This window comes from Theobroma cacao, chromosome 4, assembly GCF_000208745.1.
Source record: "Theobroma cacao cultivar B97-61/B2 chromosome 4, Criollo_cocoa_genome_V2, whole genome shotgun sequence".
Classification (NCBI taxonomy): domain Eukaryota; kingdom Viridiplantae; phylum Streptophyta; class Magnoliopsida; order Malvales; family Malvaceae; genus Theobroma; species Theobroma cacao.
In genome coordinates, this window is record NC_030853.1 from 16,070,265 (window position 1) to 16,133,130 (window position 62,866).

The 62,866-nt window shown below is 32.0% G+C and overlaps 3 protein-coding genes and 1 long non-coding RNA gene across 4 annotated transcripts; 2 read left to right on the plus strand and 2 right to left on the minus strand.

Annotated features, from left to right (window-relative positions):
• On the minus strand, window positions 4,794-5,546 carry LOC18601560. Its single transcript, XR_001927425.1, has 2 exons — window positions 5,484-5,546; window positions 4,794-5,041 (listed from the first exon to the last, which is right to left on the minus strand). It is a non-coding gene; the product is annotated as an uncharacterized LOC18601560 (long non-coding RNA).
• Window positions 31,603-36,347, plus strand: LOC18601561 (cystathionine gamma-synthase 1, chloroplastic). The gene is made up of 11 exons (XM_007032541.2): window positions 31,603-32,188; window positions 32,562-32,665; window positions 33,000-33,073; window positions 33,196-33,364; window positions 33,736-33,795; window positions 33,905-34,108; window positions 34,216-34,302; window positions 34,594-34,701; window positions 35,189-35,284; window positions 35,404-35,522; window positions 35,954-36,347. The coding sequence occupies exons 1-11, from the start codon at window positions 31,708-31,710 to the stop codon at window positions 36,075-36,077; spliced, it is 1,626 nt and encodes a 541-aa protein (XP_007032603.2). The 5' UTR covers window positions 31,603-31,707; the 3' UTR covers window positions 36,078-36,347.
• Window positions 36,928-39,735, plus strand: LOC18601562 (SPX domain-containing protein 4). The gene is made up of 3 exons (XM_018120380.1): window positions 36,928-37,485; window positions 38,832-38,997; window positions 39,079-39,735. Exons 1-3 carry the CDS (start codon window positions 37,168-37,170, stop codon window positions 39,561-39,563), a joined length of 969 nt encoding a protein of 322 aa, XP_017975869.1. The 5' UTR covers window positions 36,928-37,167; the 3' UTR covers window positions 39,564-39,735.
• On the minus strand, window positions 52,010-56,463 carry LOC18601563 (phosphate transporter PHO1 homolog 9). Its single transcript, XM_018120443.1, has 13 exons — window positions 55,799-56,463; window positions 55,307-55,631; window positions 55,171-55,219; window positions 55,020-55,091; window positions 54,795-54,924; window positions 54,475-54,595; window positions 54,043-54,301; window positions 53,819-53,923; window positions 53,684-53,728; window positions 53,446-53,595; window positions 53,032-53,316; window positions 52,740-52,879; window positions 52,010-52,377 (listed from the first exon to the last, which is right to left on the minus strand). Exons 1-13 carry the CDS (start codon window positions 56,376-56,378, stop codon window positions 52,278-52,280), a joined length of 2,361 nt encoding a protein of 786 aa, XP_017975932.1. The 5' UTR covers window positions 56,379-56,463; the 3' UTR covers window positions 52,010-52,277.

Consider the following 62,866-nt stretch of genomic DNA (forward strand, 5'->3'; position numbering starts at 1 on the left):
ATTATGCCAGTCTTGGATTTGAACATTTAAAGAACCTTTTGAAGAAGTTTGGCAGGTCAAGAGCTTAGGCCTTCGGATTGGAGTAACAGCTTGAAGTCTGCAATGTGTTAGGTTCCAATATTTTATCTCGTACGATTTGCATTTGCAAATAATGAGACTTCAAAACATAAATTCTGTTTTTGTTTGCCGAAACATTAATCTGGGAAATGCTTAATAATTAAGGATCACATGCTCCATGTTTCATAAGTTTTGGTCTCTTTGTGTGGATTGATAGTTGATCAGAAATAATAAAATTATTTTGCATATCAAAATCTGATATAAGGATTTAATTAAGGTTTGCCTGCAGCAGAAGCAATAATGTAATGTGAACAAAATCTTTATATAGGGTCCCGTCCCCCTCTTCGAATTTATTTCTTGTTAATGAATGATCACAGATCTTCCACTTGTCTGGTCATAGTATTGTGTTTTTTCTCGACCTCATCGCTCCATATGCCTGCTGATAGATATATGTAAATACACACAAAAGATTTCTCCTCTCAAGATTCTATTTAATGCAGAGTAAGTACTTGAATGCCAAGATAGTAAAGGTAGCTGCACGCTGCAAGAAAAAATCAGATGAAAAATATGGTGATGTTTAAGAAAGAATGTACTGGAGATCAGCTGAGTAGTGAACACACCTGATATTGACATCTACTAATTAATTAGTTAATCTACAAATGCTGATAACAAGAACAAATTAATTCTCTTTAATCCAGGATATTGAGTAAATTTTGTAAGTAATAGATTTCAGTCTGATTCAAGGATAATGTTGAGCATTACGCATCCATTTTAGTTGGAGGAGTACGTACCAGAGTTGGAAATTAAATTTTTTGTCCTTTCCAACTTTGATCATTGCCCTTGTATTTTAATTTCAGCACTGAACTAACATACATAAAGCAGATTGTACGCTTTGCTTTTTACTTGAATCCATCTTCTAAAAATCCAAGCAATGCTAGCAAACAATCTAACATCTTTTTTAACGGCGTACACTTCTAAATTGGTATAAAATTTACTTGAAGGATATGCATAAGAAGAAACCTCTTGATGTCTGCAGATAAAAGTTTTCATTCTTTGAATCACAAGTTATTTTTCAGCTTTTATTTTCTTCTTTTTTTTCCCTTTTTCTCATATCCCTCTTGCCCCACTTTATCACTATTTTGAGAGTAAGTTTACAACATCTCTTATTTTGATATTTCAAAGATCAGATTTGTCCTATGAACATGTATGGACGTATGTCTGATATAATTATTTATTAAGCTGGAGAGCCACATATATCCAATGTAATGAACAAGAATCCTTCAGATTTCTAACAATATTGTTGTCATGATAGGATGGTTAGAAGCATGGCAGCCTAAAACCATAACCCATATGGATCATGCCAAGACATGTCGATCTCTGGTGAAAATTCCACACCCAAAACCAAAAAATATATATATATTAAAAAAGAAATTGAATTAACCGTTATTTTCCCATTAAATGAAAGGATCATGAAGCCAGGCTGTGATGAAAGTGTCGGGAGCAATGGTGAAACTGTGGCCACGCTTTCAGTTGTCAAAAACAACGCCTCTCACTTCTTTTTTTTTTTTTTCCTTTTAAATTATATATAAAATTATTATATTTTGAATTTTCGTTTACATTAATTTCGTTTCTCTATCTTTCTCTCTCTCAATTTCCATTGTACATGAACATTTATTTCAGTATATTGTGCTGCCCACATGGGTCTTAAATTGCCTTGACTGCGCTCAACTGTGCTTATTAAATGAGGTTTGCCTACTGTGACTTGGATGGATTTTGCATGCAACAATGTTCACTGAAACTGCAGTGATTTGTACCTTTGTTTTTGTTGAGCTACTCTACAGTTTCAATCTCATGAAACTAGATGTATTAAATGACAAATATATATATATATATATGTATATGTATATCAGAATGATTGCCTATCTAAAAGCGTGTAATTAATTTTAAATAATTTGTTGCTTGGATCCAGTTCCTTCGATAACTTCACAAATTAGCTTATACTCCAAGAGTTGAAACTTTTGAGACCTCAAACTGAAAAGAAAAGAGAAATGCTTCTCATTTTGTGATTTAAACTTGATCATATGTACATAAAAATCACCATATAACAATCTAATGGTATACATATCTAATTTCCTAGAAAAGTTTGACACTAACAAAGGGTTAAGAAAACAACATGAGATCAGATTTACCTGCTATATGGAGATTAAACTACAAGGTTTGGTCAAACCTTTGAATCATCAATCAAGTTTATGGAAAAAGTTTAAAGAGGATAATCATTCATCACTTCTTCACTTTGTTTCACCTGCTATTTTCCATAAAATCCTTAAACTTTGGAATTCAATTCCCAATTAATTGCCTGAACTACCTTAGACCGGAATTTACAATCAAAAGTTCAAACTATTAAAGGACGAGTCCGACTCTGTATATATGGCAAGCTGCAGTCTTCTACACTTTCCCTTAAATACAAAACTGCAGAGTGGTTGGATCAACTAAAAGAAATATTCAACAACACAAATATCTACAACAAACGATGATCCCAAGTTTTTTAAGACATTTAAGACATCATAGTTTTGATGCCTTATTTCTTCTATATTGACATCGAAACCATGGTAATTAGAGCCTAAGACCTCGTTTCAACTCTAATCTTCTCCTTATAATGTTTCAAAGAGCTGGCTACTTGCTAAATTGTTACTTGATTGTGATAATGGGGGATAAATTCCTCATTACCTAAAGGTATTTTTTTCCATCTCATAAATCCTATCCTTGTTATTTGATGATTTGAGCCCGATTAACATTTCACATTGTAGTCGCTGGAAATGTCAAGTAGCTTTCAGTTGATACCATCATAAACCAAAGAGAAAACTGAAATCAACCTAAATTATAGTATCTCCTAACATTGATCATTTTTTAGGAACAAAGACAGAATCCTGTTGCCATATTAATCATCTTATCAACCTTAGACAGCTTAGCTATACACATATATGGAATGACTGTTCTTATATCTCAGTTTCATTTCTTTCATTGATACTCCAAATTTGTTTCTTCCTACCAAAATTTATTTGTTGGATCTTTACAGTCTATACTAGATCAGTGCCAGGCCAGAGAAGCTAGGACAAACGAAATAGGCCACCATTTTGGATAAATGTCCAATTCAGCTTTTGAAATGCTACATTAACAAATTAACTGGAAAAAGAAGAGACTGCAATGGCTATAGAAAGAACAAATTTACAGGTAACATTGATTTTGGCCTATGATTCAGTTGTACAGATTTTTCAAACCCAAGTGCTTGTGTGGTTTTTATTTCTACATTTTTGTTTTCCTGTACTCTAAGCAGTGAAGGCATTTAAGTCTTCGTTTTATGTCGAAATGCCTATCTCACAGTGAGCTCAGCTCAGGCATATTTATGGCGCATGACCTATTTCATGTTATAGAGTGAATTTAATTCAAACTTTGACAAATGGTCATGGGGCCGGGTACTTCTAGTGAGATAATTAGGCCTAAATGATTTGAAGTTTGTTGTATTAATTTATATGAAGAAACAGGGGGCAATAGTTAGTTGTTCAAAGGCTTGTGCAAGAAATCCATTAATACAAAGTTTTTGAAAAAGTGACTGATAAAAGCATCTTTGGATCGTACTTCTTTGCAATTCAATTTCTGACAAGGCAACCTTTTTATGCATCAAATTTGAAACTTATTAAACCTTTCTGCATTAACGTAACCCTGTAGGCTGGAGGAATCCGGTTGATATCTTCCAAACCTAATCCATACCATTCATGGGCCAGCCTTAGCCACGAAGCTTTAGAGCAAATAGGATCCATCATCTATAGTCTATAATCAAATATTAATCTCCCATAGCTAATCCTTGGTATAACCACCCAAACACTTTACAAGCTAACTTAGCTGGCACCTTGACTGCCATTGGAAACTTCATTCTTGACATAACGAAAGAAAAATAAATACGTCAAAAGATCCATATTAGATATTAATTTTTATTAGTTTTTAATAGATGGAGAGATTCTTGTTATATTTATATGTTTGTAATTTTTTTTATGACTATTTCAATACTCTCCCTTACATCGTCGCAGGCCTATGGAGAGACTAATGAATAGAGACAATATCTAATACTATATTGAATTTTTAGAAAGGGTATTCGATCTAAAACCAATTGGTAATAAATAAAGAAGTTTTTGTTATATTTATATCTTTTAAAATAGTTCTAATTTAAAAAATGTGTATTTTTTTTTTATCACTTTATACTCTCCCTCACTTATAAAGACTACAGACATATTACATGATATAAATCAATTACGAATTGGACAACGCTTACTCAAATACCATGCTAAAGTTTTAGAACGGACATCCAAATAAGTGCAGAGGTCCTTGTTCCCACACCTATCAAACTAAGTATATTGTGAATATAAACATATACCAAGGATATCTTCACCCTATCTCTATTTGTTGGCCGCTCAATGAATTTGTGGCACTTAGACACGAGAAAGAATTAAAGTGATGATAAAAGAAATTAATTTCACATCTATTAAGAGTATCTTTGACATATAAATATAACAATGATCTCTTCATCTATTGTCATTTAATTTTAAATTAAATATTTTTTCGAAAAATTCAATATTTAAGTCTTATTTATACTATATTAATAAGTAATGTAACCTATCATTAAAAATTAATTAAAAGGATATTACTATCTACTATGGCCTTTGCTCCTGCAAACCGCCATGTAAATTTTTTGTTTTCATGAGATATTCATTGAAATCCATCAAGATTTGTCCGAGAAATGAATACTCTGATCTATGGTTCTATAAATGGATGCAGCAACAATTTATTGAAAAACAAAAAAACACATCGAAAAGCAATCAGAAGACAATTAAAGCCATAGCAGAAAGTCTCTAGACAAACTGAAGATTTGCAAGAAAAAGCTGCTACAGAAGATCTGCAGAAACATTGTTCCTGAATCCTGCATTCAAATCTGTCAAGATTAATTAATTGTCCGGGATGGCTGCTTATCAATGGTCACTTCAATTTCTTCTATTATTTGTGAATTAAATCAGCTTGCTGGCTCTCTCTATGTAATCAATAAATCAAGTGTTTTCACAAATGTGTCAAAAGCATTCATTCGTAAAGAAATTTAGTGAAACTTGAGGATTTACTAGTGTTGTTTTAACCAAATTTGTTACTGACACTCGACTTCATTATAGGTAAAGCATGTGAGGGGGCATTACTGACAGCAAAAACTTGGATTAAAGTTAAAGCTGCAAAGCGGATCCCTTTGTTCATTTCTGCACATTTAAGATTAGGCGAATCATGCATTGTTTCAACGGTCATGATGCCTTAGTACTAGTGCAATATTAATTCTAAGACAAGGATTAAATAAAAAGGAAAAACAGAATACAAGGAAGAAAAGAAATCACCAGATTTGGTTTTTGGCCATTATCAACTTCAGTTTCAGCCACCATTGTATAAGACAAGCTTTTGCAAACAAAGACTGGTGGCTAAATAGGTGAAGTATATGGCTTTTAGGGCATTATAGGGAAGAGTCACACCCATTTGGACCGTATCTTCGGTACGAAACATAAAATGTTCTGAGTGTGTGGTCAGCTACCAGGGTTGTTGGACGGCCCAGATTAGGAATGTTAAATTATCATATCAATGATGAATTTTGCCCTAAAACGTAGATTTATTATACAATGAATCCAAAATTAGGCATCTCCTATTCCATAAATCACGCCCAAATTTATTTTAAAATTATTTTAACTTTAATTATTTAGAATGGAATCACTAGTTTTACTTTAATTATTGTAGAGATTTTCCATATTTCGCCAAAACTGAAATTAGGGGTCATATCAAAACAATTATAAGCATCATAAATGTAGTATTTTGTGAAAATTCACCAAAAAAAAAGAAAAATATTAGAAATAGAGCATGTAGTTCTGTTAAATAGAAAATATTAAAATCCAATAAAAAAAAAGAAAATCCCAACAACGTTCACCAGAAAAAAAGAAAATTTCTAATTAAAACTATGGGCGGATTGTTTTCTCATTTTAAAAAGTAGCCAAATTAGCCATAACATGGCCCATACAAACAGAGCCCATGAGAGGAAATACCTCGGCCCGCCCCAAACTAGGAAAATAAATACTGCAACAAGTAATTCTATATTTCTTCAAATAATCATATTGCTATAATAAAAAAAAAAGAAAAATACATAGAAAAGGACACATCAAATTCTAAATTTAATTCTTTTAATATATTGTACGCTCAAGTAGTCTAAATAATTCAAAATGGGGTGAATTGGATTCCAAAACTCTTTATCACAAAATAGATTTTCAAGGAAGATATACCAAAAATCAAATTGATTAACAATTCAATAAATATTCAATTGATTATAATTGCAATAAAGATATAGATGTTCGGTCCTTTTTTTTTTTTTCTTTTGTGTTTACGTCCTCTCTCTTAACTAGTTAAAATGTTCAATATACGATTGATTTTCAATCAACACAAATATCTTTTTAAGGCTTGTGTATAAGTTATAACCTCTCTATTTCTTAAGGTTTACTTAGAAACTATAAACAATACTTTTTGAAAGTTAAGGTATAATCTCTCTATTTTTCAAGGATTTAAGAGTTGGAGGAAATATACAAGTAAAAAGGTCTTTAATATATGGCTATTGCTTAGTGAGTATAAATTAGTAAAGAGATAATATCAACATGAGTACAAAGACGAGAAATGGAAGCTCAAATAGATTTAAGATTACTTAAAGACTTGGAAAAGCTTGAAAGAATGAATTAACACTTTCTTTCAACTTGTTTCTTGTTTCCACTCTTGGTTCATCTTCATAAACAAGAATAAGATGTTTTATTTATACCTAGGAAGATTATTGGAGCCATTGGGAATCACTTAATGTTTGAAAGAGTTGTTTCATTGAAAACTTGACCTCTGAATTATCAACGGCTACTTTAGGATTGATCCAAATATGAGGGGATCCATTTGGTCTTCATTTTCTGTCTGAGATTCAAATTTTTGTGAAAAGGGGATTGATCCCTCAAGGAGTGGGATTGATATGTAGTGAGCAGTTAAGGGACCTTTAGCTTCTGTCTAAAATGAGATCACCTTGGGATCGATCTTTGTGCCTTCTTTTTTTAAAAGAAAAAAAAAATCTTTTAATTTGAACATTTTTCATTCCAAAATAATTTGGATACTTAAAAGAAATCGTTTAAGGGATTTTGAAAAATGAAAAATTCAAGATAGAATTTATTGAAGTAATTTTGATCATAATTTTTGTCATTTCAAAATAAAAATCAATTTAAAACTAATAATCTCTCTTTTTAATATGATAAAACTTTTAAGCAAATATGCTTAATAAAAACTTTCTTTAATCCTTTCAATATAATTTAAAAAGGGTTTATATTTGATGTGCTAATAATGTATAAAAGCTATACATTGTAAAGTCACCAAAATGTAATGCCTCGTTAATGAGATAAAACTAAAATTCATTAATGAGGTAAAAAGTTAAAAACTTTTTCTTTCTCTCTCCCACTTTTCTCTCTTTCCCTTCTCTCAAAAGTTTTTGCAATCTTCCATGCTTCTCTCAAGAATCTTTGGGATCTTGCTTTCCTTTTTTTTCGATTTAAGGTTGTTTTTCTTCTTCTGGGTTTAAGGTGCAAAAGGGAAAAGTTACTTTTTGTCTAAATTGTAATCCACCCTTCCCTTCAACCCTTATCTTGTCTCTTAAAACTATAAAAAATGTATTCAAGTTCAAGTTTGCTTTACATGTGATTTATTGAGATTTGAAATCGAGAGTTTGAAATTTTCAATTTAGAGTGTGAGATTTGAGATTGATAGTCTTCAAGCTATATTCTTGTTATTAATTCAATTATATGCTTTCCTTAGATTAGAAAGGGGTATTGCCTTTTCATATGTTTTATATTGGAAGAACTCATGGATTAATTTAACAATCTTATTCCTTTAAACATGGTACGTGCATAATTTTCATTTTGATTAGTTCTTATGCCCATTTGAAATTCCACATGCTTAGTTGAATACTGGACATATGTTATTTATTTTATATTGTACTTGCAATCACCACTATCCAAATATAGATCCCAGGAACAAGTAGAGAAGATAACAATGTTGTATGTGTGAAGACTACTTTCATGATGAGTACACCAGTCTCAACAACACCAATGAAGTCCATATTAAAAACCAGTAAAAAATATTTATGTAAAGAAAATTAAGTAAAAAAACATATTCTCTTTAACAATCTTGAACATTTGAGCATAGATAAAATTTCCAGCATAGCATACATAATGAGGTATAAGTATAAAGAGATGTGTGGAAGAGAGTTTAGGAAGAAAGTAAAAACTTTTGAATATCTTATTGTTCTTGATATTGCACAATTTTTATCATATCTAATCTTCATGAATAAACAAGAAGAGGGGATGAAAACGTGGAGTTGAAGGGAGAAAAAAAGAAATTTTTTATCTTTACTGTTATAAATATTTTTGTGAATATTCATTTATATTATCTATATCTAGATTTGATGAAAATTAGATTGGATTAAAATTTAATCTATCTAATCCCTAAGTGTTATCTTCATCCTGTAAATTCTATCAAGATAAGGGATTTATTTGCTTATAAATAGGCCCCATCAGTTCATTTGTAAACACATACTTCAATAAGATCTCTTCTCTCCCTATAAATACTTTCTTTCTTCTCTTTAATTATTCTTTCAAGTTATCTTTATTTGTTCTTTTAAGTTATATTTTTATAACAAGTTATCAGCACGATTCTCTAATCTCTCACTCTCAAGCTTCTTAAAGTCGAAGTTCAATTTTTCTTTAGATAATTTTTGTCTAGTGGCACTTTATTGTTTTGCCCAAATTATAATAAGTCAATTTCTAGTTTTATATTAATTGTTTTTTAGTAGCCAATTTATTGTTTTGCTTGCTAATTACGATATATTGTATAATACTAGCATTTATGTTCTTTTTTTAAGCTATCACCATGTCAAATCTTATAAAGCTTGAATTTGTGGCTCTTGATATTACTAACAAGAACTATCCATCTTGGATTATAGATGCTGAAATCCCTTTAGATGCTATGGGTCTTGGAGACACAATCAAAGAAGAAAATAAAGCATCCAATCAGGATAAGGCAAAAGCAATGATTTTCCTTGGCCACTATCTTCATGAAGGATTAAAAATTGAGTATCTCACAATAAAAGATCTAGTTGATCTTTAGAAAAGTCTAAAAGAAAAATATGACAACCAAAAAACAGTAATTCTGTCAAAAGCTCTTTATGATTTGATACATCTACAATTGCAAGATTTTAAAACTATAAGTGAGTATAACTCAGCATTATATAGAATTAGTTCTAAACTTAAATTGTGTGGAGAAAATGTTACCAATGCTAATTTGTTAAAAAAAATTCTTTACTTTTCACACATCAAATGTGCTCTTACAGCAACAATATCGAGAAAAAGGCTTTAAGAAATATTCTGAACTAATTTCATGTCTCTTTGTGGCTGAGGAAAATAGTGAGCTATTGATGAAAAATCATGAATATCGCCCAACTAGTTTTGCTCCATTCCTTGAAGTGAATGCAACATCGTTTCAAAATTCTAGTCATGTTCATGGTCATGGTTATAATCGTGGATGTGGAAGAGGTTGTCATAATTATTGCAGTCATGGTGATTACACAAATTATTATTCTGATAATAAGAACACCTACCAGAAGTAAATGAATAGTGAAGAGATGTAAAATTAAGACAAAGGTGGACAAAGTAAAAAGAATCTAGAAAATGTTTATTATCGATGTGGCATGAAAGGTCATTGGTCACGTACGTATCGTACACCAAAACATCTTGTTAAATTTTATCAAGCATCACTAAAAGATAGAGCAAAAAATATCGAAACAAATTTTATTGAAGACGATAGCCAAGTTGATATAACATACTTGGATGTTGCTAATTTTTTTGCCTACCCTGAAGGACGGATTGATCATTTGATTAGTGATGGAAATCCTAATAATGAAATTTCTTAAATTATTTGTTGATGTGTTTTAGTACAACTCTATTAGGAATTTGGTATGTTTAATATAATTCTATTAAGAAATTAATGTGTTTTAATATGTTAGGAAGATTTTTTTTTTGTGTTTTAATAACAAAGTTTATATTTAATGTTCTTTTATGTAAGTTTCTTACTATATATATTTTATTTTCTTCAAGAAAATATGGATACTCATTTGGTTAGATCCAAGATCAATGGTAAAGATATATGTCAATAGATAGTGTTACAACGCACACTATATTTAAAGACAAAAAATACTTTTCCTACTTGACAATTGAAAAAGTTAATGTCAATACAATATCTGGTAGTACAAGATTAATTGAAGGCTCCAAAAGAGCTAATATTTCACTACTTGGAGGAACAAAATTTATAATAAAAGATGCATTATTTTCTAATAGATCTCAAAGAAACTTATTAAGTTTTAAATATATTCGTTTGAATGGATATCATATTGAGACAATGAATGAAAGAGACACTGAATACCTTTATATTACATCTATTATATTGGGTAAAAAATGTGTATTGGAAAAATTACTCACTTTGTCCTCTAGAATGTACTACACAAAAATTAAAATGATTGAAATTTATATTATAGTAAACCAGAAGTTTACTGATAATTTTAATATTTGGCATGACTGGTTAGGCCATCTCGGATCAATAATGATGTGAAAAATTATTGAAAACTCATATGGTCATCCATTGAAAAACTAAAAAATTTTTCAATTAAATGAATTCTCATATGCTGCATGCTCTTAAGGTAAATTAATTATAAGGCCATCACTAGCTAAAATTGAGATTGAATCTCTTATATTTTTGGAACGTATTCAGGGTGATATATGTAGACTCATACATCCATCATGTGGATCATTAAGATATTTTATGGTTTTAATCGATGCATCGACAAGATTGTCACATGTGTGCTTGTTATCAACTCTGAATTTGACATTTGCAAGATTACTTGCAAAAATAATTCGTTTGTTAGCACATTTTTCTAATTATGCAATCAAGATAATTCATCTTGACAATGCTGGTGAATTTACGTCTCAAGCTTTTAATAAATATTGTATGTCAATTAGAATAAATGTTGAACAATCTGTTAGTCATGTTCATACATAAAATGGTCTAGCAGAATTTTTTATCAAACGCCTTAAACTGATTGTAAAGCCATTACTTATGAAATCCAAACTCCTAATTTCCATTTAAGGGCATGCCATTTTGCATGCAGGAGCACTTGTACGCATCAAGCCAACGAGTTATCATAAATTCTTCCCTATACAATTGGTTTATTGTCAGGAACCAAATATTTTTCATCTAAAAATTTTTGAATGTGCGATAGATGTTCCAATTGCTCCACCACAATGTACAAAGATGGGTCATCAAAGGAGGTTAGGAATATATTTTAGATATGAATATCCATCTATAATTAAATATCTAGAACCCTCAACAAGAGATTTATTCATTGCAAGGTTTGCTGATTATCATTTTGATGAAAAAAATTTTCCAACATTAGGGGGAGAAAATAAGCAGCTAGAAAAGGAAATACCTTGGAATGCATTATCATTATCTAGTTTTAATCCTCGCACAAATCAATGTGAACAAGAAGTTCAAAAGATAATTCATTTGCAAATATAGCAAATCAGTTACCAAACGTATTTACTAACCTAAAAAAAGTAATTAAATCTCATACACTAGCTGCAAATGCTTTAATCAGAATTGATGTGGACAATCTACTATTACTAAAGAGTCTAAGACACGCTAGAAGTGTGGGAAACCAATCAGTTCCAAAAATAAAAATTCTTGAAAAAGAAAAGGACTAAATATTTAAGATGGTCAAGAAGAGAAAACAAAAACTCTAACAGAGACCCCTAACATAATTCCAGAAGAAATTCAAGTACCTAAAATCAATGAAAATGAAGATATCTCAATAAGTTATTTCATGACAAAAGAAAGATGGAACTGAAATAAAATAAACGTCGACGATATTTTTGAATACAATGTAGCGCTAAATATTGTAAAAGAAAATGAGGATCTTGAACCTACATCTGTTGAAGCATGTAGACATAGAAATGATTGACTGATGTGGAAAGATGCAATCAAAGTGGAATTGAATTCACTTGCAAAACATGAAGTTTTTGTACCTGTTGTCCGTACAATAAATGGCGTAAAATCGGTGGGATATAAATGGGTATTTGTGTGAAAAAGAAATGAGAAAGATGAGATTGTGAGACATAAAGCACGGCTTGTCGCACAAGGTTTTACCCAAAAATCTGGTATTAATTATGAAGAGACATATTCCCCTATGGTAGATGCAATTACATTTCGATATTTAATTAGTCTAGCAATACATGGAAAGCTTGAAATGCTTTTGATGGATGTAGTTAGAGCCTATTTATGCGGCTCACTTGATAATGATATCTATATGAAAATGCTTGAAGGATTTAAGTTGCCTGAAGCACAAAATTGGAATTCCCAAGAGATTTATTCAATCCAATTAAATAAAGTTTTATATGGATTAAAACAATCCAGACGCATGTGGTATAATCGTCGTAGTGAATATTTGTCGAAAGAATGCTCTGAAAATGATATTATATGCCCATGTGCTTTTATAAAAAGATTCAAATATGAATTTGTGATAATTGTTGTTTATGTTGATGATCTAAACATTATTGAAATTCTTGAAGAGTTATCAAAAGTTGTGGATTACTTAAAGAAAGAATTTGAGATGAAAGACTTTGGAAAAATAAAGTTTTGTTTGGGTCTTTAGATTGAACACTTGACAAATAGAATTTTTATCCATCAATCTATTTGTATAGCAAAAGAGCTAAAACGAATTTATATGAACAAAGCACATCCATTGAGTTCACCAATGGTTGTAAGATCATTAGATGTGAAAAAAAGATCATTTTCGACCTCGTGAGGATAATGAAGAACTTCTTGGTCCTAAAGTACCATCTTTTAGTGCAATTGGAGCACTAATGTATTTTGCTAGCAACCTAATATATCATTTGTTGTGAATTTATTAGCAAGATATAGTTCTTCTCTAACTCGAAGACATTAAAATGGAATTAAATATATACTTTGATATCTTCGAGGAATAATGGATATGAGCTTATATTATTCAAATGCATTAAAATCAGATTTAATTGGTTATGCAAATGTAGGATATTTATCAGATCCACGTAAAGCTCGATCTCAGACTGGTTACTTATTCACATATGGAGGTTCGGCTATTTCATGGTGTTCTATAAAACAAATTATACTTGCTACTTCTTCTAACCATGTAGAAATTTTAGTAATTCATGAGTCAAGTTGCGAATGTATCTGGTTAAGATTTGTAACTCAATATATTCGAGAAATGTGTGGCTTGTCAACTAAGGAAGAAATTCCAACGACATTATACAAGGATAATATTGCTTGCATAGTATAATTAAAGGAAGGATATATTAAAGGCGATCGAACGAAATATATCTCACCAAAATTCTTCTTCACTCATGATCTCCAAGAAAATGGTGATATTGGTATTCAGCAAATTCGTTCAAGTGACAATCTAGCAAATTTGTTTACTAAAGCCTTTTCTACTGCAACATTCGAAAAGTTAGTACAAAAGATCGGAATGCACCGTTTTAAAGATCTTAAATAATGCAGTCATTAAGAAGAGTAAAATACTTATTGTACTCTTTTCCTTCATCAAGGTTTTTCCCACTAAATTTTTCTTGATAAGGTTTTTAATAAGGCAGCATTTCAAAAACGTATTCTTGAAAAAAATTATATACTCTTTTTCTTTCACTTGGATTTTTTCTCATGAGGTTTTTTCCTTATAAAGTTTTAACGAAACATATTCTTAATACAATAGATATTCAAAGAGGAGTGTTATGAATATTTTTTTGAATATCCATTTATATTATGTATTTCTAAATTTGATGTAAACTAGATTAAATTAGGATTTAATCCATTTAATCTCTAAATGTTATCTTCATCTTGTAAATTCTATCCAGATAAGGGGTTATTTGCCTATGAATAAGCCCCATCAGTTCATTTGTAAACACACACTTCAATAAGATCTTTTCTCTCCCTTTAAATACTTTCTTTCTTCTCTTTAATTATTCTTTCAAGTTATCTTTATTTGTTCTTATAGGTTATATTTTCATAACATTTACTTATTTTTAAAAAAAAAGTTTATTAATATTTAGTTTTAAATTCCTAATGAATTTTAGTTTTACCTCATTAATGAGATGGCACATTTTGATGACTTAACAATGTATAGAAGTTGTACATTGTCAGTACATTAAAAGCATGTTTGGCTGGACTTTTTTTTAGCTTAAAAGCTATTATAAAGCTTTTATAAAAAATAATAGCTTTTAAAATTAAGTTAAAGTTGTTTGGTAAATTTAATTTTTATAAGCTTTTTTTTATGAATAAGTTATTTGGCAAAAGAACTTATATAAACTTTAATTTTGATTAAAATTACTATAAAGGGTATTTAATAAATCAAGTAAAAAATTGAATCAAATAAAAAAAAAGATGAGTGTAAAAAAATAGTTATTGTTATTTTTTAAGAATTGATTTGAAATTTATGACTTTTAGAGCTAAACAAAATTGATGTTATATAAAAGGAAGAGAACCCGATGTGGTATTAATAATGAATCCAACTAGGTCAGGAAAATGACTCATTGATTTGGCAACCCATTTTCCTATTGAAATCATCAACGTTAATTCCATACAAATACAAGTCTATCAAAGCCAAAAAAAAGAATGATAAAAAATAAAATGAAAAACAAAGAAAGAAAAAGAAGAAATAATACTTAAATACAGTTTTGAATTTTGGGTTTTCTTTTCCCTTAATTTTTGTAATAATAAAAAAACCCTTAGAAAGATAATTTGCAAAAAAAGGAGAAAAGAGGGAGATTGATAAGGAAAGAGGAATGAGGTATTTTTTGAGAGAGTATTTTTTAGAAAAAAAATAACTCTCCTAAAAAGCTGGTGTGCTTTAAAAAAAAAAAAGAAAAAAGAAAGCTTTTATTTGGAGCTTTTTTTTTTTTAAGCTCTTCTTTTTTAAAATTATGTTCTTTAAAAAAAACTACTTTTTTTAAAAAGTTTTTAACAAAATACTGTTTAGGCAACTTCTACTTTTAAGAAGTAAATAAGCTAAAAATAATTTAGGCCAAAGAGGCACTAAATATAAATCCATTTTAAAATCTCCTCATAAATCCTAAATTTAATCGCGAAAACATTATGAAGTGGTAAGCTTAAAAAATAATGAGAACAGTTTAAATATTTTGAAAAGTTTGAAAAGCTCCATTCCATAAGATCAAAGTTCAAATCTTTTCAAAAATGTGTCAAGTTAAGCTCCGAGATCAAATTTGTGAAGATTTTCCTTTTCAAGATTTCTCTCTTTTTTGTCATTGCAAAAAAAGAAGGCAACATGAAATCGTAATGAGGAATGAAGGTCAAGTGGCATCAAGTAAGAAAACATGAAGGAAGAGAGTTCAAAATTTATGCTCAATCTAAAGAGGAAAGATCAATTTAAAACAGGATGACAATATAACTTACTCTTTTTATATGGAAGACATAATACTTGAAAGGAACTTTTGAATAGTTCCCTTAAGAAATCACAAGGCAAAAGTGAAGAAAATAGCATCAAAATGGATGGCCAACATAATCATCCAAACTCATATGTACAAGAGTCATTTAAAATCATTACCAAAACATCATCAAGCAAACACAAATTGCATTTTTAATGAAAAGTTGCATTGGTTCAAAGAAAACAACGTGATTTAATAAATTCTCAACCATCTATTGCTTGTTCTCTTTTTATGTCCCTTGCTGAGTATTATATTCACATTTTTAAATTTCATGTTTTAGTTTTCAAATTAGTTGGATTGTAAATTGGAAGGTGTCCTACGTAACCAATTATTTGTAAGTACTCGTTATGGTATTCGATTAGCTATATCTAAGTCAGAGTTACTCCATTGACAATCATGAGTCCTTTTGTGTGTGTGTGTGTGTGTGTGTGTGTGTGTATAAGTTTGTGGTATTAATTACGAGACACGTAGTACATGCTAGATGTCTAGAATAATTGACGTTGTAGCTATGAGTTAGCAAAGTTAACGATATTTCAAGAATGATGTATAATCACATGTTATAGTATGTTTTGGGAAATTATAGTTGGACATGATGAGTATAGAATCATGAAAGAAATAATGAATGGTGAAACATATGAAAAATACATATACAGTAATAGACTTGTTTAGGTTTAGTGAGCTATGTCTGTTGGGCCCATGCGTCGATCATGGCTCGGATTTGGATCATGAAAAACATACTTCATGGTTAATTTTTCATTTTCTCCATCACTTGAAGAAGATCCTTCCTCAAGTTGCTTTCCTTTCAACTTCCTTTACTTCTAGGAACTTTGATGCCTTTTCAAAACATGGTTTCTTGAGCTAATAGGATCACGTGAAGGTGGTTGAATCTACAAAAATATATCCACACTCTTATACCAATTGCAAACTCATATAGTTTAAATAATCCAAGATGAAGGAGAATTGGATTTTTAAAATTCTTTGTCACAAAATAGATTTTCAAGGAAGATATACAAAAATATCAAGTTGATTAATAATTCAATAGAGATTCAATTAAAAAAAATGCAATAAAGGTAAAAGCGTAGGATAGAGGGAATTGTTAACTCAATTTATAGAGGTTTCGCCCTTCCTCTTGGTGTCTACTGACTCTCTTTTAGCTTGTTAAGAAGTTCAATCCATTATTGATTTTCAATCATTAAAATAGCATTTTATGGTTTAAATACAACCTCTCTATCTTTTATTATATACATAGAATCTTTGATACATTTTGAAGGTTAAAGTTTAACTTCTTTATCTTTCAAGGATTTATAGTGTTTAAGAAGATTTACAAGCGAAACGGTTTCTAATAAGTGGATATTGCTTAGTGAATTCAAATCAGCCAAGAAACAATCTTAAAATGAGTACAAAAATTAGGAATGAAAACTCAAATCTATATTTAATATCACTTGAAGGCTTTGAAAGCTTGGAAGAATGATTTAAATACTTGCTCTCAACTTGTTTCTTATTTCTACTCTTGGTTCTTCTTCGTAAATGAGCTGAAGATGATCTATTGATACCAAAGAAGATTGTTGGAGCCATTGGGAAGCATTTAATGCTTGAAAGAGTCGGTGGTTTGTTTGAATATCTAACCTCTGCACTATCAATGGCTACTTTGGGATTGATTTCAATATAAGGGGATCCGTCTTATCTTCATTTTCGACTTGAACTTCAAGTTTCTATGAAGGAGGGATCGATCCCTCGAAGGGTGGGATTTCAAAACATTTTTGATATTTTAGAATGATATTAAATATTTGATAAATGTTATGAATATTTTTGTGAATATTCATTTATTCTATCTATATCTAGATTTGATGTAAATTAGATTGGATTAGGATTTAATCCATCTAATCTTTAAGTGTTATCTTCATCTTGTAAATTCTATCAAAATAAGGAGGTTATTTACCTATAAATAAACCCCCTAAGTTCATTTGTAAACACACACTTTAATAAGGTCTCTTTTCTCCCCCTAAATACTTTCTTTCTTCTTTTTAATTATTCTTTCAATTATCTTTATTTTTTTAAAGTTATTTTTCACAATACGTTATCAGCACGATTCTCTAATCTCTCACACTTAAGCTTCACAAAGTCGAAGTTTAATTTTTCTTCAGGTAATTTTTGTTTATTATCACTTTATTGTTTTGCCCAAATTTTACCAATTTATAATAAGTCAATTTCTAATTTTATATTAATTGTTTTTCATTAGTCAATTTATTGTTTTGCTTGCCAATTACGATATATTCTGTAATACTAGCATTTATGTTTTTTTTTTAAGCTATTACAATGTCAAATCTTATAAAGCTTGAATTTGTGGCTCTCGATATTACTAGTAAGAACTATCTATCTTGGATTCTAGATGCTGAAATCTATTTAGATGTTATGGGTCTTAGAGACAAAATCAAAGAAGAAAATAAAGCATCCAATCAGGATAAGGCAAAAGAGATGATTTTCCTTCGCCACCATCTTCATGAAGGATTAAAAATTGAGTATCTCACAATAAAAGATCCAGTCGATCTTTGGAAAAGTCTAAAAGAGAGCTATGACCACCAGAAAATAGTAATTCTACCAAAAGCTCATTATGATTGGATACATCTGCGATTGCAAGATTTTAAAACTATAAGTGAGTATAACTCAGCATTATACAGAATTAGTTCTAAACTAAAATTGTGTGGAGAAAAGGTGACTGATGCTGATTTGTTAGAAAAAATATTCTCTACTTTCACACCTCAAACGTGCTCCTACAGCAACTGATTTCATGTCTCCTTGTGGTTGAGGAAAATAACAAGCTATTGATGAAAAATCATGAATCTCGCCCAACTGGTTTTACTCCATTCCCTAAGACATCATTTAGAAATTCTGGCTGTGGTCATGGTTGTACTCGTGAACATGGAAAAGGTCATCATAATTATTGCAATTGTTGTGGTTACACAAATTATTGTTCTGATAATAAGAATATCCACCAGAAATGAATGAATAGTGAAGAGATACAAGAAAAAGACAAAGGTGGACAAAGTAAAAGGAATATAGAAAATGTTTGTTATCGATGTGGCATGAAAGGCCATTGGTCACGTACTTGTCATACACCAAAACATCTTATTGAACTTTATCAAGTATCACTAAAAGATAAAGGAAAAAATATTGAAACAAATTTTGTTGAAGATGATAGCCAAGTTGATATAACACACTTAGATGTTGCTAATTTTTTTGCTCACCTTGAAGGACGGATTGATCAGTTGATTGGTGATGGAAATCCTAATAATGAAATTTCTTAAATTATTTATTGATGTGTTTTAGTACAACTCTATTAAGAACTTGGTATGTTTAGTATAATTCTATTAAGAAGTTAATGTGTTTTAATATGTTTATTATGAAGATTTTTTTTATTTTAATAACAAAGTTTATATTTAGTGTTCTCTTATATAAGTTTCTTACTATATATGTTTTATTTTCTTGAAGAAAATATCGATATTCATCTCGTTAGATCCAAGATCAATGATAAAGATATATGTCAATAGATAGTGCTATAACGCACATTATATTTAAAGACAATAAATATTTTTCCCACTTGACAATGGAAGAAGCTAATGTTAATACAATATCTGGTAGTACAAGATTAATTAAAGGCTCTAAAAGAGCCAATATTTCACTACTTGGAGGAACAAAGTTTATAATAAAAGATGTTTTATTTTCGACTAGGTCTCAAAGAAACTTATTAAGTTTTAAAGATATTCGTTTGAATGGATATTATATTGAGACAACGAATGAAAAAAGATACTGAATATCTTTATATTACATCTATTATATTGGGTAAAAAATGTGTATTGGAAAAATTACCCGTTTTGTGCTCTAGAATGTACTACACAAAAATTAAAATGATTAAAACTTATGTAAACCGAAAGTTTACTGATAATTTTAATGTTTTACATGACCGGTTAGGCCATTCCAAATCAATAATGATGCGAAAAATTATTGAAAATTCATGTGGTCATCCATTGAAAAACCAGAAAATTTTTCAATCTAATGAATTGTCATGTGCTACATGCTCTCAAGGTAAATTAATTATAAAACCATAACCAGCTAAAGTTGGGATTGAATCCCCTATGTTTTTGGAACGTATTTAGGGTGATATATGTGGACCCATACATCCATCATGTCGACCATTAAGATATTTTATGGTTTTAATCAATGCATCAACAAAATGGTCACATGTGTGCTTGTTATCAACTCGCAATTTGGCATTTGCAAGATTACTTGCACAAATAATTCATTCGCGAGCACATTTTTCTGATTATGCAATCAAAACAATTCGTCTTGACAATGCTGGTGAATTTACATTTCAAGATTTTAATGAATATTGCATGTCTATTAGAATAAATGTTGAACAATCTGTTAGTCATGTTCATACACAAAATGATCTAGCAGAATCGTTTATCAAACGCCTTAAACTGATTGCAAGGCCATTACTTATGAAATCCAAACTCCCAATTTCTGCTTGGGGACATGCCATTTTGCATGCAACAGCACTTGTACTCATCAAGCCAACAAGTTATCATAAATTCCCCCCTATACAATTGGTTTATAGTTAGGAATCAAATATTTCTCATCTAAGAATTTTTGGATGTCCAGTATATGTTCCAATGGCTCCACCACAACGTACAAAGATGGGTCCTCAAAAGAGGTTAGGAATATAAGTTGGATATGAATCTCCATTTATAATTAAATATCTAGAACCCTCAATAGGAGATTTATTCACTGCAAGGTTTGCTGATTGTCATTTTGATGAAACAATTTTTTCAACATTAGGGAGAGAAAATAAGCAAATGGAAAAGGAAATATCTTGGAATACATTATCATTATCTAGTTTTGATCCTTGAACAAATCAATGTGAACAAGAAGTTCAAAAGATAATTCATTTGCAAAATATAGCAAATCAGTTGCCAAACGCATTTACTAACTTACAAAGAGTAATTGAATCTCATATACCAGCTATAAATACTCTAATCAAAATTGATGTAGGACAATTTGTTGTTGCTAATGAGTCTAAGACACGCCAGAAGCGTAGAAGACCAATCGGTTCGAAAGATAAAAATCCTTGAAAAAGAAAATGAGCAAATATTCAAAATGGTCAAGAAGAGGAAACAAAAACTCTAGAAGAGACCCTTAACATAATTTCAAAAGAAATTCAGGTACCTGAAATTAGTGAAAATGAAGAGATCTCAATAAATTATGTCATGACGAGAAAAATATGGAACCAAAATGAAATAAACGTCGATGATATTTTTGCATACAATGTAGTGCTCAATATTATGAAAGAAAATGAGGATCTTGAACCTACATCTGTTGAAGAATGTAGATATAGAAATGATTGGCCAATGTGGAAAGACGTAATCAAAGTGGAATTAAATTCACTTGCAAAACGTGAAGTTTTTGGATTTGTAGTTCGTACGCCAAATGGCATAAAACTAGTGGGATATAAATGGGTATTTGTACGCCAAAGCATGGCTTGTCACACAAGGTTTTACCCAAAAGCCTGGTATTGATTATAAAAAGACATATTCTCTTGTAGTGGATGCAATTACATTTAGATATTTAATTAGTTTGGCAATACATGAAAAGCTTGAAATACGTTTGGTGGATGTAGTTATAGTCTATTTATACGGCTCACTTGATAATGATATCTATATGAAAATTCTTGAAGGATTTAAGTTGCCTGAAGCACAAAATTTGAAATCCCAAGGGATTTATTCAATAAAAGTAAATAAATCTTTATACGGATTAAAACAATCCAGACGCATGTGGTATAATCGCCTTAGTGAATATTTGTCGAAAGAAGGCTATAAAAATGATCTTATATGCCTTTGTGTTTTTATAAAAAGATTTGGATCTGAATTTGTGATAATTGCTTTTTATGTTGATGATCTAAACATTATTAAAACTTTTGTAAAGTTATCAAAAGCCATGAATTATTTAAAGAAAGAATTTGAGATGAAAGACCTTGAAAAAACAAAGTTTTATTTAGGTCTTCAGATTGAACACTTAACAAATGAAATTTTTGTCCATCAATCTAATTATATAGTGAAAGTGCTAAAATGATTTTATATAAACAAAGCACATCCATTGAGTTCACCAATGGTTGTAAGATCATTAGATGTGAAAAAAGACTCTTTCCGACCTCGTGAGGATAATGAAGAACATCTTGGTCCTGACGTACCATATCTTAGTTCAATTGGAGCACTAATGTATTTTGCTAGCAATACACGACATGATATTTCATTTACTGTGAATTTATTAGTCAGATATAGTTCTTCTCCAACTCGAAAACATTGGAATGGAATTAAACATATACTTTGATATCTTTCAGGAACAATGGATATGGGCTTACATTATTCAAATGCATTAAAATCAGATTTAATTGGTTATGCAAATGCATGATATTTATTAGATCCACATAAAGCTCGATCCCAGACAGGTTACTTATTCACGTATAGAGGTACGGCTCTATCATGGCGTTCTGTAAAGCAAACTATAGTTGCTACTTCTTATAACCATACAGAAATTTTAGCAATTCATGAGGCAAGTCGTGAATGTGTCTGGTTAAGATCTGTAACTCAACATATTCGAGAAATGTGTGGTTTGTCAACTAAGAAAGAAATTCCAACAACATTATACGAGGATAATACTGCTTGCATAGCACAGTTAAAAGAATGATATATTAAAGGCGATCGAACCAAATATTTTTCATCAAAATTTTTTTTCACTCATGACTTCCAAGAAAAGGATGATATAAGTGTTCAACAAATTCGTTCAAGTGACAATCTAGCAGATTTGTTTACTAAAACCCTTCCTACTGCAACATTTGAAAAGTTGGCATAAAAGATTGGGATGTACCGTTTTAAAGATCTTAAATAATATAGTTGTCAAGGGGAGTAAAATACGCACTATACTCTTTTCCTTCATCAAGGTTTTTCCCACTGGGTTTTTCTTGATAAGGTTTTTAATGAGGCAGTATTTCATAAGCGTATTCTTGAAAAGAATTATGTACTCTTTTTCCTTCACTTGATTTTTTTTTCATGAGTTTTTTTTCCTTATAAGGTTTTAACGAGTCATATTCTTAATACAATGGATATTCAAGGGGGAGTGTTATGAATATTTTGTGAATATCCATTTATTTTATCTATATCTAGATTTGATGTAAATTAGATTGGATTAGGATTTAATCCATCTAATCTTTAAGTGTTATTTTCATCTTGTAAATTCTATCAAGATAAGGGGGTTATTTGCCTATAAATAGACCATCTCAGTTCATTTGTAAACACACACTTCAATAAGATCTCTTTTCTCCCCCTAAATACTTTATTTTTTCTTTTTAATTATTCTTTTAGTTATCTTTATTTGTTCTTTTAAGTTTTTTTTTCATAACAATAAATACATTAATTGAATTTTATTAATTATTCTAAAATTTTAAATTTTTTTGAGTTTGAAAGAAATTGTTTAAGGGATTTTGAATTTGAAAAATTCAAGATGGAATTTATTTGAGCAATTTTTATCATAATTTTTGTTATTTCAAAATAAGAATCAATTTAAAATTATTAATAAGATCATATTTTTCTTCTTTAGTCGTCTAATATAGATATAACATTGACCAACTAGATTTGACCTTAGAGGGAGAAAAACATAAAAAAAAAAAGAGAGATTGAGTTTTTTTAACAAAAAAAATTCACTTTTATATTTTAAATGTCTTAATTTTTTTATTAAATTAAATTTTATTTTTAATTTTCTTAATTTTCAAATCTGTTTTCAAAAAATATTTTTTTTATTTTTTAAAAAATTATAATAAAATACTAATTTGATTTTTTTATCCTTTGGTGGTTTCTTAAAAATAAATATTATTTGTCTTTAATTTTTGAATTTTGGCATAATACCCAAAAATGCTCTTAAATTATATAAAAAATTCAATACAACCCTTATACTTTCATTGTGTTCAATTAAGTCGTAATATTTTTTATTGTGGTGAATTAAGTCTTTATCACCAATTGTTGATTAACTTTGTTTGTCAAAATTACAATTATCAAGTTTAATGTCACATGTTGATGATATGACATGTTAATGTATCATTTTTAAAAAAACATTATTACGTAACAGATGACGTGATTAAAGATGTTACTAACTAGATTTTTTAGTTATTGATTTACCTTTTTCTTTTTGTGCAGTCACACATCTTAAAATTATTGATTCATATTTTATTAAACGTAATAAAAGAATAAGAGTTAAATTATTTTTTTTTATAATTGAGAACTTTTTTTTAATATTATACCTAAAATTTTTTAATAAATAAAAAGTATTTTTAATCAACATCAATGAATATTAATCTAAAACGATCAACTTTAAGTCAGCATTAATTAAAGGGGTCAATGCCACGACAATATATTTAATGAAAGCATGTTAATGGTGTTAACTATTGAAAGTATATGGAAGCAATTTGTATTAAAGATAGCAGATGGATTGAATTCAATATTTTTATACAAAGCAGGAACTTAATTAAGAATTTGACCAAAAAAGAAATGCATAACCAACACATTACGGACTTCAACTAATCAAGATTGTTATCGAGTTAAGTCGAGCCAATCGATATAGTACCAATCTTGATTCATTTACACCTTTAAGGATAAAATTAACCCAGGTTTAAGGAAATTATTATTGTTATTACTTTTTCAAAAGATTAATGTCTAAAACTTGATTTTTTTTTAAAAAAAAAATACTTTCTCATATGTGTAAAAAAACTAAGAAAAAGAAAAAAAGAAAAATAAAATAATAAAAAAGTGTCCAAATTAAAATTTCTGGAAAGGAAGTTGTAAATGTGCCTAAATTAGTAAAATCAGTTATTATAGTGACAATTTTGCGTTGATGGATTAGGGAGGAAATCATGTTTTTTCCTTTCTTTTCATTTTCTACTTCCCCCCCTCCTCGAATGGAAACTAGTGCTTTACAGTTCACTATCTTGGAAATTAGTCAACAAAAAGGTCATAAACAAGTAGAAAAAAGGGTTATTGCCATGCGTTAAGATTCCTATAAAGACATCAATTTAGTCAAAGTTGTCGCCTCGGCGGCCGCCTAAACAACGTGCTTGTTTGAGCTTCCCAACACACACAAAAAAGGACTTACACGTTTCCGTGTGATTGGTCAATTCGTTTGGATTACATATGGTTCGTAAACAAAATCTTGTAATTACTTCAATTAGGAGTAAGCAAATGGGTAGCTTGATCTACCATATTTAAAGATTAAATTGATTAAATATTTTTAAAAAATTGATCAAATATAAAAGAAGATTAAATTAATTAAATATCTAATTAGTTCGATCAGTTAGATTTTAGATTAATAGATTAAAATTTTATTTTTTTTCTAAATTATAATATTAAAATTTATAAACTTCATTTATTATTATAAAATAAACAAATAATCTAAACATTAAAAAATATAACATTTGTTCTTTTTTTTATTAAAAAAAAAGCTTTATTAAATACTAATTAAACAAAAAAAACTAATTCTCAATATATCCTTCATAAGAAAAGATTTAGTGTCTATGAGTGGCACATCATAAAATTCCGTAATCCTCCTTTATGGAGAAGCCTTTGTTTACTAAAAAGTCAACGAAAGTGTTTTATTTTCTAAATATGTGTTGTGTTTTGACTTCCCATTGACGCTGGAGTAGATGCTAGATAGCTTCAATCAAATCTGAATCTAAACATAGATGACTCATGGGGGAAATTATGGCTTGCACCACTAACTTGCTATCAACTTGGAGCTCTATTTTGTGATAACCTAATTCCCCAGCTAGGCTTAGACCCTTTACTCACATAATTATATTTTTTTGCATAAACTATTAAATTAACAATTAAAATTTAACATAACAAAAAATCAAAAATAATAAAGTTAACATCCATAAAATAAAACTATATAACAGAAGATCCTTAACCATCACAAATTATCAATTTGAATCCCCTCCTTGACTTGGCTTTTGACATTCACTCACATAGGCTATATCTAACAATTGAAAGAAAAATAAAAAATATAATTAGTATAATTTTTTTAATAACAAAGTAAAAGAAGACTAAAAATGAAAATTTATGTAAAAAGTCATAAAACTTAATATTTACCTCAATTGAATTGTAAAGATTGTATTTCTAACCTCTTCACTTATTAATGGTCAACAACGGAAATGGAATCCATAATCCTAATCTTCGACATCTCTAAAATGTATAAACAAAAAAGAATTAAAAGAAATAAAGAAATAATAATTGAAAAAATAGAAATGAAGTGAAATATTAAATATATATTATATTTTATATAAATTAAAAAATAATATATAGTATAATATTATATATATTAATATATATAAAAAATTAATTTGGTTTTTTATTGATTTGATCCAAAAATTTTAAAACTGAGAACTGATCAAAAAATCAATTACATCAAACATTTTGGACCAATTGACCCAATAAATTAATTAGACTGAACTGTTTTATCTAAATCGTATTTAGTTTTTTTTTTTTTATAATTAGAGAATGGAGATTTCGAACCATGTTCTATAGGTAGGGGGATAATATACCAATCAATGAACCAAATACTCGGATGCCAAATCGTATTTAATTTGAGTAAATAATTAGTCTAATGTAGTTTTCCTTTCTTGTACTTCAATCTGATTGAACAAGGAGAACTAAGTGTGGGTATGAGAATAGGAATAGTGGGTACTAATAGTTTTTTTAAAAAAAATTATAATTTTGTGAATTGTTAATTTTGAGGTTCGAAATTTTGTATGAATTAATTATATTATAATTTTAAATTAATTACGCATTTGGTATCTGAACTACAATGAATTTATCAGTTTAGCTGTTCAAATAAATAAATTCGCAATTAAATTTTCTATCTTTCGTCCCATTAGCTAATAGCACACTTTACCAATTTAGTTAATCAAACAAGTGACGTGACAATAAGTAACCAATAGAAGTTAGAATCGTGTGCATATTAAATTTTTTTTACCATGTTATCCATTTGACTAATAGAGTTTGTCTTATGTGCAAACGGTAGCAAAATTCAAATATTTAATTGCAAACTTGTTAATGATCTATTTTTCTTTCTTACAAAGAGAGAGAAAGATATATAGTTTTGCAAGTTGCAATGAAATCTAGAAATAAATTGTAGCTTCAAGTGCAACTTTGACAATGAGTTATGTAACACAAAAGGAATCAAGTTACTGGGGGATAATTGAGAGTGAGGGTCATGGATGATGAAACTCAAGAAGAAAAAATTGTAACTTATGATCTTCTCTGCCCCGTCAAATCTTCTTTTCTTTTTCCTTTTTGTTACTCTCTGTTGTTTTGTTAGGGTACAACTCAAATGACTAGCTTGTCTTGTTGCCCATTAACAGTTGTTGCCAATGATAATCCACTCAGCATCCACCTTTCTCTTTGAATATATGTAGTTTTTAGTTCAATATTTTTATTTTGTTTATGTTTTCGCCTCTTCTTTTTTAATGCAATATAATTTTTTTTTTAGGAGAAGCTAAAAGTTTAAACACAAATATTGAGTTCTAGACATTGTGAAATGTCATTAGTCAAATACAAACGTTATTGAGTAAAGAATAATTTAGATATAATGTTTTAAAAAGTTTTTAAATTATTTAAAAAAAATTATTAAATATAACCAAGTCTATGTATTTTTATTTGAATCAAATAAAATTTTATAATTAACGGTTGACTAACTATCAGTAGTCAAAATATAACTTATCATTTTTGTGTTTATGTGACATTAACGTGATAGATGAAAACTATTATATAATTATATCATCATGTCACAATAGTATATCACATCACTATTCACTATGATATGTCAATATAATACGTTAATATCACGTAACATAAACATTAAAAAATAATGATTTGACTAATAACAGTTAATTAACTCTTAATTATAACTCAAAATAAAAATATAAGAGCTTGATTGAACATAATAAAAGAATAAAGACTTATTTACATATTTTTAAATAAATTAAAATTTTTGTAAAATATTATACCAATAATTTATAATATTACAAGAATTAAAAGAATTGAAATTTTGACTTTTATGTATAGACAAAAGCAAAACTTTGCTTCTCCACCTGGAAGCATTTGTGTTTAAAAAAATTTACATGTTAACTTATTTGTTTATTTTAAACAGATTATACTATACTGCTTAACCACTTGGTTTTTTTTTTTTTTTTAATTTCTAGAATCTAGAGTGAGGGAATTAGAAAATATTATCTCCTGTCTTGCTTAGTTCTGTTGTTGAACAAGAAATAATTATATTAAATTGAATTATTTTTTGATAAGCATAGAGATCCATTAGGTCTTGATTAACACAATAGAAACTAAAGCTCTCCTCGTCCCATAAACCCAATAACTTTTGTCGGTCTTGATTAACTCAGCCTTTTTTTAGGCTTTGAATCAAATGTCAAAACCAAAGAAAAGGAACAAGGTTTTGATAGGACAGAACCAAAGACGTTTGGTGCACAAGCGCGGTTATGAGTCGGCTATACCCACAACTTTGTTATCTTTACATTGATATTCAACTATATTAGGTAACAAGTCATTTTCTTATTAGTGTATGAGATTTCCTTTTGGGTATGTGACAACCATTATGAAGGGGAGGCATATATTGACTAAACCTATGAAGAGATTTTTGTTCAACTCTTAATTCAAGTCCATACATGTTTAAGACTATTGACCTGGTTAGTTCAATTCGTAAGTAGGTGGTCTTTCGTGAATTTGATTCGTACAAATGATGATATATATATATAATTAATAATGATTTTTAATAGATAAATTGAAAATTAATCTATTAAATTAAATTATATGACTAATTAACCCAAAAGAACTTAAAATCTGGAAGGACGGGCTCAAAGTATTAGCATTAAATTAAATGTACTTGGGACCCAATTTGGCAATATCCTTTGAACCCGCCACCACCCCAACAGAGTAAAGCCAAGAAAATGACTTGTGATATTAATGGTACCAATTTTATGAAGTATATATATGGACTACACTTTGCCCCATAACATTGTCCAGTCATATTTCCTAAATACCGAATATTCCTTTTTCACAACTTGAGAATCAAATATCAACTATTTCTATTTTACTTTTATTTTTTTAATGAAATGAGCAATTCAATTTATTTCTTTTTTTTTTGAGAAGCAATTCAATTTATTTCTAATCTATAATTAAATATTGAGTACTAATTAATAATGTTTTTAGGATTTTGTTGATGGCTCAGCGTACAGGTCTTCGTTGCTGACTTCAACTGGTTTCGATCAGATTTATGTCGAGCTTGAACCGATTTATAATAATATTAAAATAATACCTTTTTATTATTATTTTTCATAAAAAGTCCTATAGTTAATATGATAAAATAATATTTCACAAATTGGATCGGCTCAAATTTTCTTAAAAGTTTAAACCTAAACTTGGGAGCTAGCCTACGTGGCAATTCAACCCACGAATAGAATAGCTACAGCATATCACCTTATAACTTTTTATTGCCTTAGAAATCTTAATTATAACTCAATTATTCCTATTAATTGTTTTATTGAATTTCAGACATTGAAGTCAACCTACAATTTAATATTTGGACCAACTTACAAGCAATTATTAACATTAACATGTTTGTTTACTTTTCAAAAAAAAAGAGAAAAAATGGATGCAGAAAGAAAGTTAATTTTAGTTCTTCATATTTGATATAAAAGATGAAAAAAAAAGTAAGATTATAATAGAAGAGTAAAATATCAGTATTTTTTTATTTTTAATTATAATTTTTATCTGAATTTATTAATTTTTTAAATAAATAATTTATTCTAAATACATAAACAATGTTAATGGGCAAGTGTGAAATATAAAAATACTTACTCTTTCTACTTCTTTCTCACTATTTTCTTTTTTTTTTTTCAAGCTAGTAGACGGTGGTCTAGGCTGGCCACCATGCGTTCCCCAAGGGAGGTACAGCCCCCCACCCTAACACTCCCTGGAGGAGTCAGTGTGGATCTCGCACCTAGGAAACCGCACCTCCCACAACCCCCCCCGCCCCTCCCCCCCCCTACCAGACCCATTCTCTCTTACGGAGCATAGGGGAAGGCAGATCTAGCGGAAGTCGGATTTGGCATTCTCCGGCAAGAGCCGAATATGGCACCCTGATCGCTCGAAGAGGCAGGGGATAAAATTTTTTTAAATAAAAAAAATTATAATTTATATAGTATAATAATTTTAAAATTAATAAAAATAATTTTTTTTCAATATTATCACGTTATTAAATTAATAAAAATATTAATAATTTATTAACACTTGAATTTATATATCTCGCTAAATATATTCTTTTAGTAGGGGTTGTATATTTTAAAAATTAATAAATTTATATAAAATTGTCACTAAAATTAAGAAAATAAAGATATTTTACATTAAATAAAATGAGTAACTTAAGTAAAAATAAAATTTCATCTCAATTTGAAAAGATTAGATTTGCGAAGGAAAAAAAATACAAGTTTGTCCATTTTCCTTTCTTCCTCTTGGTTTCCTCTTACCAAAAGACGGAAAAGAAAAGAAACACTCATTTCTTCTTCTTCCCTCCTTCGTTCCATTTACGAAACATTGTGTGGGCTGATAAGCAATAACCGACAATGTCACAATCCATTTCCCATCCTAATGTGTATTTCCATATTTGTTACCAAATTTTGTTTCACAATTATTAAATTATATATTCTTTTTATTCTATGGAAACAATTTATTTATATAAATATCATACACAAATTTCATTCGTAAAATTACAACACTTTTAACAAACAAATGATACTCTTTAGGACCATCACCTAAGCTTTAACACATATATACTTAAAAAAATGAATGCTAAGTTCAATGAGTTAATCAAATATTTTACCTTAGGTATAATACTTTAAAAAATTTTAAATTATTGAAAAAAATTTTAAATTATGTGAAAAAATTTAAATAAATTCTTCGTCTTTTATTTTAATTAAATTTTTATATTTTTAATTTAAGTCAAATAGACTCTTATAATTAACGATTAATCAATTATCATTAGTCTAAACACCACTTATAATTTTTATATCCACATGACGCTAATATGGTATTTAGGTTAAGAGTAAAAATATCATATAATTTCGTTATCATGTCACATTAGCATATCATATCATCATCTATTATGATATATCAATGTACAAAATAACATATGTTTTAACTAAAGATAGTTAGTAGAGACTTATTTGATTCAAAGTAAAAATATGAAAATTTAATTAAATATAATAAAAAATAATAATTTATTTAAAATTTTATGAATAATTTAAAAACTTTTTTAAATATTATGTCTTTAATTTATTATACATTTTATTAAACTAATCTTTCATCCTAATCTTATAAAGATCCCTCATCAACACTAATTTCATAGATGTACATGATTATGAGATAACATATATCTTTTTGATTTAGGAGAGCATCCTTTGTAGTCCGGCATAATTTGAAATCCTATCTATCTAATTGTAGAAAACACGGAGCAACTTTCAACTTTCGAGTCTTTCTATCTCAAACGCCCAAAAACTCCGGGGTAGGGTGGGGATATACTCCAAAAAAGGAAATGAAAAGGACAAGGAAAACACGCCTCGCTCCACCCAAGCAAAAAATTTCCAACCAGTCTATATCTGCCACGTAAGCAAAACTGAACTCCACAGAAACCTAACCCTAGTTAAAAAGATCACCGCTCCAACAACTTAAAAATTCCACAAAACGACAATCGAATTCGCGTATTTATTCAGTTAGAGGCCAGCGAAGGCGGACACGGGAGCCTCTTCGCATTTCAGAGAAGGCCCAGAAAAAGAGAGAGAGAGAGAGGAGAGAGCTGAAAAGGTGTCGTTTTTGCGTTAAAAATGGCCGTATCCTCCTGTTCGTGTCCTCCTTGGGTTTTTAATGCTTATTCTTCATTCGAGTGCCGTTCCGATCCCGATTTCTCCGGTGCACCGATCGGCGACAAGCCTCGGGTTCGGCCCAGCCGACGGGTAACGGCGGCATCATTTTGTACTGGAGGAATCGGCGGCGGGGGTTTGTCGTCTCTGATCTTTCGTTTCCCGCCAAACTTCGTTCGCCAGCTCAGCATCAAGGCTCGCCGCAACTGTAGCAACATCGGTGTTGCGCAAATAGTCGCGGCTTCGTGGTCGAACAGTCCCGCCTCAGGTTCCCCTTCCTCAGCGGCGGCTGCTGCTCAGGCAGCCACAGCCGCCACCGTCCACGTTTCTGATGACGTGGCGGTTGTACAAGGTTGTAATGACAACGGTAGTGTACAGATTGGGGGTTCAGATAATTCAACGACATCCTTTTTGAGCTCCGATGGGAGCATCGCGGTTCATGCTGGTAAATAAACTAATTAATTTTAATTTTTAATTCCATCGAATTATTTTATTTATTTATGTTTTCTTTTAAAAAGTTTCTATTTTGAAGGAAAGGAAAGGATAGCGATATTTGTGGTTTTTATGGATTTATGTTTAGGAGATAATTAATAATTTAAAAATTACAGTAATATGTGGATATAATTTAAGATTCGTTTTATCCAGATTTGATGATTAATTAGTAATGATTTAATTATAATTTCCTAAAAATACGTTATTTTCTGTCATTAATCCTTACATTTACATGGAAAATAAGATTATGAAGCCTTTTCTTATTATTTGTTTAATAATTAAAAACTTAATGGATTTTGCGCTATCTTTTTTTTTTTTTCCTGCAGGTGAAAGATTAGGTCGGGGTATAGTTACTGATGCAATTACTACTCCAGTGGTTAATACTTCTGCTTACTTCTTTAAGAAAACTCAGGAGCTTATTGACTTCAAGGTATAATAATAATAAGAGCCTTAATGAATCGGTTGTCTTCATAGTTAATGTTTGCATTGATTTAATGGTTTACTTCTCAAGGTTTCTATTGAAATAAATATCTTGGTTCATTATATGTTAAATCGCCATAGTCAGAGTCAAAGATGAAATGTCACCTTTTTTTTTTTTTGGTGCATGAAATATCACCTTGTTAGTGTTTGCCAAAATACAATCTGAAAGATGTCTTATTTTTATTATTCTTATAAGGAGTGATGAAGTAATGAAATGTCTTAAAAGCATTTGATGGTTGACCTGGAGATTATATTGCATTAACATTTGTGTGATCTTGTCATAGGAGAAACGCCATAAAAGTTTTGAATATGGACGGTATGGAAATCCGACGACAGTGGTTGCAGAAGAGAAGATAAGGTCCGGTTGTCTCTCTTTTTTTCTCATTTTTAATAGTCTTTTTTGTTAAATTAAATGGCTTTTGCTTGTGTCTCGAATCTTTGTTGTTGAAACATTTTTAAGCTGATCTTTCTTTGTTTCAGTGCACTTGAGGGTGCTGAATCGACCCTAATTGTGGCATCTGGAATGTGCGTTAGCACAGTCATGCTGATGACATTGGTTCCTGCTGGTGGGCATATTGTGACAACAACAGATTGCTACCGGAAGACTAGGATATTCATCGAGACAATTCTGCCTAAAATGGGAATCTCAGTATGGCTTCAAATTTATTATTGTTAATCTTTTGGTAGGGTTTTGTATAATTTTCTATGGTGATCTAATCACCATAATGATAAGATTACCTAGGTGATTTGATCACCCTAAATAATTTCTAACAATAATATTGGTGCACCTACAGTAAGATAGTTTTTAGAGCAAAAGTTTACACCTGTCCCCATTATTTATTGGGTTTCCTTTTGTTATAAATGGGAAGTGCAGTTGCGATAATAATCGAATGCTGCTTGTAGCAAGTTCCAATGCTTGCCTTGCTTAAATGTTTATATTTCTAGTGTTATACGTGTTGCAATATCTTGAAAATTTGGTGTTATTTTCTAATTGAGTTTTGGTTGTCATCCAATGTGCAGGCTACTGTTATTGACCCTGCAGATGTGGATGGCTTGGAGGCTGCACTGAACAAGAATAAAGTCAGTAGCGTAGAAAGTGGTTCCATTGTTCTGCTAGATTTATTTTTTTATGTTTATTTTGGAAATGACAGTTCATCCTGAGTTGAAAGTGCATTATGATTCCATACAGGTTTCTCTTTTCTTTACTGAGTCTCCAACAAATCCGTTCCTCAGATGTGTTGACATAGAAAAAGTTTCAAAGCTGTGTCACAGCAAAGGAGTACTTGTCTGCATTGATGGTACCTTTGCTACACCTCTTAACCAGAAGGTGCTGGCCCTTGGTGCTGATCTTGTTTTGCACTCTGCAACAAAATTCATTGGGGGCCACAATGATGTAAGCACTTGCTCTTGTTAGTCTAGTCAGTTTGAAATAAGTTCTCCTTTCATGTGTGCATTATCATTAATTCAAGCAATAAACTAGGGTAATTCTTCTTGCTACAGGTTCTGGCTGGTTGTGTTAGTGGTTCTGAGAAGTTGATTACTGAAATTCGTACTTTGCATCATATTTTGGGCGGTACTCTCAACCCGGTTAGTTGTCCTGAATCTTGATTAAGCAGTTTCATGGTGTATTTCATCTCAAACTGTATGTATTTGTTTGTCTGCCTTGAGTAGATTTATTTGGTAATTCTAATCAGTTAAGAGGACTATATCGTTAGGTGGTATTAGTTGAACTTCTTGTCTAAGAAGAATGTGTTTTTTTGTTTCAAGAATGATGTTTTAATGACTTCCACCTTACTTTTCTGAAGATTTGCGCCCTAATTTTTCTCCATTGTAAGTTGCATGGTTCACAAAGTAATATGTTGTTTCTATGTTTAACAGAATGCTGCGTACCTGATCATCAGAGGCATGAAGACACTGCATCTTCGTGTACAGCAACAGAATTCAACAGCATTGAAGATGGCCAAAGTTTTAGAGGCTCATCCTAGGGTACAACTGACATTCCCTTATTCTATTCTTGTTTATGTATGTTTCATTTAATGCAACTCAATTTAAGAACCGGAACATGGTAAACTAAATAAAAAAGGGATGGGAATACTGAAATCAATTTAAAGTGTGCATGTGAGTTAAGTTGGGTGCTGTTGGATTTTAGTGTCTCAATGAACAATTCTTTCCATTATTTGGTTGTTCCCAACATTTGGTGTCATCCCTATGCATGTCTTGAACTTCCTGGAGAGGAATCTGGTTTATTTTCAAAGAATCTGATAGTGCATCTGGTTCCCGCTGGGAATATTTCCTCGATTGTTGGTATCATATGTTGTATTTGCATGGGATTACTGGTCGAGTGACCTTCATCAAGCTTTTGATGTCGTCATATTTTGAAACCATTCAGAATTCATTTGATTTATCATTTCTTACTTTTTCTAACTTTGGCCTTATTTTCGTAATCTTTTGGCGTATTAAATGTCAATGGTAGGTGAAACGCGTCTATTATCCGGGCTTGCCAAGTCATCCTGAACATGAAATTGCCAAGCTGCAAATGACCGGCTTTGGTGGTGTGGTCAGTTTTGAGGTTGGTATTATTTAACTACTTTAACCTTGTAACTGGAAATTCATCTTTAATCTGTGTTGTTCCATTTGGTGTAATTCATGCAAAAATTGCTCAAAATTAACATCTTCTAAATCATTCAGGTGGATGGAGATTTGATGACCACCATCAAGTTTGTTGATGCATTGAAGATACCATACATTGCCCCATCCTTTGGTGGATGTGAAAGCATTGTGGATCAGCCAGCTATAATGTCCTATTGGTATGGCATTATTTCTCTATACTTGTGTTCCGCACTGCTTGCGTTTATCTGTCTAGGCAACAGCTCAACCTTTGGACTGAGTTTTTATTGTTTGGATTTGGGGGAAGGGGATTTGAGCTCTGTATTTACTCTTTTAAGCAAGGGATCATGCATCAATTAATGAGTCAAATGCATGGGGTGCTTGTTGATAGATTGAGATCGAGGAGAGAAAAATGCAGTAACAGTAGGGGATTTAGAGAAAGATGCATGACATATAAAGCAATAAGAACATAATTGACCCTATATATCTAATGCACTATAAGCTTTGCTACTGTTATAGTAGTAAAAAAATGGGTAGATCCAAATTATTATCATGGTTAGCAGTGACAGTATGTTGTTGTTTGGGGGATGGTTCTGAAACTGCAGTAATCATTTTGTGCGTTATGAAACAGGGATCTTACTCAAGCTGAGAGGCGTAAGTATGGAATCGAGGATAACTTGGTCCGATTTAGCTTTGGAGTTGAAGACTTCGAAGATTTGAAGGCTGATATACTCCAGGCCCTGGAAACCATATAAAGGCGTGCATTCCCTGCCCTTATATATAAATTTTCCGACTCTTAGTTACAAACCTTGTGGTCTGGTCAAGTTATTTTGGTGTTTCAATTGGCATTGATCTCCAAAGTTTTCTGTTGTGTTTCAATTGGGCAGCTCATTGCTTGAATGAAGTAATGATCTCTTGAATAATTTGCAATTTTATTTAATGCTTGTTCTCAATGCGATGCGGATTTTGATGAAGTAATCAAAACTGAAAAAGAAAAAGCAAGCTCAAGGAGGAATTTCAGTTCATGGTATTGGTGTTGCTCCAACTGTCTGGCTTTGCAAAATGAATTGGTTGAGTCAAATTCCAACTAAGTTATTCAAGTCAAACCAAGTGGTAAAATTCAAGAAAATGTTCTTAGCAAAGGACCCAAGGTAATCAAGAAAGTGACACCCGCTCATTTTTTATAGAGATAATAAAAAAAACCAAGGAAAAGAACAACAATTTATTTTTTAAGAAAACTTTTGTTAATCATGTTTGGCCTGCAAATAATAATTATAATAATAATAATAATAATGGTAAATGAAAGAAATTAAAGAGAAAAAAAAAAAGAGTGTGTTGGTGCTTGATGCCTGACATTTGTCTTGAACTTTTTAGCTCTAAATCGTCCCATTCTCTCTCCAACATTTCTAACCATTAAATATNGAAAATGAAAGAAATTAAAGAGAAAAAAAAAAAGAGTGTGTTGGTGCTTGATGCCTGACATTTGTCTTGAACTTTTAACAAACAAACAAACAAACAAGCTCAAAAGAAAACTTAAAATCCTAAAGGTTTCCCTTTTTTCTTTGTAATAAAAAAATTGGCAAAAATGCAAAGAAAAAGACGACTTGATATTTAGAATTAGAAGCCAATTTAGTAAGTATTTACTATTTTTATTTATTTATCGTCATCTTTATCCATTTTCCATTATGAGATTCCAAATTCCTGCTTACCCTTCAAGATTCCCTCCCCTTTCTCATTTTCTCACCCCTCTACTTCACTTGAAACCAAGCATACTAAAACCCAAAGAATATCTTCATCGTGATTGTCCAAACAAACCCAAAAAAAAAAAAAAAAATCCAGTTTTCAATGAAATTCGGCAAAGAGTTCAAGGCCCATCTAGAGGAGACTCTACCCGAGTGGAGGGACAAGTTCCTATGCTACAAACCCTTGAAGAAACTCCTTAAAAACCTTCCTCAAACCCCGACCCTTGATCCTCATCTCCCACATGATCAACGACCCGTATTTGCTGACACCACCAACACTGCTGTTACGACCGTTGATCATGATCATCAACAGCCTCCGGTTGATTTGCAAGATTGGTTTGTGAGAATTCTGAATGAAGAGCTTGAAAAGTTCAATGATTTTTATGTTGATAAAGAAGAAGATTTCGTTATTCGCTTTCAGGTTCTTCCCTTTTTACTCTCTCTTTTATCTTCACCTTTTTTGGGTAGCCGTGACATTTCGTATTGCGAATGAGGAAATGAGTTATTGGGGTTTTCTTAATTTTTCCATTCAATGGGGAGTTTTTCTTTTGGGCTTTTTTTTTTTGGATTATTATGAGAATGAAGTTAAATTTTGCCTCTAGATGACATGAAGCGAAAATTAAGTAAACTTGCAGCAGTTAAGTTTTTTTTTTTTTTGCTTTATAGATTGTTAAGTTTCTGAAAATTTAGGAAGTGCAATACTACGGTAGTGGAAGCAAGTTTGAAGTGTCAATGAGAGTTGAGAAACCCTGATTGTTGGTATAGGTAAAATAGTGAGGATATGAGAGTTATAACTTCCAAGACAATGTTTCAATGCCCTTGGTTCCTCTGTGATATACTTGTCTTTTGAATTTGTGCTCAAAAGTTCCTATTTTGGCATGCAATTTATAAAGAAATTGTTCATGAATGATGAAACTTAATGCGAGCTTTAAAATTTTCAAGTAATATGGCATCAGGAATCAGTGCTGGATAGTGTGAATCAGATATCTCTGGGAGTTTATAACTAAATGATGTTGCTTGCATCTGAGTTCTGACATAAGTTTTTGTAACCTATCTATAATTTGAGTATTCACCTTCTGTTAAGCTGATAGGACAGGAATATTATTGGTATCTCATCATTATACAGATGTCTTAAAATGTTGTTACTCTTATAACAGTTTAATATTGTGTTTCATGAGCAGTTTACATAGGTAACATCGTCTCTCACAATGATTCTAAAGTGATTTAGTCCTCTGAAATCTACTCAAGTCATTAAAGAAACCTGAATTGGTCATTGTGCTTGATATGCCTTGACCTCAAGTTCATCTTTTGTTATTTAAGGTGGCTCTACCTGCTTATCGAACCGATTTTAACTCAATAAGCACTTCTTTCATCCCCACCCTCATCATGGTCTTCTTATTCCTGAAGTGTAAATCGCCAGTAAATCGTTTAGATCTGTTTTAATTTTCTTTTAATCAGAATGTGGTTTTTCCTTCTATGTTGTAGTTGTCATTTATCGCACCAAAACAAGGGTTTGAAGTCTGTGATCTAGTATATAAAAATCAGTGATCTTCTGTAATTGTTTCTAAGTAGTTTATTGAGTTCTTTTGGTTTAGGTTCTGGTGCTTGAGAATATGAATTTGTATAAGCATTGTTCTGTATGCCTTTTAGATGCCGAGTATAATAATCCCCTTCATTGGAGGCATGGACTGTTCAGTGTAGAGTTATGCGGATGCTCATTAATGTTTTATTTTGTAATTTTTTAGTTCAACTATAACTGTATAACAGGAGCTGAAGGAGAGAATTGAACAAATTAAGGAGAGCAGTGGAAAGGGTGGAGTTATTACATCGGAGAGTGAATTTAGTGAAGAAATGATGGATATTCGCAAGGATCTTGTCATAATTCATGGGGAGATGGTGCTTCTCAAAAATTACAGTTCCCTCAATTTTGCAGGTATAGTGGTTACATCATCAATTTCTTTCTACTATATGGATCTGTCAGTTTCTAAACCATTTCTACATTTCTGCTTAATAGGGCTTGTTAAAATTTTAAAGAAGTATGATAAACGAACAGGGGGACTGTTGCGACTACAGTTCACCCAACTTGTCCTTCGCCAGCCTTTCTTCACGACAGAATCTCTTACAAGGCTAGTCCATGAGTGTGAGGCAAATCTTGAGCTTCTCTTTCCACTGGAAGCAGAAGTCATTGAATCTACCACACAAGGAGAACCGAATTCACCATCAAATAACACTGCAAATCATTCGCTGGATGCTTCATCAACTCTGGGAGAGGGAACCTTGGATATATATCGTAGTACTCTGGCAGCAATGAAAGCAATACGTGGCCTTCAAAAGGCAAGCTCCACGTACAATCCATTATCATTCTCAGCTCTCCTTAAGAACCAGGATGGTGACAGTGGTGCTGTAACAGCAGAAAACTCTGCTTCAAACACTTCAGCCACTTTGCAAAAGGGCGAGGAGGCTGATAAAGAGGATGCGCAATCTGTGCAACATCGCTAGTTTTTCCTTTTTCTTGGCTACTTTTAGTTTTTATTTTTGTTTTATATGTTGGAACAACTGACAAATGAATAATGTGTTGGAAGCTGTGTTTTACAAATCAGTTTCACGTTATATAAGTTGGGTTAAAAATTAAGGTAGCGTTAATCTGAAAAAGATTTTTTGGAATGTTTTACATTGAGAAGTCTAGGGGAGTAGGGGGATTTTGGCTTTAGACCTTGACCTTCCCAATGTTGGCAAACAGTTGCTTGGTCAAATGCAATTTCGGTTGACATTTTCCAAGTGGTTCAAAGGTCCAAGCATGTGGATGTGTCATAGATTGCAGTTCAACGCATTAGAGGAGGTCTTAGGGTGTTTTGGAGTGTCGGCATATGAGGAAGTATTGTTGGGAGAGAACCCTCGCTTGGTAGCGCGAAACAGATGCAAGCTGCATAGCAGGAGTGCGTAACACTGGCCCCTGGGTGAGCCAGCTTGCACAGTGCTCAAGCAGATTACCTATGGGCAGCCCAGACGAGCTAGACTGCCTAGAAATCAGACCAGCTCACCACTGTAGCCCCTGTAATGGCTTGAACTACCTGAATTTGAAATGTTTCGCCTAAAATTGTCTTGTCCAGTCATTATGAATCTTGGGGGAAATTTTGATTATAAATAGCTCTTGTTAATTATTTATACAGCTAATGACTTAATGAATACAAGTTTTTCACTCTCAAATACTCTCTAGTTCTCTTTTCTCCTTTCTTTTCTTCAATCTTCTGCTGCATGCTTGTTTGATGGCCTAAGGCTTAGTGCTGTTGTGTGTGTGTGCGCTTGCTTGCTGACCAAAACCTTGTGCTGTTGTGTGGGTGTGTTGTGAGCCTGCTGACCAGAAGCCTTGTGCTGTTGTGTGTGTGTGTGTTGAGTGCTTGTTGGGCTGGAGCCTAGTGTTAAAGTAGGTGTGCTTGCATTGCATATTGCATATTGTGTGCTTATTGATCCTAGTGACCTTGAAGATTAGCTAGTAGGCATATCTTAGGTTGACTTGAGTTTCGGAACCGAGTTAAGGGATGAATCTAAGACAACACTGTTGGGTGGTCTAAAGAACCACCACGTGATAGGTGGTATCAAAGCAGTTGCAATCAGTTGCTAGACAGTTAGTTGTTGGGTTAATTGCGATCAGATTGCAAGCCATAGTTTGCAAGCTTTCTAGAAGGTGATCTGAGGTGAAAAAAATGACTACTAGTGGGTCAAGCTTGCTAGACCCAGTGCTCGAGGGAAGGGAAACTCGTGCCGGTCGGAGGGGTAAGTCTACCTCCCAAGACTTTATTTCTGCTCTCGACGCTAAGTTGTCCAGGGTGGAAGCGACAGTAGGCGAGATGCTAGTTCGCCTTGATGTGTAGGAGGAGCACATGGATGAGCTCAATGCTCAGGATGAGGAGCTCAAAGGGGAGGTCCAAGAAGTGGTGAGGGAGACCCTTGAGACTATGACAGAGAGAAACGCTCAGCTTGAGAACGTGTTGGATATCTTGAGGCGTGAAATGGAGGAATTGAGTGCAGAAGTCTGCACGACAAGAACCGAGGGTGGCTAGGGGGCTGCCACACAACTAGAGGTGAGGCTTGAAGTGCTTAAGTCGAGAGATTTCTGCGATCGGAGGGATGCCAAGGAAATTGATAACTTTCTCTGGGGGTTGGAGCAGTTCTTCAAGGCCACTGGTATTGCTACTGATGACCACCAGATCATCGCGACATCTATGTATTTGCGAGATACAACACTGCTTTGATGGAGGAGGTGGTGTGATGATAGCTTAAGAAAGCGCCGGTTCTCACATGGGCCAATTTCCATAGTGAGTTACGAAAACAGTTCTACCCGGAATATTAGAGCTGGCAATTCGTGTTTTTGTATCTTAAACGTGTCAGACACGATTAGACACGAAACACGTTAAAGTTAAACATGAACACGACATGAATACTATTTGTCTTAAATCTGAAACATGTACACATATACATTTAATAACCGCGTAACACGACATGATACGATTAACATTTTTGTTACACATGTCAATATATGACACGACACGATTAATAACACAATTAACACGTTTAACAAGATTACATAAAAATATTTACAATTAAATATAATTTTATTATTTAAATTTAAAATAAATAATTGTAAAAACAATTATAACAAAAAAAATAACAATAACATCAAATATAACAAAACAAAATTTAAAATTAAGGTTTGGGCATGGCATAATTACATTATTATCTTTACAAAATTTAAAAATCTTATTAAAATAATTGTTTAAAATTATTTAAGTAAGGCTAAAATAGTCTTTGATATTAATTTTTAACAAGTTGATAAACGTGTCATGTATATATGTTTAAACACGATAACACGATTAAATATGTTTATACGTTTAAACACAATAACATGATTAATTAAACGTGTATAAATGTGTTTTAAACGTGTTATTCGTGTTTGACACGTTAAGATATGAAAATTTTCGTGTTTTAAACGTGTTAGACCATATTAAACATGAAACACATTAAGATTCAACCCAAACCTGTTTAACCCCGTGTCTTCTCGTGTCATAGTAACATGTTGTATCTAAAATTGCTAGGTTTACGAAATATGCCACGGATGAGGCTAGGGGTAAGTTGCGTAGGTTGGTACAACGTGGGGAAATCCCGGAATATGTCAAAAAGTTCAGTGAGCTGGCTTTACAAGTGGGTGGTCTAGGGAAAAAAAAAGGCTCTTTTTACCTTCATGGACTGCTTGAAGCCATGGGCCAAGCAGGAACTGTAGAGATGGGGTGTAGGACCTCACTTGGGCTATGGTAGTGGCTGAGAGTTTGGTTGATTACTCCCGCTCGAACAAGGACAAGGTTGCACCAGCCAAGCAGCGGGATAAAGGCAAGGGCTGGGCAGACAAGGACAAGCAACCCAGGGACAAAGACAGTGGTGATGGCAAGCCACAACAATGGTGGAAAGACAAGTCTACATGGAAGGGAAAACATTATGAAAACAAGGAGGACAAGGCTAAGAGTTGCTTCCTGTGTGACAGCCCGCACTAGGTCAAGGATTGCCCTAAGCGCTCAAAGTTGGTGGCAATTGCCTCGAAGGAGGAACAATAACCAGTTGAGGCAGTTAAGTTGGGTTTAATGCTACTGAGAGTAGTGAATAAGATTGGCAACTGAGCCAAGTGGCTCATGTATGCAGATTTGGTTATGGCTAGTCAACATGTCGAGGCTTTAGTAGACATGGGTGTTTCCGACCTATTTGTGTCTGAACAAGGTGTCGCTATGTTAGGCATCAAGGCTGACAGTGTCGGAGGTTGGGTTAAGATCGTAAACTCTAAAAGGGTGTGCACTAAGGGAATTGCTAATGGGATAGATGTGCAACTAAGACAATGTCATGGGATTGAAGATATAGAGGTGATTCCGATGGACGACTATGAGGCAGTTATGGGATCAGATTTTTAGACAAAATTTAGGCCATGCTCGTGCCGCACAATGACTGTATATGTATCTTGGACCCAAGGGGGCAGTGTGTAGTGCCGATCAAACGAGGGCACACCGAACCGACCAAGATGTCGTTTACCATGTAATTGGCTAGAGGCGTGGGCAAGGGCGAGTAGACATTTGCTATTGTGTTGAGCCTGAAGGATACCTCAGGTAGTGTGATTGAGGCTTCGTTAGAAGTGCTTGAGGTGTTGGAGGAGTTTCGGGATGTGATGCCTCCTAAGCTGTCGAGCCACTTACCTCCCATCCGTGAAGTTGACCATCATATAGAGCTGGTGCCAAGGGCATAACCACCCGCTAGAGCATCGTATAGGATGGTCCTTCCCGAGTTGGCAAAATTAAGAAAACAGCTTAAAGAGCTTATCGATGCTGGGTTCATTAGGCAATCTAAGTCACCTTTCAATGCCTCGATTTTGTTCCAAAAGAAGCATAATGGTTCATTACGGCTATGCATTGACTATAGAGCTTTGAACAAGCTGACGGTCAAGAACAAATACCTCATTCCACTCATAGCTGATTTATTGTATTAGTTGGGCAATGCTAGTTGGTTCTCTAAACTGGATTTGCGGTTCGGATATTACCAAGTTAGGGTAGCGACAAGGGATATAGCTAAAATTGCTTGTGTCACTCAGTATTGATCCTATGAGTTCTTAGTTATGTCGTTCGGATTAACGAATGGCTCAACAACGTTTTGCACTTTGATGAACAAGGTACTACAACTGTTTCTTGATAAATTTGTAGTAGTTTACCTTGATGATATTGTTGTCTATAAGCATACTTTGCATGACCATGTTGAACACTTGAGATTGGTTTTTGAAGCTCTTAGACAGCATGAGTTGTATGTTAAAAAGGAAAAGTGCTGTTTCAAGTTGTATGAGGTGCCATTTCTAAGGCACATTGTGGGGGATGGGAAGATCCAGATGGACCCGTCAAAGGTTAGTGCTATCCAAGAGTAGGAGCTACCCACCAAGGTGAAAGAGTTGAGGTCTTTCTTAGGGTTGGTCAACTACTATAGAAGGTTCATTGGGGGACATTTGGCCATCGTCGCACCACTTACAAACATACTGAAGAAAGGTAAAGTGTGGGTATGGGATTCAGTGAGCCAGCAGACTTTTGATTAGTTAAAACGAGTAGTGTGTGAGCAACTGATACTGGGGTTACCGGACCATGCACTATCGTATGAGGTGCACATAGATGCCAGCGACTTTGCCATCGGAGTGGTACTAATGCAAGCTGGGTAGCCTATTGCTTATGAGAGTCGAACGCTGAATGATACCGAGCTGCGGTATACAGTTCAGAAGAAGAAGATGTTGGCAGTGGTCCATTGCTTATGAACATGGAGGCATTATTTGCTAGGGGCTCAGTTTGTGGTTTGGATCTATAATGTGGCCACGTTTTACTTCCAAAGTCAGAAAAAGTTAAGCCCGAAGTAGGCCAGATGGCAGGACTTCTTAGCCAAATTTGACTATGTGCTGGAATATAAGCCGAGCAGGGCTAATTTAGTGGCTATTGCATTGAGTCGGAAGGCCACACTAGCTGCCATCAGTGAGGTGTGAGCAAAACTGTTGTAGCTCATCCGGGAAGGCATGACACACGACCCTACCGCATAGTCTATATTGAAGCATTCCAAGGCAGGCAAGACCAAACAGTTTTGGGTGAGTGACGGGTTAGTTTAGGGCAATAGACTCTATGTGCCATAGCACAGGGGCTTGCGGAAACTACTGCTGAAGGAGTGCCATGACAATCGCTGGGCAGGGTATCTAGGGGTAAACCGGACTCTAGCATTACTAAGTGCCGACTACTACTGGCCTAGAATAGAGGATGATGTTGAAGGCTACATCCGAACTTACTTAGTGTGCCAGCAAGACAAGGTTAAATAGCAAAGGCTTAGAGGACTACTCAACCCATTGCTAGTCCTAGAGAAACCTTGGGATAGTGTAAGTATGGATTTCATCATGGGGTTACCTAAGGCTGATGAGTTCAACAATATTTTGGTGGTGGTAGACAGGTTTTGTAAGTACACTACCTTCATACTGACTATGAAAGAATGTCTTGCATAAGAAGCTGCCAAGCTGTTCTTGAAACATGTAGTGAAGTATTAAGGGGTGCCACAAACTATAATCAGTGATGGGGATAGCTAGTTCATCGGGAAGTTTTAGACATAGTTGTTTAGATTACTAGGGTCAGAACATTATTTTTCCACCGTAACCACCCGTAGACTAATGGGTAGACAGAACGATTGAATGCCCTATTGGAACTCTATTTGAGGCACTTCATGCGGGGCACACAGATCAACTAGCCAAGGTGGCTCGACATGGCCAGTTTTCGCATAACCTGTAATGTAGTGAGTTTACTGGCCAGAGTCTGTTTGAGGTTGTGATAGGGTAGTAGCCGCACATGCCCAGTGCTATTGCTATAGGCTATACCGGTCTAGCACCAACTGCCTACAAAACTGCCAAGGGCTGGGAAGAGCAACGTGACTTAGCTCAGGCTTATCTCCACCAGGCTGCCAAGAGGGCAAAGAAGTGGGCAGATCAGATTAGACGGGAGGCTCACTTCAGCGTGGGGGATATGATGATGGTCAAGTTGCATTTGGTCTTGAAGAACAAAGGCTTGCATAAAGGCAACATATGATAGAGAGGTTGAAGAGGTGTTGGCTGATAGGGTACTCAGACGATAACACTAAATGCCCTAACATCAGTACCTTGTGAAGTGGAAGGGACTGCTTGAGAGTGAAGCTAGTTGGGAGTTTACGGAAGACTTATGGCAGTTCCAAGATCAAATCGACACCTTCCACATGGCAGCGAGGACGCTGCCAACTTAGGTGGGGGTGGGTGTCATAGACCGTAGTTCAGAGCATTAGAGGACGTCCTAGGGTGTTTAGGAGTGCCGGCATATGAGGGAGTATTGCTGAGAGAGAACCCCTGCTTGGTAGCGTGAGACAGATGCAAGCTACCTAATAGGAGCGCACAACTCTGGCCCTTGGGCGAGCCAGCTTGCATAGCGCCCAGGCAGACTACCTATGGGCTACCCAGACAAGACAGACTACCCACAAACCAAACCAGCCCACCACTGTAGCCCTTGTAATGGCCTGAACTGCCTGAATTTGAAATGTCTTGCCTAAAACTATCTTGTTAAGCCATTTTGAATCTTAGGGGGAATTTTGACTATATATAGCTCTTGTAAATTATTTGTACAACTGATGACTTAAGGAATACAAGTTTTTCACTCTCAAATACTCTCTAGGTCTCTTTTTTCCTCTTTTTTTCTTCAATCTTCTGCTGCATGCTTGTTTATTGGCCTAAGGCTTAGTGTTGCTGTGTGTGTGCTTGCTTGCTGACTAGAAACCTTGTGTTGTTGTGTGGGTGTGCTGTGAGCCTGCTGACTGAAAGCTTCGTGCTGCTTTGTTTGTGTGTGCTAAGTGTTTGCTGGGCTGGAGCCTAGTGTTAAGGTGGGTGTGCTTGCATTGCATATTGCATATTACGTGCTTCTTAGTCCTCGTGACCTTGAAGATCAGTTGATAGGCATATCTTAGGCTGACTTAGGTTCTAGAACTGAGCTAAGGGTTGAATCTAAGGTCGCATGGTTGGGTGGTCGAAAGAACCACCACGTGACAGATGGGTGTTCTAGTTGATTTTGCTATATCCATAATTTTTTTTTTGTTTGATAAGCCAAGGCATTTCATTAATACAATCAAAGAAAATTAGAAATTCTCTCCTCAGTATGAGAAGGGAACAACCTCATTCACACCCTGTCCTCAAAAGTCACATAAGAACTATAGATTGTCCAAAAGACCACAAAAATCCACATGTATGAAATAGACTCCCAAATCCACAAATGCCTCCATGTTTCATCCCTCCTTCAATCTTGGCTTGGAAGTGGGGGCTAGCCATATGTATTTCTGTTGTTAATCATTTAATCGGTTGTCAATGATTCCATTGCTAACTACTTGTTGAGTAGTGATTCTTTTGTAATTGTATAATGGATTTGCCCTAACTAGGTTCTTTATGCTACTAAATTTTTTTATCAATTAAGCTAAAGATTTACCGTGGCATTATCAGTGATGGAGAAATAAAATTCACTTTTCAGAAAAAAAAAATCATTTAATTGATTGAGAAGGATGATCAATGTAATCAAGTTTATGAATTTTCTTCAGCTCCATGATAAGACACCTTTCCCTTTTCTCAAAATGAATTTTCTTCCCTCCCCTTTCCTTCTTTTTAGTTTGGGTAAAATACTCTTGTTCTTCTAAGTTTTGATCAAAATTATACAAAGGTCCATTAGTTTTCGAAATGGACACTTCGTCCAAAAAAATATTTTTGTTGGACACGTAAGGTCCAACCATTAGTATTTCCGTCAACTTGCTAATGTAGCAAGGGTAAAAAGATAATTTTACCCTTGATTAATTTTTAGAATTACTATGATATAATTTTATTATTTTTTAGTTTTTTATTAATAAAAAAAAGCTCCCCCTAGTGCCCCCTTTCTTGGGGAGTTAGGAAGCACTGATTGGTGCTCTTTTTTTTTTTAATTTTTAAAAAATGATAATAACTTTTAAAATTAATAAAAAAAGAAAAGGCATTTTAGTCTTTTCTTAATCTCTATTAATGATATTTGTATTTTTGTGGCGGAGTGTTTATTTTGAAAACTAATAGACTCATTCAGAATTTTGACTACAACTTAGAGGGTGGAGGTATTTTACTTTTTTAATTTTCAAGCCCCCAAAATGAATGATGCTGCTAATGGTAAAACGTGTCAACTTATCATCAAATGAACAAAGGAAAGCTTATTACACATGCTCGACATAACAATTTCTTAGTAATTATAGACTAATATTGATTACCTATAATATCAATTTCCAGTCCACAGAATTATTTTCATCTTGGCTTTTGCTTCCCTAGAAGAACAGTTTCTAGTTAAGAGAATTATACGCATCTTGTCTTTTGCTTAAATTTTCAATTACTCATCCATTGGCATCATGATTAGTTTGTAAAAATGAATAGTTATTCCGTAAGAATAGAATAAGATATAAATGGAATTGAATAAGGCAGAAATTGCTATTATGATTTATTTTAATATTTGGTTGGTAACAATAACTTTGAAATAACTAAAGAATAAATAATAAAATAACAAGACTACTCTTTATTGTGATAAAATTTATTTCATCAAAAACAAAAATACCCTTTTATATAATTTAATAAAATTTATGCCAAAATACAAAATTAAGCAAAATTTTTCATTTTTGATCATTCAATTTTCATTTTCATTAAAGCTTTAAAATTTCAATAATTTAATAATTCATTATTAAAATATTAGTATACTTTTCTATTTTTTCTTTATTTGTATTTTTCATTTTTGTTAATTTATAATTTTCATTAAAAATTTAATAATTTAAATATTAATATTTTATTTATAATTTAAATATTATTATGATTAAAATATTATTTTTTATAATTTATAATTAAAAATATAATTTTTTATTTAAAATTTTTTTTCCTTCCTTCTTCTTCGTTGGTTGGCCATTAGAGATGTGGTTGGTGTAATGGAACACCGATCTGGAGCATCATGTAGTCAGATTTGGCCACTATGGTGCTAAATCGGTGCATCCCTCAACATCGCCATTGCCATTGTCACTACCTTTAAGATATTGATACCTTTAAGGAAGGTATCCCCATATGTGCAGCTTAAAACATAGAAAATACTTTTTTCTTAAACCCAATTTGATGCCAAAACACTTGGATAAGTCAAAAGCAAAGGCAAAAGAGTTTTTAACATGAATAATTGAAGTTTAAAACTCATTTAAACAAGTTCAAAACTCATTCAAGCAATTTTGATCATTTTTATTATTTCAAAGCTATAATCACTTTAAAACTAATAAAGCTAACAATGACATATTGCTCATAAGAAACAATGTACCTATGCTATAATTTGTCAAATTTTGGCTATCCAAGAATCCATGAAGAATTTGAGAGAAGCAGTTTATTTTCTTAGAATTAAGATCTGCAGAGATAGATCTAGGAGATTGATTGGACTTTCCTTAACCATATACAAAGATAAGATGCTAAAGAGGTTTAGTGTGAAGGAAACCAAGAGGGATACTAGCCTATGCCACATGACACATATATATATATATATATATATATATATATATATATATATATATTAAAGGACATGTGTCTTATGACACAAGAAGAAATAAATAAAATAGGTAAGAGTTCATATGTCATAATAATTGGATCCATCATGTATGCAATGTTATGTACAAGGCCGTATGTATCTTATACTCTAAGTGTCACGAGTAGATACCAAAATAATACAAGTGAATGTCAATGGATAACAATGAAGAACATTCTTAAGTACTTAAGAAGAACTAAAAAAATCCTTTTGGTTCATGAAGGTGTTGAACTTTAAGTAAGGGGTTACAGTGATGCTTACTTTCAATTTAACACAGATGGTAACTGATTGCAAGGTGGATATACATATATATTCACTCTAAATGGCGGTGCAATTGGTTGGAAGAGTTCCAAATAAGAAACAATTATGGAATTTAAAACAAAAGCTGAATAGATCTCAACATTTGAGGTGCAAAGAGACAATTTGGATTAAGATGTTCATCACTAATTTGGTGAAATATTCTTAGCATTATTGAACCAATATCCCTATATTCCGACAACAATGGAGCCATTGTGCAAGTAAAGGAACCAACGTCTCACAACAATCCAAAGACAATCCAAACAAGATATGTTCCCTAGAAGCCAATCGACTTGGATGTATAGCTACATTGAAATCGATATATGCATTATGTTTAATAAATGGTATTCTTTATTTATGAGTTTATACAATTAATGTTATTTACTTACAAAAAAATACCTTACAAAAGAAATTATAAAGTGTTATAATTATGAAATCCTTATTGCATTAAAGCATCATCCATAAATTGTTCTTAATCAATACTTTCTGCAAATAGGATATTGAAAGTCAAGACCCCAACACATGTTACGTTTCTTTCTTATGGAGTAAGCAATTTGTTTCATAAATCGAAGTACGGGATACTTAAACAATCATGTGGATGCCTATTAAATGAATAAATTCACTAAACATTACCCATCGTGAGAACTCCATTGGGTAGTTTCCTTAAGTGTGTATAGAAACATAATCGAGTTATTTTATGTGTGGATATCTATAATTTGATGCAATCTTATGTAGTCCTAGCCAAAGATGTACAATGAGAGGATATTGGGTATAAGATAAAGCACATGAAGATAAAAGAATGATAAATAAAGGATATATCACCGGCCCTAAGTGATTTTAAGGAGAATATCTCATTGCTTCTTAACATGTTTTAAGGCAAGAAAATCTTTGGTCAAGGTAGAACGAAGATTTGGGAAAGTGATCTTTTGAATTTCATTAAAGAGTTAACAATCAACTTTAAGAGCTAAAATGATAAAGACATATATAGGGTAAATGTTGTTTGATGAAAGATCTAATTACACTACTAGAATGAGTAAAGAAAGAAAGATTGAGTCAAATCATATTGACTCTTCTTAACATTTGGGTGCACTAGATGTCAATTTTGATTTATAAATATGAATTGATACATTTAGAATTGATGATGAATATGAAAAAATTTGGTTCATCTAATTTTATTTGACTTTAGGAGAAGGGTCACATATTTTAATAGTGACAAAGTGAGAAATTTAAATAGAGAATTAAGGACTTATTGCAAAGAACTTTGGAACTTTAATGATTTAATTGAGGGGTCAATTAAATTGGAACAATATTATAAATAAGTATAAAAATTATGCAAATCCTAGTAGGGTTAAAGGTTATGTAATTGCCTATGAATAATAGTCTTGTAACTGCACATAAAACTCACAAGAAACGCGAGTGTTGAAAAGCAATTTGTCATTTTAAGAGCATAAAATTGAAAAGCCTTAACTAGCCCTAGAAATCTCCTTGGACTCTTCCCTCTCTTGTAGAAAATTTTCCCAAATCACTTGTACAGATTTTTCATTAGAGATCGGAAACTTAGATAACTTGTGATTTACCACAATTCTTTCTCCTTGTTGTGTGGAGGATTGGGCCAAATTTAACATTGAATTTCCTCTCTAAGCATTTGGCTTATTAGTTAATGTATAATTCCCTTACTTAAAGTAGCTTTTGGTATGAGAAAAGTGAGAGCACATTCCCTGCAATGTGTCCAATTAAATTACATTATAGTGTTTGTTTTATAACAGACCACTGCAATGTAAGATTACAATGTAAGATTACAATGCAATCATATTATAGTTAAAGGATGTAATGTGATTGCAGTTCAAAACCAATGCAATTACATTACATTGCACTCTGTAATGTTATTAAAAGACATTTTTACCTTTCAACTTTATTACTTTGTTAAAAACATTTTATAATATTATAATTGAAATAAAATATATAATATAAGAATTAAAAATTAAAATAAAATAAAATATAAGAAATTAAAATTTATATAATATAGGTAAAAGAAATTAAAATAAATATATAATATAAAAATTATATTAAAGAAATGAAATAAAATATATAATATTATAATATAAAAAGAAAATAAAATATATGACATTAAAAATATATTTAAGAGATGATATTATATAAAAATAAAAAATAAAAAATACAAGTATATTAAACTTGTATTTTAATAAATAAAGGTAATTTTGAAAATTAACATTACATTCCTAACAAAGTATTTGTAAACCAAATGCTGTAATATTATCTTGCATTTTAATTATTATTTTGTTTGTATACCAAACACTGTAATGTTATTTTCCCTACAGTCACATTGCTTGCGATCACATTACTTATAATCACATTGTATTGTAAAGTATCAAACGTCACAAAAAAGTAAGATTCGAATCTCCTTTTTCTAATTAAAAAAAACTAGGAAAATCAAAATTAAATATTCAAAGATGATCTAAATTTTGGGAAGAAAATTTTAAATTCTATTGCGTTTTGCATAATTTCCCGACAATTGGTGCATAGTTTTTGTTCAATATACATTATATGACTACTCAAATGTACTTTTGCTTTTGCTACCACTATTTACAATAAAAAGAATGAAATAATAACTTAAAAAAGATAACAAGTAAATGCAATCTAGAATGAAATTTTCATTGAATTTGTGTAAAAAGAAAAAAACAAAACAAAAAAACCCAATCTCTTATCATTTCTCCTGTGCGGTGAGTGTTTATGCACTCTTGTCTCCATTGTAGTCATAGTAAAAAGGTAAGGGTACGGATTTAAAAGCCCGGTACTTGCCCACATTGTTCAAATGCTCATTCTCCAACCTGATCAGTTGAAAATCAAGTTTCTGTTAGTTCTAACAAAGTGTTTGAATTTTATACTATTTCAGAGCCATGATTGCATCTAAGACACAAGGTTGATGATGGTGAGCAATGTCAGGTATGGCAATCTAAGTAAAGTTGAAACTACAAATGTCCACTTCTACCTAAATGTTGGCAAGCATTTATCAGTTTGCTTTGACATGCTTGAAAGTAAAATAGATCTCCTATGGACTCTGGAAAACTGTTTTAGTTGGCTTGGTGGGCAACTTCCAAAGGTTTTTACCAGCTTGATTCTAAAAGGTTAAATCTTAGGAACATTAATTGAGTGAGAGAAGTGAGAACTAACTAGAATAGTTTAAAGTTACCTGAAGAAATTCCAAATGCCACGGCGAATGATCTCCAAGCTAGCAACTACTGCAATTAAGGCTTTATTATGCAGGAAAGGTACACTTTGAATACCTAACACTTGCTGCATCCAAGCAAGTCTTAATAGACAGTTCAATACCTGCAATTTACCCAAATATATTTTTAGTTAGGGAGTTATTACACCAATCAAGGAAGGTCAAATCTTTCAAAATGTTGACACTCTCCAACAATCCCATCTCCACCCAAAAGGAAAAAGAATGATATAAATAATATGAGAGCATGACTTCTTACCATGGCTACAAAATAAACACCTTTGTGTGGTACAATAAGTTTATCTCTCAGCCAAGGGTTTCTTGAATTTCTTCTAAGGAGACCCCAGTCTATGACAATGTCCCAATATGTATTAGCGATTGTTGCAATACCAGAAGTCGCTGCAGCCAAGACCAGCCAGGGAGTAGTTTTCTGCTTTTGGAATTGATAAATTGTCCTAATGGCAACTGCAACGATTGTTGAGAAGTATTTCAGACCATTAAGACCATGTGCTGCATCTTTTTCTTCAAACAAACGTCTAAGGCTCTAGAAGATAAAAGATAGCATAGAGCATTAGAGAAAATCAAGAAATGAAATTGGCATGCAACTTGAAATAGTGAAATGATGAAAATACATTTTCATTGCTGTTAAAGATATGTGGATTGTTACTATTACCTGAAGGAAACGGAACCAGTAAGGAATAATGGCTACTACTATGTAAAACACCTTATAGACTTCACTCTCCTCACACTTGTTCAATCTCTTTCTAAAGTTTCCCCAACCATAATAGCAAATGTAGAATTCCAAACTTCTAAATGCTTGCACCTGATATAAAATGTCAATGGATATTGATCAACAAACAAACCATGTTGGAGTAATAATATTTTATACATTGTTGGCCTGAATATCAAACCTGGCTAGTAAGTTGATCTGCCAAGAAGAAATCTGGGAGGGTGACCTACAAGGTGAAAATGTAGATGAATTTCTCTTTTTACATGACATTATTTACATATCAGTGAATAGAAATTTATTCTTTTAGTCTTGCTACCTTGTAAAGAGGTGTACAAACGCAGTGAAATGCACATTTGATAAGAAAGAATCGACTTGAACGGTATATGATATTGAAAGGGCAGAATGTTATTGAAAGCACGGCCTGCAATATAGGTACACCAGCAAGCAGGTCGGGCAAACTTTTTCAATCAGATGCTCATCTTGAAATAGTATTAAAATGAGAAATTTCAGTAGAGACAATGTATTCAAAATAGGACTTACAATGAGCAGGACCAAGGGGATTAGTTCAGTTAAAACTGCAAAGCTTTTTGTTCTGGGGTCGATCTCCATATCCAAATGTGAAATGACACCAGCTAATGCAAGCAGAGAAAGCCCGGTGCTAAGAAGAAGTACTTCTCTATAGCCCAACTCTGTTCCTTGCTTGAAACCAAATATAAATGAAAAGTTGACCCTATAACGCTTCCAAAAGAATATATTTCCGGAGTACATGAGCATGTGCAGGACAATGTAACCAAATAGGCTGCAAAATAATTAAGCATAATCATTAGTATAATATTGAATTCAGTAGGAGTCCTTTAATTTCAGCATGATGGGAAAAACCAGGAAGATTGTTTCAAGAAAGTAAATAGCTGCCTCAAGTATTGCTTAGAATCAAGAATGTTGAAGGAAATTTACATTTTGAGGTGACTTTACCTGTGAAGAGGAAATATGTTGACCATGTACTGATCACGTCCCTGACTCCTAAGAAGATCTCTTGCATGTATATTCACAATAATGGCCACTATAAGTGCAATGGAGCAGCCAGAGAAGAAGCCTGCAAGTGAAGAATAGATGTGAAATAGACAGTTCAAAACAAGGAAATGGGATGTTTTTAAGCAAGTGTGCTTTTATGATGATTATAAACTGATATGTACTCTGTAGGAAATAGGACAGTGTAATTTTTTTCCACAACTATTTCACACAATACAAAGAATTTGTTCTAACAGATGCTTTGAAATGAGACAGAGTCTTACCATATAGAAATGTAATTCTATGTCTTTCCTTTTTAGCTTGTGGTCTTAGAGTGTTCATTCCTTTTCTGTGATTTCCATTTGCAAAATGTTTAACATAGGTAGCCTCCACCCTTTCCATAAGCTTACTAACCTGTCAATACAGAAGAGAGTAAGGAAGAGCAAAGTCAGTGACCAAGGGGAGTCCATTCAACTGACATAAACAGAGTTCGACTAGCTATATCTAACCTCATCAGAGCTGCCAAGATAAGATTTATCCACCATCTGTAAGTAAGCCTTTGATGCATTCCGCGATGTGATCTGGACTGGTATAAGTTAGTACAAATGAACCAAGAACCTGGTGATTTTAATCGATCATGATGAAGTTAAAATGACAGACCTTGTCATATTTCTTCATGATCTTGGAAAATGCCAGTTGATTCAGGAAGCTGATAAATCAAATACAAATATGATCAACAATAAAGCCAAAAATCTTTTTCATATGCTTATAGTTCTAAAGGAGGAAGCAATGTTACCAGTAGCTTTTCAAAAGTCGAAGCTTTCTGTAGAATTCTACGAAAGCCTGAGTTATTTTCTCCTCTGCTTTCCTCAGCTCCTGCCTGCTGAATGATAAGTCTGATTTTGAGCTTTTGATAACACCTTTGAGAGTTGATATAGGAGTTTCAGGCTCACAATTGATCTTTACATGATCTAAGACGTCTAATGGAGCTGGTCTGAATCCTTGAATATTAGCTTCTGCTTCGCTGAGTTTCTCTCTATCATTACCTTCCTTAATTTCTTCTTCTGATATTCCTTCACTGCTCATCTCAACTTCTTGGATGATACCCATCCTTGTCCATACTACACAAACAAAAAGGCAGATTGAAAACTTCAGAAAATATGAAGGACCTTTTGGACATAACCCCAAAATTGGAACTCCCAGATTATATTAGAATTTTTTTTAAAAAAAGAGAAAAATTGCAGTAAACTGGATTTTCTGAGTTCAGCAGAACCCTGATTCTCCTTACTTTGCTTTCCACCATTGGTGGGATGAGCAACTGATGAAGAATTTGAAGATAATCCATTAGCAGCAAGATTCACCATATCAGCTCCTCCAACAACTGGATTGTCAACCTTAATCCTAAGAGCAATCAAGGCATTCATTTGCTTACTCAACTCATCAGCCTCCACCATCACTTCTTCAACTTTCTTCTTGTAAAACTTAATCACCTTGTTAAATTCATCATCAAGCCTCCTAAAGAAAACTAGCTCGTACTCTCCTCCTTTTTCACCTGACTTAAGAAACATGGTCTGGTAATCCCCTTCTCTCCCTGCTTCCTGCACTGCGCTTACTAGTATCACTTCATCTTCATTATTCTGCATTGGAGAACCTGATCTATACCGGCTTGTTAGTCCACTAAATGCCCTGTAAAAAGACACCCTTCGCTTCAATGACCCTTTTGTTGTTGCTGCCATTGGCGATGGTGCCTTGTTCAGTTGCTTGAACCTTAGTATATCTTTCAATATTGACTTGAGATTACTGTAATCCATGTATGCTTCCTGCCATTCTTGCACCATCTGTGCGGCAAACTCTTTCCCAAACTTCATCGTCCTTCACCATAAAAGAAAAAACCCTAAAGACTCAAAAAGAAATAAAGAGAATTAATTAGGATAAACTTGATGAAGTTGAAGTTATTTATAGGAATTCCAGGCTTTGTACCATCTTCCTTCTTACTTGCTTCCTTTATTAATGTCGTGATGACCATTTCTCCTACATAATCTCAATTACTGGAAAGATACAATTAATTAAAGAAATTAATAATGACATCAAAGACCCATTTTATTTTTTTATTAATCAATGTTGTTCATGGCTTGATTTTTATTAACTTGCATTTTCAATTTAGGTAGCGAAAATCAAGCACATGGCCTTATGTCACGGCCGTCATTAAGTAGATTTGTTGTTTAAGCAAGTCACCTTCACAATTTACATGAAAAACAAAAATGAAGGATTTGTCAAGTAGCAATGGGTGGGGGTGTACTTTATGACAGTAGCAATGTTCTTTTAAATCTTAATCAATCAAAATCATAAGCAACAAGGACACCAGCTAGAGACGCGTTTGAGAAAATTACAGATGATTTTGTTTGTATTTTGATTTTCTCTTCTAATTCAAAAGTATTAAAGACTGTATTAGGAAATGAATCAACAATATAAAGATGGAAACCGAATGTTTAAATTGGTCGATGTAACAAAGCCGACCAAAAAAAGTTAATGAATCATAATTGACTTGTAGTGCAGAGAAAGGCAATCATTAAGTAGCCCGGTGGCATGGCTTGTCACTTTGCCAAATTACATTAAACCTTGGCCAATTTGCTTGTCCTTGGTCATACTTGTATAAATTTCATTATTTGCATGGTGGGTGATAGTGATAGTGACAGAAGCCGCGTTGGATTCCAATTACTTGTTACATTTTTCTAAAGGCAATCGTCTAACTTAGAGATTTGGATTTGGTACCTTATTAGCTCAAATATGGTTTATATTAATGTAAACAATAGGAAGAGCTACCAACTCGAGGAGCCCCTGTCTCCTCTTTGAATTTTCAGATTATTTAATCCAACTCGTTGTGAAATCATTAGGGTTAGTTTAATTGGAGGCTTATTATGAAATGCTAATTAACAAATTTATTAGAATGCACTTTAATTGCTCCAAATTGGGCTTAATTATTCCTTGATTAGCTTACTTTAACACAGACTTTGTTAATTTGACCATTTGCTATCGAGTGTTTGAAACAAAAGATTAATCTTAATTTTATATTTATGAGATTATATGTTCAAGTAAAAATAATTATAATCATATATAATAACCATTATAAACATTAACCCATCAAATGAATTGTTGAATGGGATCGAAATCAGTTAAGTACGGCTTCGTACCTAATTAGGAATTATGAAATTACGGTTTTTTAAAAGTAGGATGACTTTATTGTCCTATTTGTTGGCTAAGTCTACCAAGGCATTAATATGAAAAGAAAAAAAAAAAAAACAGAAGCTACGTAGCATGATAGGTACTATTGAACAATTCAATGTTAAGTTATAATCTCGAATTGACAATGTGTCGCCCGCCTATTGGACCTCTATGTTCAACTTGTCTAACTGAAGAATATAAAATAATCACATGGATAATCAACAAGAATTAATCATTAATTTGTTTTCCTTGTTCATTTTGATATATATATTTATTTGGGTGTGCACGCCTTTTCTTTGTTTGACATCTGACTTTCCAAGGATATAAGCAGGAGGCACCATTTGTACTCATCATTGGACTCTGTACACACAATCTTATAATCTTTCCAACATCTTTTTAAGTTCTAATTATTTTGGTGCTGAAAGGAAAAAAATATAAAAACATTCATATATTGATGAGAGTCCATAAAAAAAAATTGAAATTACTTTCTCTCAATATCTTCTAAGTTTTGAATTAAAAAACAGAGATTATATATATATCTCCATGATATTATGAGAAATATAATATTTAATATTGTACTTGAACTCGTATTATCAATCTAACACAGTTAATAAAACACATATTGATGTCGTTGACCATCAATCACAACGAGACATGTGGCATAAAAATACCATGTCATTCAATAGTGAATAAATATTTTTATGACGTAAATCAAGTTATAATTGATTATCCAATATCTCAATGAATTCAGCAACCGATATTAAGAATTAAGGTAAATTGATACATCAAATTAAAATTTAAATATCATATTGAACTTTTTTTAGTATAAATATCACATCCGATATTTTTCTAAAATTTAAGGATTAAATATAATGTTAATTTAGGGAGACGAGCAATATGTAAGGCTTTCACACATTCACCAAGCCAGATAGAGAGAGAGACTGAGAAATTGTTTAAAAGCACACAAAAATCAAACAATTTCAGCTACTTCACGAGTTTTTCATATGGTTGTTAGCTAGTTTTTGTTTTTATCTTGAAAAAGGGGTATCTAAATTTGTATATAGTTAATATTATTTTGATATATAAAAAACTTAAAAAGATGGTACATGAAGAGACTTGCAAATTAAATTGTCAGGTAATGCTAACAAAAGCTTGGGTCGAGATATAATCTACATGAGGATTTTAGGTATAAAATTAATATTTCCAAAAAAATAAAAGTCTCAAATGATTTTTCTTAAACAATTTATTATTCATTTAATTAAAAAAAAGACTTAATTTACATATTGAGTAGGAAGTTGCTGGAGGATTATGTAAATCTTATAAAACAAAGATTAGATAACACATTCTTGATACTAAAAAAATATATAAATTCATCCAATTGTCATGTTATATGTCTAGATGGGACCTAGAGTCCGAGTGGTTTACCCACCTCTCCCTCATGTATTGCGTAATATATATACATTAACTGCCCTTCTTCTATTCCAACTTCCTTTCAAATCTTACCTTTTCTTTTCCTTCCAAAAAAAAAAAAAAACCAAGCTTGTATTAGTTAATTAAGTCCGTTTTTTTTTAACTAAAAAACGATGAAAAATCCTTTGAGATTTTTTATGTATATATTTTGGGAACATTTTTATATGCAAATGCCTCTTATAATAATATTTTGATCCAAATTTTGTCAGAATTAGATGACAATTCTTCAAGTCTCTTCAGGTGTGATTTTTATTAGTCTTTCTGTGGTTGGAATTAAAAGAGCTGATTTTTGAAAATCTTGTTTGATTGCATGTGAAATTATCAATTACGTTTTGACAATGCGATATCTTTTGACAATTTTCAACTTGGGTTACGCAACAAATGGAGATAGTCATGCCAAAGGAGTAATAATTAATATATGTCTTTCCTTTATGCTCCTCGAGATACTCCAAGCCTTGTGCATGTTCCAAAAGTTAATTTCTTCTTTGTTTACATTCTCGGGGCTGCCCTTCAAGTCTATCATTCACTTCAAGGAAAAATCTTAGTGCTCTTTTTGAAACTCTACTTTTCTTTATGAGAATCTTTGCATTAGAGTTATTTTAATTTACTTTTTTTTTAATTTTATATTAGAATTGATTTATAAGATGGTGAATTTATCGAGTACTAAAATAAAGATATGAAAAAAATGTGAGTAGTACTAATTGTTGTGGTTCAGTGAGTCAATTATATAAATAAAAGATAAATGAAATTGTTATTTTCATATAATTTTTTGCTATAATATCAAAAGGTTTTGCTTGTGATCATATATTCATTAATTGAGTTTATCACTGTCCGATATCAAATCATCTATAAATGGTTCAAATCTTCCCCAGAGACACTGTGAGGTAATGTGCTGAAAATAACTGTATGCAGTTGCAATATATAACACACGCACATTCGAATTTTATCAACGCAACTTTAAACGACATGCATTGGTGGTCGCCCACTCTTTCCAAACCCAACAATACAATTTTTGGGTTAAATCACAGCGGTGGCAATCTTAAAGCCCATTGTGATATTTTTTTTGACAACGATGAATTTATTATTCAAAATTGATTTTAATAAATACTTTTTATTATAATAGTAACAAATAATAATATATACCAGAAACTATATCATAAACGTAATACGAAACTAGGTATATAAGAGAAGTGTTATTCTTTGTTGTTTATTCATTAACAATGCAACCTCCGAAGTTATCATGCATGTGGACATGATTGGTGTGAACTTTATTTATAGATTGTAGCAAGCCTTGAGAAATGAGATATAATAATTGTAGCTCTTTTAAAATTTTCAGTGTATTTTTTTTTATTCTTTAACAAACCTAATAAATTAAGGTTAATTTTTTAGCACCATTACTTAAAAAGGCCGCCTATGGTCTCTTCAAAATATTATGTCACAAAATGCAAAGTTTTTGATGCAAGCTTAGCCAGATATAGCGATGTTGTGGAGTTTAACTTTATGCATTTTATAAACGCCATGATATGTGGTTGGCTAATTAAATTAAACAATGTTAATTTTATAAACGCTATCATATGTGAATGCTAATTTTGAAATATTACTATTTGTTGCTTTATTCTTATACATCATCTTATAAATTAAACAATGTTAAATTTATTGAAGAAAATTTAATTGTGTAATATCCCAACCCCAATGACATTTGGGCTAATATATCTACATTGTATCAAAATGTGACAAACAGATATTTCAAGTTAATTAAAAATAATTGAGCCCAAACCATAGTCTTATGCTAGGGTTTATTAGAGTATAAACCAGGGTTAATATAAATAAATCACTTAAGTTTTAGCAACCACTTTTCATTTGGTTGAGAACACAAATGCTTTAAAGTGAATTTCACAAAAATCTCTCTTTGTGGTAAGATTTGGGGATTTTCAAGAGCAAGTTTGGAGAATTAAAATTAAAAGTCATTGCTGGATTCATCATTATAAGGTGAGTAAAACCCTCTTTTAAATCAAAAAAAAATATTTGATTGATTTAGAAGAATTTGGATTGAAATTGAAAATGATAATCTACTTGTAGAATCAAGTATCATGTACTGTTCAGTCACTTTGAGTTTAATTATGAAATGATGTATGGAGTTTCATCAGTTGAATTATATATGATTAAAAAGTTACATGAGTCTATTTTCTAACAAATCAAATGGATTTGGATTTCCAGTTTCCTATGTGAAGATATGATTTTTTTTTTTTGTAAAAATAGTGTAAACTGCCTAGCAACAACACCAAGGGAAATTTTGAAAATTTTCTACACTTTTCCTACAGTGAACTGAGTGTTGACATTTATATGGTTATAAAAATTATTAAATCTAGTTTCCAACGCATTAAATGAACCTCTATTTCGAGTTTCATACCTTAAGATATGGTCATTTTAATGAATGATCTGCAAGCTGTCTAAATTTCTAATTTAGGAGAGTTTGGGTTATTTTGTGTAATTTCACGTGATAAATAGATTTTAGAGAGTTATATTGTTTCAATATGTTTAAATGATTGTTATTAGGTTTTTAATTATTTTGGCAAGAAGCGAGTTTGTTAGAACAAAGAAAGATAACTATATCTTCACACACTTTATTTGTTTCGAAACTATCATATATGTATATTTCATGAAAAAAAAAATCCAACGTTTTATTTCATTATTTTCAGTATATGAAAATGGGGTCAAGCATATGATTATTTTTTGTTTTGGGCTTAATAATATGATGAATAATGATTTATGAATGATTTGGTTTACTTATATGATGGAAAATCGATTTATGAATGATTTGAGTTATACATATGACAAACATTGTTTTATGAATGTTTTGGTTTATTTATTTGAAGAGCATCAATTTAAGAACGAAATGAAATCTTTGATCATTTTTAAAAAATGTTTTAAAAGCTACGAAATAGTCCTTGGGGAGTGGGATAATCGATAGTAGAACTAGTTTTATGGTCTTACTAATGGGATATAATAGTTAGCACATGATTTTACTAATGTCAAACCCTGTTCTATAAAATAATTATGACGTCATTTATATGCTCAATAGAATGTTTGCATGTTTAGGAAGTTCGAGGAATCGTTAAAAGACAATATTGCCCGTAATGGTACCATTAAGTCGATTAAGCCTCGAACTAATTCAAATAGGAATTTTGAGGTGAATTAAGAGTTTCACAGTTCAAGGATGACTCAAAATGGTAATTCGGAGTTCGAGGATCAATTTGGAGTCAAACCGAAATTTTCACTATCCAAGGGCAAAATGGTCATTTGCCACATGAAGACAAAATGGAAATTTTGAGAAAAGATTTTTTTTTGGCCCCATTTAACTTATTGGAGTATGATTTGAGTATTGGAGTATAATTTGAGGGTTTGGCAGTGAAAAAGTTTAATTTCGGTGATTTCTGGAGTGTAGGGGCAAAAATCGTAATTTTTCCACCCACGGATAAAATTTGAGATTTTGAGAGAATTTAGATCAAATTGACAAATTGGAGAATGTATGAGTATAAGGGATGAAAAATATGTCTATGGGCAATTTTTCAGTTTTTGGGGCAAAAATGTATTTTTTGACTTTTACGGGGGTAAAAGTGTAAATTTTAAAAAATTACTCACCAAGACTTTGGATAAGTCTAGA

What these genes read in the sequence shown, in the direction of transcription:
- LOC18601561 (XM_007032541.2), top strand. Translation starts at nt 31,708, where the DNA reads ATGGCCGTATCCTCCTGTTCGTGTCCTCCTTGGGTTTTTAATGCTTAT. An exon ending in TGGGCGGTACTCTCAACCCG is followed by an intron (nt 34,303 to 34,593) that starts GTTAGTTGTCCT and finishes TATGTTTAACAG; the next exon opens with AATGCTGCGTACCTGATCAT. An exon ending in GTGGTGTGGTCAGTTTTGAG is followed by an intron (nt 35,285 to 35,403) that starts GTTGGTATTATT and finishes TAAATCATTCAG; the next exon opens with GTGGATGGAGATTTGATGAC.
- LOC18601562 (XM_018120380.1), top strand. Translation starts at nt 37,168, where the DNA reads ATGAAATTCGGCAAAGAGTTCAAGGCCCATCTAGAGGAGACTCTACCC. An exon ending in ATTTCGTTATTCGCTTTCAG is followed by an intron (nt 37,486 to 38,831) that starts GTTCTTCCCTTT and finishes ACTGTATAACAG; the next exon opens with GAGCTGAAGGAGAGAATTGA. An exon ending in CAGTTCCCTCAATTTTGCAG is followed by an intron (nt 38,998 to 39,078) that starts GTATAGTGGTTA and finishes TCTGCTTAATAG; the next exon opens with GGCTTGTTAAAATTTTAAAG.
- LOC18601563 (XM_018120443.1), bottom strand. Translation starts at nt 56,378, where the DNA reads ATGAAGTTTGGGAAAGAGTTTGCCGCACAGATGGTGCAAGAATGGCAG. An exon ending in ATCTTGGCAGCTCTGATGAG is followed by an intron (nt 54,925 to 55,019) that starts GTTAGATATAGC and finishes CTGTATTGACAG; the next exon opens with GTTAGTAAGCTTATGGAAAG. An exon ending in TCCCCTTGGTCCTGCTCATT is followed by an intron (nt 53,924 to 54,042) that starts GTAAGTCCTATT and finishes CCTATATTGCAG; the next exon opens with GCCGTGCTTTCAATAACATT.